The sequence below is a fragment of the Humulus lupulus genome, chromosome 2, assembly GCF_963169125.1.
Source record: "Humulus lupulus chromosome 2, drHumLupu1.1, whole genome shotgun sequence".
In the NCBI taxonomy this organism is placed as follows: Eukaryota; Viridiplantae; Streptophyta; class Magnoliopsida; order Rosales; family Cannabaceae; genus Humulus; species Humulus lupulus.
This window is the reverse complement of record NC_084794.1, coordinates 132,177,559-132,249,647: the sequence shown is the minus strand read 5'-3', so window position 1 is coordinate 132,249,647 and position 72,089 is coordinate 132,177,559. Positions and strand designations below refer to the sequence as shown.

The 72,089-nt window shown below is 39.5% G+C and overlaps 1 protein-coding gene across 1 annotated transcript; it reads right to left on the bottom strand.

The window, feature by feature from the left end:
* Positions 1-32,133: 32,133 nt before the first annotated feature.
* LOC133814734 (uncharacterized) lies at positions 32,134-40,673 on the bottom strand. Its single transcript, XM_062247659.1, has 5 exons — positions 40,506-40,673; positions 33,323-33,503; positions 32,870-32,878; positions 32,383-32,486; positions 32,134-32,148 (listed from the first exon to the last, which is right to left on the bottom strand). The coding sequence occupies exons 1-5, from the start codon at positions 40,671-40,673 to the stop codon at positions 32,134-32,136; spliced, it is 477 nt and encodes a 158-aa protein (XP_062103643.1).
* Between the last annotated feature and the right edge of the window lie 31,416 nt (positions 40,674-72,089).

Sequence of the window (72,089 nt, the reverse complement as noted above, 5' to 3'; positions counted from 1 at the left end):
CATCAAGATGACGAACTACTTTCTGAAGGCAGAATTGCACGGAGCCACCATAGACGAGGAAACTCAAGTGGGGCTTATTCTGAATAGTCTTGCTCCTAGTTTTTTTCCATTCACCACCAACTACTTACTAAACAAACTGAAGTACAGAATGACTCAACTCATGAACAAGCTTCAAATGGTTGAAGGTATCAATGGTGGACCAAGTAAGGGACATGACAAGAAGTCTGCTGCTGCTACTAAGGTTGCTCCTAGAGAAGCTAACTTAGCTTCATCCTCGAAGAGAAAAAAGAAGAATAAGAGAAATAACAAGAAGGGCAAGGCCACAACTACTGCAAAACCAGCTGGAGGTACTGCAAAACCTGCTGGGGCAAAACCCGCTGCTAAGAAAGCCAAAGGAGCATGTTTCCACTGCAAGGAAACTGGGCATTGGAAAAAGGATTGCCCAACTCTCAAGGCTAGAGGAACCCAAGTTAATTGTCAATATTTTGTCTTGGATGCATGTGTTTTGGAAGATGATAATTCTGCTTGGATTATAGATTTTGGATCCACTAACCATGTATGCACTTCTTTGCAGCTACTTAGCAATTGGGCACCAGTTAAAGGAAGGTGAGTTGAAGCTTAGAGTTTGAAATGGAGCGTTCGTGAACATTGAAGCAAGAGAAAAATCTCGTCTAAATTTTGGAAATAAATATTTAGTTTTAAGTAATGTTTATTTTATTCCAAAATTTAGTCAGAATTTAATTTCAGTTTCTTTATTACATCAACAACATTTTGCTATAACTTTCACAAGTTTTAATATATCAATTTCATTGAGTGGATGTGAATTATGTGTTGGATGTATGGAAAACGGGCTATACCTTTTACGACCTATCGAACCCTTCACTTTTAATAACGAGTTATTTAAGGTAGCTAGATCTAGGACCGTCGAACGACAAAAGATCGATAACGATAACATGACATATCTTTGGCATCTCCGACTTGGTCATATTAACTATGATAGGATCAAAATACTGAAAAAGGTTGGGCCTTTGAGGGAACTCACAATGGGTGACCTACCTGTCCGCGAATCTTGTCTTGAGGGTAAAATGATCAAGCGTACATTCTCTGCAAATGGAGAAAAGGCCATAAAACCACTAGGGCTGGTTTATTCAAATGTCTGTGGACCGCTGAATGTTCAAGCGAGGGGTGGTTATGAGTATTTTGTCACTTTCATTGATGACTACTCAAGATACTCATGTCTTTACCTAATGCATAGGAAATCTGAAACATTTGAGAAGTTTAAAGAATTCCTCGCAATGGCTCAAAACCAATTAGGTAAAATGTTAAAGATCTTACGATCTGATAGGGATGGAGAATACATGGATATGTAGTTCCAAGATCATTTAGCTAAACTTGGGATATTATATCAATGAATTGCCCCAGGTACTTCGCAACAAAATGGTGTTGCGGAGCGTCAAAATCGTACGTTAATGGAAATGGTTCGGTCCATGATTAGTTATTCAACTCTTCCGATCTCTTTTTAGGGACATGCCATACAGATTGCATGTGACATTTTAAATGTTGTGTTGTGTAAAGCTATCTCCAAAACACCTTTATAACTATGGAATGGTCTTGAACCTAGTTTGCGTCATTATAAAATCTGGGGGTGTCCCGCTCACGTCCTAAGGAAAAAAGAAGGAAAGCTAGAACTGCAAACTGAAGTTTTCTTGTTTGTTGGCTATCCTAAAGGTACTCGGGGTGGTCTGTTCTATAGTCCACAAGATAAGAAAGTGTTTGTTTATACAAACACTACTTTTATTGAAGAGGACTACATGTCTAATTTAAAACCTCATAGCAAAGTAGTCTTGGCAGAATTGCAATCTAACATAGTTGTTCCTACTATTTTGATTCCATCAACGCACGTTGATGAAAACGAAAAAATATTCCTATTGATCTTCCTCAAATGACGCAAGTGGAGATTAACGAGGAAGAACAAGAAACCACACTTCTGGTTCAAACAGTTATGATGCCTCATCGTAGTTGGAGGGTTTCTCGTACCCCAATCCATTATCGTATGGATAGTGAAACCAACATGGTCGTTGGGGACACAGGTGACAATGATATGTTGTCTTTCAAACAGACAATGGGTGGTTCTGATAAGGATCTTTGGCTTAAAGCCATGAAACAGGAAATGGAGCCCATGTAGTCTAACTCCGTCTGGGATCTTGTAGAAGCACCTAGTGACTTTAGGGCTATTGGGTGCAAGTGGATCTATAAGAAGAAGAGATGAGTTGATGGAAAGGTCGAGACTTACAAGGCTCGACTCGTGGCAAAGGGTTATACCCAGAGAGAAGGAGTTGACTATGAGGAAACTTTTTCTTTGGTTGCCATGCTAAAATCTGTTTGCATACTCTTATCCATAGCTGTAACTCTTGATTATGAGATTTGGAAAATGGATGTCAAGACAGCGTTCCTTAACGGGAACCTATACGAAACCATTTATATGGATCAACAAGAAGGGTTTAAAGTAACTAGACGAGAAAAGAAAGTTTGCAAGCTGAATAGGTCTATTTATGGACTTAAGCAAGCTTCACATTCCTAGAATCTAAGGTTTAATGAAATCATTAAAACCTATGGTTTTGAGCAGAATGTTGATGAGCCCTGCATTTACCAACTCAAGGAAAACAACATTGTGGTATTCTTGATTCTCTATGTGGATGATATCTTGCTCATTGGAAACAATGTCAAGAAATTATCAGACATAGAGAACTGGCTGGGAACTCAATTCTTGATGAAGGACTTGGGTGAAGCAAGTTATGTTCTTGGTATCCATATTTTGTGGGATAGAAAGAACAAAACATTGGCTCTATCTCAAGTAGCTTACATAGATAAGGTGCTTGAGTATTTCTCTATGAAAGAACAAAGAAAGGACGTTTACCGTCCCGACATGGAATCCATCTTTCTAAAAAGCAGTCTCTACAGACTCCTGAAGAGGAAGATGATATGAGAATGATTCCTTATGCATCTGCAGATGGAAGTCTAACGTATGCTATATTGTGCACTAGACCAGACAGCTACCATGTAGTGGGAGTTGTGAGCAAATACCAGTCAAACCCAGGAAGGGAACATTAGATAGCGGTCAAGCACATACTGAAATATCTTCGACGAACTAGGGATTATATGCTAGTCTACTTGGGCGGAGTTCTGAACCCATTAGGCTACACTGATTATGATTTTTAGACTGATGTCAATGACAGGAAGTCAAATTCTGGAATGGTGTTTACTCTTGGGGTGAAGCTGTGATATGGAGAAGTGTTAAGCAATCCGCGATCTTAGATTCTACCATGGAGGTTGAGTACATAGCTTCTTCTGAGGCAGCTACGGAAATAGTCTGGCTGAGGAAGTTCTATACAGATATTGGTGTTATTCCAGAAATGGATAAACCCCTCATTTTGTATTGTGACAACAATGGGACGATAGCCAATTCCAAAGAACCTGGAAGCCACAAAAGAGCGAAGCATATAGAGAGGAAGTACTACATCATCAGAGGATATGCGGCAAGGGGAGAAGTGAAGGTCATGAATATTGCATCTGAGGAAAATCTTTTGGATCCCTTCACAAAAATACTAGGAGAGACAACTTTTCTAAAGCATATAAAGGGAATGGGTTTGAGAGAAATGTCGCATTTTTTTTAAGTGCAAGTGGGAGTTTGTTGAGTTTTATACCCTTATAAAACTACATTTTTTTATGTAATTAATTCATTATCAATAAAGTAGTAGAAATCATTTTGTTCAATTAAATTGCGTTGTTTACATATTTTATTACATGATTAATTATTATTAATACAAACTTTTATAAAATCTCAAACATATGTATAGTTACAATTATAGTGACTCAGTCACAGTGGATTATAATTGTAATTATATGCTCAAAAGTATTTTGTCCTAAGATTAAATCAGTACACTGGATTTTTACTGATTGGGTAATCTACGATAAAATCTACTTACAAATCTAGTGTGATGTCATATCCAGGACATTGACCAAGTAGATAAGATCAGATGTATTTTGTTACATTGGACTGGACCGATATTGATTATTGACAAGATAAGTAAGTATTGTTATTATCTAATCAAATCATATCACAATGTTGACCATAGGTCAATTCAATCTTAATTCTGAGTGATTAATATTTTGCTAATTGTATTATTCAAGTCTTTTGATTTGTTCGTTACCAGCGTACCCTATGGACTAGCTCATACTTACATATTGGAGATTTGGTAGTATAATTGAGTGGGAGTATTTATCATAGATGTGAATCTATAGCTTCTGTTTAAGAAGTGAAACGATGATTTCCTTATAGCTTGGTTCAAGTGTTAAATGATAGAGTACTCATTTCTGTAATTAAATTTATGAAAATATCATTTACAAGGAACTTTGTGGGAGTTAAGGATAAAATACCAATGAGGGGTAAAATGGTAATTTTCACCTGTCTCATTAGTAGATCATCTATAGATGATTGAATGATGGTTATGGTTATAACAATGGATAACATATTTACATTTGATGTAAAGCATTCTATGAATTCATGAGTGCAATTCTAAGCCTATAGTGGAGTCACATGGAATTAATAAAGGTAGTGAGATTATTTGTTATAAAAAAACTCATGGTAACTTATTGGAGCTTGAGTTCATGGATCCATGGTTCCCATGTCATCTCTTATCAAAATGAACCTAGTAGTCTTGAATAATTAATTATAAAAATATCATATTGACTAGGTCAATGAAAATAAATAATATTAAATTATACATTGATATTTTGTGAGAAAATAAATAGAAGAAAATTTGAGGTTTTTATTGCAAAGTCTCAAACAGAGAGTATTATAGCCAATTGAGACAATTTTGTTAATAATGATAAATTTGTATTAATATTAATAAAATGAATTAAATAAAGGTAAAAATTATAATCGGTTAATTTTGACAAGTATTTAATTAATTATAATTATTAAATAATTAAAATAAAATATGAAACTAAAACCTATTTTATGTCCTAGCTAATTGCCTATATATACTATTGTTATAGAAAGCATTAGGTCAGATGAATTTGACGTGGTAAAAAATTCACTACTAATATTCTATACCTAGCGGCCCACTCTCTCTTAGTTTTCTCTATAGGAATTTTCTTCTCATGTGTTGAGACTTGCCCACACAAACATTGGGTTGTTTTGGAGAAATACTTGGAAGACAATGGTCTTGTTTCAAAGCGGTTTGGATTCCTTACAATACCTAGTATTCAACAAGGACAAAATGTTAGGGAATCCAAAAGGGTGTAGTCATTGTTCCGCTACACATCTTGTATGTACTCCAATGATTTTATTATTGAGTTTACCTATCTCTGTAATAATATTCACATGCTTGTATGATTTTATGCTTTCTACTATATATATTGTTTTGAATATATATTTATAAGGAGCATGCATATAGACTTATATAAATGAGATACTACGTGATGACCCAGTAATCAAAGACTTGGGAAGACATCCTTCTCATCAATTTTCACAAACCAAGAATTGGGTAAGTGGTGGGATTTCTTCTTTGGCCATGAATTTTTATTTGACATTGTTGATAATTGAATGTTTGGATTAGCTTTTATATACATATATATATATGGTTATTGTATTGTTTCATTTTACAACAACAATATTTTCTTAATTTATTAATGATTTACTAAAACAATTTATTAATAATTTTACAACAAAATAAATATATATATTTTTGTTAACCAGTAAATCATTAATAAATTAAGAAAATATTGTTGTTGTAAAATGAAACAATACAAAACCATTTATCTATATATATATATCAGATAAAAGCAACATGTAATGCACATTTGCTTAGTTTTAAAGTTGTTAACATTGTCTATAATTTTAATGAAAACTTTTTCACTTTTTTCTTTAAATATATATATAATAGAATGAATTATAGTTCTATAGTATATATAAATATTTATATCAATAATATCTACATATATGACATCTAAGTACAACGTTGACATAGATATATATTTACATGACATATATATAAAAAATAATAATATTTAAAAAGAAATTAATAAAAGAAATAAATTAAGAATAGAAAAAGTCATAGTGTAGACTTTAGTATATATGCATCAACTATTTTTAGTTTCTAATATATCTCGTAATGTCATTTGGTGAATTTGATGAAGAAAAAGAGCTCCAATAACTCGATAAAAAACAAACTATCACAAAAATTTATAAGATAAAAAAATAATATGTATGCCTTTATTATTTTTAAATAAATATGATTTAATTATTTAAATTACCATAAAATATCTTTAAAATATCCTATTTTAATTAATTAATTTACTTATTTATTTTTGTTTATGTTTATGTTTGTTATAGTTTTTAAATTCGGTAGTGACAACAAAAGATTATATATTATATGTTTAATATAATATTAAGTTTAAGTTTAATTAAATTTTATTTAAGTTAAAAAATGTATGGTTTTATTATTTTTAAATAATTATTATTGTAAAATATCTAAAAAAATATCATATTTTAATTTGTTTAATTAATTATTTATTTAATTAATTTTATTTAAGTTTAAGTCATGTTTACAATCTACCGTTACATATAAGAATATTCTGTTAAATATAATAATATTTCATTAAAGTTAATAAAAATAAAATAAAAAACTGTTAAAACCAAAATTTTCCATTATCTACACACTTTTTATATAGAAGAGATATATGATATATTAGCTCTCGATCGTGGTTTATTTTCTCTAATGGTTGAAACTTCATTAAAGCGTCAAAGTGAAGAAACCCATATAAAAAATAGCGAATTGATGAGAGACTAATGACTCTGCATAGCCACACCGAAATTCTGCCCCACCAACATTCTCAGCCAAGTCGACTCCTGAGAACACAGTGATGAAGAACCAAAAGGGGGCTAGCAGCAACAGAGAACACTAAGCCACATTGAAGCTCTGCTAAGAGACCATTCTCTACCAAAATCCTTAAAAATTAAAAGATTACATCAGGACCGTAAAAATAAAAAAAATTAATAAAAATCACGCCTCACCATATTATTTTTATGATTTTTTAATACAGGGGTTAGCGTAAATTTCCCTTTAAATATTATATTTTTGATATATATTATACACTTAACAAAATATGAATAAAATATTCTTTGAAGTAAGAATAGTTGTCTTCACATGTATAGATACAATGTAGCCCTCGAAAATTAAAATAAAAGTTAAAAATAACTCACTTGATGAAAGGCCTATTTTACTACTTTTCTATTCTATTTTAGATATAAAGCTATTTTAATTTAGCGCTCCCAATGAGTGATCTACTTCATCATTTAAAATATCTTATCAAAACACACATTTTTCTATTTTACTTCTAGCTTTTATATTATACCATACATCAGTTTCTTTTTTTTCTCTCTATATATATCATTTAAATATTATATTTTTAAACAATTTTTATTCATTTCAATTATTTTCTATAACTATCAATAATATCATTATATCTTTTAATATTTACAATATCTACTCATACATAATATCACATAATTAAATTTATTCAAATTTAAAAGATAAACTAAAATATCAATTAATCTAAAAAATTACAAATAAGAAATTTATATTATTTTCAAAGTATATTTTATGAGTATTCATTGGAGATATTTATATAAAATAGAATATTATTGTTGACGGTGAAATCTCGTCAACGAAATTTGATCAGAAAACTCAAAGGTAAGTATGAAGATATTTAGATCGGAACTTGGAATGAACTTATGAAAAGAAAAACACAGATCAACAATGGAGTGAGCCTTTGTATATTACTTAATAGCTTGAGTGTACAATGAATTTTCCAACCCCCTTTTTGGAGGGGTGATGATCTATTTATATTGGGGCTCTAATAACTCCTCATACATTGTGGTCCCAGGGGACAAAATTGTACATAGGTACATTGTCAAGGTAGTGGCACAGGTCGTGGTGGAGTAGAAGGTCATGGTGTCGGCCTGGTACATAGTCAGAGGCATGCATATAGTGCTTCCACTCTCTGTACAAATCCGTACCTCCACTACCTGCGTGATACAGGTGTCAGGGTCATGCTTCTGTCCTCCTCATGGTCTTACGTCCTGCACCTGTACACGTACGAGTACTTTGTACCTGATGGTTATTCTTGCATCTCCAAGGTATGTATCTGCTCAAAGCTATTCCACGTTCTACTAAGTGTAGGAAAGCTTGTGTGTTGACATGAACAATATACTCAGTCATCTATACCACTATTGGCTCGATACCTAATAGTTCTTGGGTCTCTCCTATCGCTCCTTGCACGCTCCTTCTAGAAGTCTTAGACCCCATACGGGTACACGAGGCACGAGACCATGGTGGTGCGAAGCACCTTGGGGGCCGCGAGACCATGGGGGTGCGAGGCCATGGGAGCCGCAAGACCATGGTGGTGCGAGGCACCTTGGGGGGCTGCGAGACCATGGTGGTGCGAGGCCCTAGTACATGGGTGCGTGAAGCCATGGTGGTGCGAGGCACCTTGGGGGGCCGCGGGACCATGGTGGTGCGAGGCCCTAGCACATGGGTGCACGAGGCCATGGTGGTGCGAGGCCCTAGCACATGGGTGCGCGAGGCCAGGATGGTGCGAGGCACCTTGGGGGGCCGCGGGACCGTGGTGGTGCGAGGCCCTAGCACATGGGTCCGCGAGGCCATGGTGGTGTGAGGCACCTTGGGGGCCCACGGGACCATGGTGCTGTGAGGCCCTAGCACATGGGTGCACGAGGCCATGGTGGTGCGAGGCACCTTGAGGGGCCGCGAAACCATGGTGGTGCGAGGCCCTTGCACATGGGTGCGTGAGGCCATGATGCCCAGGTGCGCAAGGCTGGTGGTGCAAGACCACGGTGGTGCGAGGCCCTAATGCATGGGCGAGGGGTGCTTGGCGCGGGGCCCATGCCACGAGGCCCTAGGTGCATGGCCGAGGGGTGCTCCATCGAGATGCTAGGTGTGAGGCTCACGGCGAGGTGCTAGGCACGAGGCACACATCCTTGCTATGCGAGGCTGTTCGAGGGATGGGGAGAAGCATTCATCCTCGCTATGCGAGGCTATTCGAGGGATGGTGCAAGGCTCCTGGGTGCTATCGGACCTCGCGAGACGCGCGTGGGCGAGATGGACTGTGCCTCGCTGTGCGAGGCTTCTTAGCGAGGCTGTCCCCCATGAGATGCGTGTGGGCAGGATGGGTTGTGCCTCACTGTGCGAGGCTCTGTCGCGAGACCGTACCTCGCGAGACACGCGCGGGGCTATGGTGCGGCATGCCTTGCCGCGCGGGATGCTAGCACGGCCGAGGCATATAACTTGGGTGCCTTCGCCATACATGGCTCGGGTGTCGTCGACATACATGGCTCGGGTGCCCTTTGCACGTAGGTAGGCACATGCCTTAGGTGCCTTTGTCAACTCTCATGTATGTGAGTACATCTTGACCTATGAGCATGTCAACCTCGTTCGGGAACTCCGTACCTCATTATGTGAGGGCCTTGTGCACCTATTCTTTTGCAACGTTTATTTTGGCCCCTTAGCTTAGCAGGGCCAAACCTCATGACTCATAACGTGTTGTTTCCCCTGAGGCAACCTCCCGTATTCAAAAGGCCTACAGGCTCAAGCCCAATAGCGGGACTAAGTGACCTTTATCCCTGTGTTCCAACCGGGGACTAGAGAGTTTTTCCTTAGTGGATTTTTGGCAGCCACACTTGCCCCCCAGTCTATAGGGAGGCCTTTAGGCATTCTTGTAGACTCTTCACTTCCTTATCATCTCTTTTAAATTTTTTTTTTTGTATTTATCACGCTTGATGTCCTTTGGAACCCACGCGGAAGGGGGTTCGATAGGTCTTTCTTCAATGTACCTTCATTGTATCTATAAGGATATGTTGACCCCTTGGGTTCTAGTTATCCTTTTATATATTTTTGCGCGTGCTTATTATTTCTTGCGAGAAGCGTCCTTCTCGTCATTAAGCATAGTACTATTTTTGCAAGCGTCTTCTTTGAGCCCCTTTTTGCAAGCGTCTACTTTGAGACCCTTTTTACAAGCGTCTACTTTGAGATCCCTTTTTTTTTTGCAAGCGTCTACTTTGAGACCCTTTTTGCATGCGTCTACTTTGAGGTGATCTCCCCTCGGGTTGGGACTTTTATGGCTAGATGGTCCTTGTTCAATTTTAAACTTGGTTAGTGACCCCTATGGCGCGACGCCCCCTTCTACATGGAATCTTCAGATGTATTGGTAGTAGGGCGACTGGAGGAAGGTTCACTTTCTTCAACATGCGAGTTCTTAAGGCCCTCTTCCACATGTATGTACTTCTGTGCTCTCTTGAAGAAGTCGTCTAGTTTCGAAACTTCTCTTTTGAGCATGTTACCCCATAACTTGCTTCCTGGACGAACCCCGACTGTAATAGCCATCTTGAGCTCCGATTTGGTTGAACTTCCCACCTTTGTTGCCTCTATACTGAACCTATGGATATAGTTCTTTAGACTTTCATTATCGCCTTGTTTTACGTTAGCAAGGCTGGTAATTGGCATGACGTAATCACAAGCTGCATGGTGTTGCTGAAGAAATTCATTAGAGAATTGCTACCATGACTTGATTCTTCCTGGCCTTAACCACTTGTACACAACTCCTTTAAGCGTAATGACAAAGCAATGGCACTTTGCCCTGTTGTTGACCCCTCTTAACCTCATCAAGTTATTGAAGTAGTCTAAGTGATACTTAGGGTCTATAGTACCCTCGTACGAAGTCATGCGAGGCTCTTTGAAGTCAGTGGGCATTTGCTCAGCCTGGATCTCCCTTGTGAAGGGCGAATCACGGTCAAATTCTTTGTCATCTTTGTGCCCCCCAAGTGCAGCGGTAATCTTGCCTCGAGGGCTTTGCGTTTTGGTGTCTAGTCCCCTCCTCTTTTTGCTTGAAGAGTTTCGCGGGTCCTCAGACTGAACCCTTGCTTTGGTTGTGTTCCTCAGGGGAACCGCGGGGGGTGTGTTTTTACTTCTGACCTCTTCCCATGGAGATTTTCTCTTAGGCTAGGGGGCGCTTCTTTTAAGGTGACTTCTGCTTCGTTCTTACGACCATCGTCTTCCCTCCGCCTTTGCTCTTGGGGGCATTTCGTCGGCCTAGGTCCCCCATGGGATTTTGTCAGGGGAGTTTTACTGGTGGAAAGTCGGGTTCTCCCATCGTCTACGGGGACAATGTTTTCCCCCTTTTCATGATCCTTCTCTTTATGCTTAGGAAGGGGTATGCTTGACTTTCCTTGTAGTAGGTCGTTTAAGACCTCCTGCATGTTCTCTATCATGGTTTCCAGCCTTCGAGTCTTTTTATGTAACTCGTGAATCTCATCCTTGTAGAAGCGAGTCCATGAGCTGGAACTTACCGAGCGTACCCTGGGACCCTTGCTTGGCCCATGCATCGAAGGACTTGGGTCTTGGTGGCCTGAGCGTGGTGCCACCAGGGGTCGGTGAAGTGGATGCACTGGCGGCTATGAATGACCTCCGTCGGGCTAGATAGCCGGGGACGGTGCTTCCTTCTCCTCCCTTGGGGGAAGAGGTTCCTCTGACCTACCTCTATGCTTAGGCGGAGGGGGGTCTTTCTTGGAAGCCCTCCGCTCTACTTCGTCCCAGCGAACCTCATCATCTTGTAGTTGCCGTAGGCATTTTGAACGCCTAAGCATCTTTCTTTGTTGGAAGTGATGAAATAATGTTGGCTTGATGCTTGTTCTTCCCACAGACGGCGCCAAACTATTGACGGTGAAATCTCGTCAACAAAATTCGATCGGAAAACTCAAAGGTAAGTATGGAGATATTTAGATCGGAACGTGGAATGAACTTATGAAAAAATAAACACAGATTAACAATGGAGTGAGCATTTGTATATTACTTAATAGCTTGAGTGTACAATGAATTTTCCAACCCCCTTTCTGGAGGGGTGATGATCTATTTATATTGGGGCTCTAATGGCTCCTCATACATTGTGGTTCCAGGGGACAAGATTGTACATAGGTACATTGTCAGGGTAGTGGCATAGGTCGTGGTGGAGCAGAAGGTCATGGTGTCGGTCTGGTTCATAGTCAGAGGCATGCATATAGTGCTTCCACTCTCTATACAAATCTGTACCCCCACCACCTGTGTGAAACAGGGTGTCAAGGTCATGCTTCTGTCTTCCTCATGGTCGTACGTCCTGCACCCGTACACATACGGGTACTTTGTACCTGATGGTTATTCTTGCATCTCCAAGGTATGTATCTGCTCAAAGTTATTCCACGTTCTACTAAGTGTAGGAAAGCTTGTGTGTTGACATGAATGATATACTCAGTCATCTATACCACTATTGGCTCGAAACCTAATAGTTCTTGGGTCTCTCCTATAGCTCCTTGCACGCTCCTTCTAGAGGTCTTAAACCCCATACGGGTATGCGAGGCACGAGACCATGGTGGTGCGAGCCACCTTGGGGGCCGTGGGACCATGGTGGTGCGAGGCCATGGGAGCCACGAGACCATGGTGGTGCGAGGCCCTAGCACATGGATGCACGAAGCCATGGTGGTGCGAGGCACCTTGGGGGCTACAGGATCATGGTGGTGCAAGGCCCTAGCACATGGGTGTGCGAGGCCATGGTGGTGCAAGGCACCTTGGGGGGTTGCGGGACCATGGTGGTGGTACGAGGCACCTTGGGGGGTGTGAGCGAGGCCATGGTGGTGCGAGGCACCTTGGGGGGCTGCGGGACCATGGTGGTGTGAGCGAGGCCATGGTGGTGCGAGGCACCTTGGGGGGCTGTGGGACCATGGTGGTGCAAGGCCCTAGCACATGGGTGCGTGAGGCCATGGTGGTGCAAGGCACCTTGGGGGGCCACAAAACCACGGTGGTGCGAGGCCCTTGTAATGGGTATGCGAGGCCATGATGCCCAGGTGCATGAGGCTAGTGGCGCGAGACCATGGTGGTGCGGGGCCCTAGCACATGGGTGCGTGAGGCCATGGTGGTGCGAGGCACCTTGGGGGGCCGCGGGACCATGGTGCTGTGAGGCCCTAGCACATGGGTGCGCGAGGCCATGGTGGTGCTAGGCACCTTGGGGGGCCGCGGGACCATGGTGGTGCGAGGCCCTTGCACATGGGTGCGCGAGGCCATGATGCCCAGGTACGCGAGACTGGTGGCGCAAGACCATGGTGGTGCGAGGCCCTAATGCATGGCCGAGGGGTGCTCCGTCGAGGTGCTAGGTGTGAGGCTCAGGGCGAGGTGCTAGGTGCGAGGCTTAGAGCAGGATACCAGGCACGAGGCACACAGCCTTGCTATACGAGGCTGTCCGAGGGATGGGGCGAAGCATTCAGCTTCGCTATGCGAGGCTGTTCGAGGGATGGTACAAGGCTCCTGGGTGCTATCGGACCTCGCGAGACGCGCGCGGGAGAGATGGGTTGTGCCTCACTATGTGAGGCTTCTTGGCGAGGCTGTCCCCCATGAGATGTGCGTGGGTGGGATGGGTTGTGCCTCGCTGTGCGAGGCTCCATTGCGAGACCGTACCTCGTGAGACGCGCGCGGGGCTATGGTGCGGCATGCCTTGCCGCGCGGGATGCTAGCACGGCCGAGGCATATGACTTGGGTGCCTTCGCCATACATGGCTCGGGTGTCCTCGACACACATGGCTTGGCTGCCCTTTGCACGTAGGTAGTCACATGCCTTAGGTGCCTTTGTCAACTCTCACGTATGTGAGTACATCTTGACCTATGAGCATGTCAACCTCGCTCAGGAACTCCAGACCTCATTATGTGAAGGCCTTGTGCACCTATTCTTTTGCAATGTTTATTTTGGCCCCTTAGCTTAGCAGGACCAAACCTCATGACTCATAACGTGTTGTTTCCCTTGAGGCAACCTCCCATATTTGAAAGGCCTACAGGCTTATGCCCGATAGCGTGACTAAGTGACCTTTATCCCTGTGTTCTAACCAGGGACTAGAAAGTTTTTCCTTAGTGGATTTTTGGCATCCACAATCATGAAGATATTCTTTGGTATATTCCATGGATATATATATATATATATTTGATAATTGTGAGAGAATATTCTTAACATATTCTTTAGTATATACTAAGAATATTCTTTTGATTTTTTCAAAACTTCAACTATAAATAATATCATTCTATTACAAAGTTTCACCAACATCTTCATTTTTATTTCTTTATGCACTTTTTATTTTTCTTCTTTCTATATAGTTTCTATGGATCTTGACTTTTAGGTATTTGACTCTTCGTCATTTGAGGAGGAGGAGGAGATAATTTATCTCTTGCTATTGAGGAAGAACGTGTTATATTATTTATAATAATACAATGTTAGATTAAATAAATGTAACAAAATGAGTTTGTCATATTATGTAACATAATTTGAGAGTTACAAATAAGTGGGACAAATGTATGTGTCCAAATTTGTAACATACTTTTGGAAGTTACACATCTTACAAAATCAGTAACCATTTGTAACCTCTAAAAGATCACCTATTAATGTGTAAAGTAAGAGTTACACATTTTCAAATTGAATTTCAAGAGCTATTATGTTGAATAATTGTTGGATATATGATTTTGACTGCCATTACGTGTATGGAAGTTACAAAATCAAAATGGAAAGAGTTTGGGGGTTACAAGCGCTCCAAGCCACGACCTAGGAGGCAGAGCCTCATGCTCGCGTCCTAGAATGGCCCAGGCCGCGACCTAGGACGCTGACAGCCAAATCTCATTTTTGCATTTTCAACAATTTAAATGTTTGGAACACTTCAAGTAACTCCCAAATCTTCCATTTAATTCCATAAAACCCAATTTAACTTTGGTAACAGTCAAGGGGTTGGTAGAATTTGAATTTGAAAGGGTGTCTCATAACTCTATAAATAGAGTCAATTTGGTCACTTGTGAATTTGATTTTTCCATCCATTTTAGCACTTGGCTGAAAAAGATTAGAATTGATAATTCCAGAGAGCTATTTCCTAAACTTTTAGAGAATAGGGGGAAATAAACTTTTGAACAAATGTTTCAAACCTTGTTCAAGTCTAGTTGTTGACGGTGAGAACTCGTCAACTAAGTTAAAATGGAAAAAATTGCAAATTAAAGATTGTCAATAAAATAGCCTTAGAAATTTAAGTAATATCTCAAGAACAATGGCAGAACAACAATGGAGAAATCAATTTTTCATTCACTCTCAAGCACTTGCTACAGTAAATTTTCCAACCCCTTCCCATGTGGGAGAGGGGTTCTTTTTATAGTAGGCTCTGATGGCCTTGGATACATGGTGGTCCAGGAGACCAAGTGGTACATAAGTACTTTGTCAGGAGAGTGGTTTCAGAGGTTGAGGTCTTGCATCCAGTACAGGGGCAGGCGTCAGGAGGATGTCTCCACTACTTGTCCGTACCCATGTCAGAGGAGTGGTGACAGACATAGTGGCGCAGGTGGTAGTGGTGTCGACTCTTACTCCTGGCCGTAGACGTACGGGCCACAACTCATATCCCAGCACTCCCACTACCCCACTAGTATGGGTGTCCGTACTCGACATACAGGGTCTTAGCGGCCGTACCCAGTACTAGATCGTACAAGTATGTTCCATTCGACTCGTACCGGAGCCTTTAAGCATTGGGGTCTCAACGTATAGGGAATGGGACACTTGGTGCATGTAATGGTCGTGGCATGAGGTGGGGCTCTTGGGTCCCTGGTACGAGATGCCTGAAGCACCCTGAGGCCACCCATGAACATAGGTGATAGGCACGTGGCCTCGCCAGATGTCTAAGTGTGCGAGGTGAGATGCCTCCCTCGCGAGCCCCTTGGTGGCTCGGCTCTCCTGACGCGAGGCCTCCCTCGCGTGGTCCCCTGATGGTGCGGCTCCCATGCCACTCACGAGCCTCCTTTGTGAGGCCTCCCTCGCGTGGCCACCTAATGACGTGGCTCCTATGCCGCTCACGAGCCTCCTTCGCGAGGCCTCCCTCGCCTCCCTCGCATGGCCGCCTGATGGTGTGGCTCCCATGTTGCTCTCGAGCCTCCTTCGCGAGGCCTCCCTTGCGTGGCCTCATTCGCGTGGCCACCTGATGGCGTGGCTCCTATGCCGCCCGCGAGCCTCCTTCGTGAGGCCTCCCTCGCATGGCCACCTGATGGTGTGGCTCCCATGCTGCTTCCGAGCCTCCTTCGCGAGGCCTCCCTCGTGTGGCCTCATTCGCGTGGCCACCTGATGGCATGGCTCCCAAGGGCACGTGCCTCACACGGCATGGAACGCTCGGGGCGCGAGGTCGAATGCACGCTCGAACGCGAGTGCACGGGCGCTGGGGCGCGAGGCCGAGGATGCTCGGGCGAGGACGCGTGCGCTAGGACGCGAGGCCACGGGCACTGGGGCGCGAGGCCGAGGATGCTTCGGGTGAGGCCGCGCGCGCTCAGACGCGAGGCCACGGGCGCTGGGTCGCAAGGTCGAGGATGCTTCGGGTAAGGCCGCACGCGTTCGGATGCGAGGCCACTGGCACTGGGGCACGAGGCTGGGCACGCGAGGCCATCTCGCAGGCCATGGTCCTAAGCATGTGAGGCCTGCCAACGAGACATGCCCTTGGGAACACGAGGCTCCCTTATGCATCACGCACCTAGGCACGGGAGGTCATCTCGCGGGGCACAGTCCTGGGCATGCGAGGTCGTTGCGAGAGGGTGGTGGCCCGAGCATCTCGTGGCTCAAGCATGCATTTAGGCCTTTAAGGGACCTTAACACACGTCTTGGTTCTTTTATGGGCGTGGGATATTGAGCGTCCACACTAGTGATCCCCACTACTCTTTACTTTGGTAGTGTGAGTGAGAATTTATTTTCTCCCTTCATCCTTATTTTTATTGGTTTATTTGTAGATTATTGTCTAAGTTGTATTCTCTCTTCTTTTACTTTATCTCCATTTATTTGTATTTTCAAGTATTGAGTTGTAACTTTATTTTATCAATCATATTGTCCAATTTTATTCTTGTCTTGAGTTGTAATTTTGGTTTCTATTATTCCATTGAATTTATAATATTCTCTAACAGAATGCTTGGGTAATGAAAGAGGATCAACATCCCATTGTAGCTCCATTCCCCATCGCACATTCATTTGAAGAAATTCACCAAAAGGTCATCAATGCCTATTTCAAGATTATTTTGTTGAGTCACCAATGTATCTATCGAATTTATTGCGCAAGAGGTTCATAATGCAACATCATCTTTTCTTGCGTATTCAAGCTAAAGTCAAAGCATATTAACCATATTTCGTTCAAAGAAGAGATGCTACTAGAAGACTGGGAAATTCCTTTCTTCAAAAAATAATTGTTGCGTTTAGAATATTAGCTTATGGAGTCTCTGGAAATTTTGTGAATGAATACTTGCAGATTGCAAAAATTACAACAACCGAGTGTTTGAAAAAATTCATTAAGATTGTCATGGGCATATTCTCCAATGAATACTTAAGATCCCCAAATGAGAACGATCTTAATAGATTGTGCACAGGATGAGATAGTCGTTGGTTTTCTGTGATGTTAGGAAGTATTAATTGCATGAATTGGAAATAGAAAAATTGTTCAAGTGCATGGAAATAAATGTACTGTGGTCATATTAATAAGCTAACTATAATTTAGAAGTATGACATGCATTTTTTGATTACCAGGTTCCCATAATGATATTAATGTCCTAGAACACTCTTTTGTTGTTAGAGAGCTTGTTGAAGGACATGCTCCAAATGATATTTATGTTCTTTGTCTTTCCTCTAATAAATTACAATATAATTGGCTGAAACTTAAGCAAAGAAAAAAGAGATATACTGGATGCTTAATGAATATAGGATGGTCTTGAGTGAGGTCAAATTCCACTTCAGGTTCCACACAACTATATTTTTGCAAAGTTTCCAACTTAATGGATCCCTGCAAGTGTACATAAATGGAGAGCATATTTAAGGTTAAAAATTTCATATGTATTTTCTTACTTAGAAATAAGGCTATTCAACAGACAACATAAAATTTTAACCCATAAAGTACAAATAAGAAAAACTAAACACTCTAAAATTGAGATAAATAATATATTAGAATGGTAACAAGTAAAAAAAAAAGAGATATTAGAAGATAACATACCAATATCACATGAGTAACACCATTTGATAAAGAACATACCCAACTACCAATAAACACTTATTATTAATCTACATGACCAAAGAATGTAATTTCGGTAAAATGTAATGAGCATGTTACCAAACCATATAATATAACTTAATGAGACAAAAGATATTCAACATAAGATTTCATGAAAAGAAAACAAATTAAAAGATGATAATAAGATGTGTATCAAATTTAACAAAATGTGGCACAAATATTGCAAACATATACTCCGGTTCCCATCACACCAATCACTTAGAAATGAAAATGATTAAATTTCTACTTCCCGTGATATTCACAATACAACAGAAAAGAAAACTACAAAGTTCATTAAAAAAAATTGGAAACAAGACATTTTACTTGGATTCCAAAAATAAATTTGTAACAAGCCATATGAAGAGAATTTGTAACAAGTGTATGCACAAGCAGTATCATTAGTCATAGTTTAAAACTCACCCTTGAACAAAAGCTTAAATGGTTCAATTACCTTCAACTGCAAATATGTGACAAATCATACAAGAAGTAGATAGTGGCAAATGAAACATACAGAGTTGATGTTTGTGCTGAGAAACCAACTAAAGAACAAAGTTAACTAAGTCTCAGACATACCAAAAGTTTAGGACAAATAGTATAATCTGACATGCATATCTTCGATTCTCAATTCATCTACAACAACTATTCTTTCTGGTCTAATTCTCTAAATTTCAGCCTCAATATCATAAATCTTATGCATACCATCAAATTTTGAGGATTTTACTTAAAGTAAATTATTTCTCAGTTGAAGATAACTACCTCCCTTCAAAGCACAAGCGAAAATAATCAAGAACCTCATATATAAGCCTAAAAAATGGACCATTGTCTATACAGATGGATCACACACACTCATTAAGGTCTAGAATCATATGGTGTGGTAAATACTTTGAATCACTGCCAATACAAAACACAAAAGAGCACCATCAACACACAATAAATTTATATTGTTCAAGCAAGAACATGGTAATACTGGGTTAAAAACATAACTTATAAAACATTATTTGAAATTATCAATAAAGATTACCAACACTAAGAGGGATCATAGTTTGATGTAGAAATTCAGTGAGGAATAATGTAAATGGAGCCATCACTTACATAACACTAAAACGACCTAGTGTTGACGTGATTTTTCGCCAATCCACGAGAAAATATTATTACTCTTTCACAATTTCTGTAGAGTTTCAGTATTACAAAAACCAGTCCCCTTTCATGTCCATTATCCCTGATATTAATAGTGGAATTCCCTGGACAGATTTGAGTAACCGTGTGTATAAATATGGTAAACATTTAATAAAGATAATTCCCATTTACATAGGGATACGATTTCCTAACAGAGTATACTCAAATTATCTCGGACAATAAATGTGAAATACATCCTGGGCTTTAATGAGCGTATAGAGTGCCTCCGAGCCTCTTGGGATCCTTCAGTGTGTGTCATGACCAGGTTTCCACGAGCTAAACAGATTCATCGAGTTAAGGATCGGAGGAAATCCGAACCTTAGTTCGGATTAAGTTCGAAGTGCCCTAAGGGGGATCTGGCCACTACATGTCTCGAACTGGATCTTCATCATATGAGGTGACCTAATAACTACCTGAATATTGTATTGCCAAGTCCCGACTCGAGGTGCTCATATCATCATTAGCTAGATGTTTTACTCGCCTGCTTTTTCCATATATTCATCTGCCATTTGTACCCCTAACTGAGTGATTAAACCCGTGCTAATTTTTAGGGTACAACATTTGCCCCCAAGCTCCTGCTCGTGCTTGATGTCATCACTTTTTGACACGCACAGTAGGAGATTTTAGGCTTCAGTCATGTAAAATCATGCTTGCCTACTACTCGAGTGTTGAACATGTGGCAGTCTGTAATTGGCGTTTGTTCGGGTTTTGAGGACTGTGACAACTATCCTGTCAACTTTTTGCCGCTGCACGGGTCATTTAATTTTGGCTTTCAGATCTTGAGCTGACCCAGTCGGATGACCCAAATTAATTCCCCAAGCTTACGTAAAAATAGGGAGATCAGACCTGAACCTTACAACCTCTACATTCAAAAACTTTCCTTTCAGAAACAAAAATCCCCTTTTTCTCTCAATTTTTTTTCCAAAAACCTTCATCGCCCTTCAGTTTCTCGGAAGCTTTCAAGCTCCTACCTGTGGAAGCATCAAAATTCTCATCGAACAAACATATAAATTGTAAGTATTTCCTCATATGGATTGAATCTTTCACTTCTTTATTTTTCAATGAGTTTTTTACTTCGAAAAACATTTTTTGTTCAATACCGTTTCATGTTTTGGCCATGCCTGAGTTTAAATAGGGTTCAATTTAGGCTAAAAGAATGATACTAGACTTGTTTAGAAATAAGGTATTCGAAAACTGGGCAAATTTTATGGGTTTTGCAAGGAAAATGTCATTGATGAATCGATTAGGATACCTGTTTGGATGTAGAAGTTGAGAGGTTTTTAGGTTTGGCTCTAGGGAGCATAAAGATCATGATTTCTTAAGGGGTTTTGCATTAATCCACTTTCAAAAGAAAAGTAGTGGGTCTAACGAATCTGACACGAGAATCCCAAAGTATCAGGGAATTTCTCGAATTTATAGTGCGTGGCCTAGGACTACATGTGGAAACACGCGATGGTGCTAGGACATATCTTAGCTCATGTAAATTTTGAATCACCAATTGTAAACTACTCAAACCCTTGGGTCACCGTACCTTTATCGCTGTAGTTATTCATTGTCTTAGGTCACCACTAATAGGTCGTTTTTTCGTCAGGCGAGCTAGATCATGGCCCCACCAAAGAAAAATGCCGCGAGCTCCTCTTCTCAGAACAAGAATAAGGACAAGTAGATCGCATCCAAATCTCCAATTCCTTACTTCGGCCCAATGGTGGAGAGGGAGATTGTTGTCGATCCTAACACCTTTTTCGAGGTTGAGCACATTGTGTCTCGAATAACGTTGCAGGGGAAAGTAAACAAAATACTACTGAACCATGGGATCGAGATGGGAATCGATGGCCTCCTCGACCGACCTCTGTTGGAAGGAGAGCGGAGCTGCACCCCTCTTCAAGCTGACTTTGGGGCTTGGAGTGTTGAACACTTGAAGGTAGGTGCTTTCCTTCCATTAGACTAGTAATTCGTGGATTTTTTGAACTATGTCGAACTAGCTCCATTCCAACTTCCCCCAAACTCGTATTGACTTTTGGCGGGGTTAAAATATTTGTTTTTGAGGCACGAGTGGGAGATCCTTACCCCATCTGATATTATATACTTCTTCTTCCTCAAGGCCAGTCCTGATCAGAAGGGGCGAGGTGATGACTTTTACTACCTCACTCGCATCCCCAACTCGGCTTCCATTATTGACCTCCCCAGCCACCCAAATGACTATAAAGACCAGTTCTTTACATCAAATGGGTTCAAGAATTGCTATCACTAATACTTCAACCACCCTCATAAGTCTCCTAACTTCCTGAAATCTGTATATGAACTCTCTTATCATTTTCATTTTTTTTTAGTTTAGTCCTTCTAACTGAGTTCGTTCTTTGTGCAACTATATTCATGAGGACATGGCGGTTTGAGACCATTGGGGGTAAATATGGGATGCTATCCCGTCTTCCTTCAAAGGAAAATGACTTCCGACAGGTAGTGATTGATGCTACCATGGTGGCCTGCAACATGATTCGCAATGACCAGACGCTGGCTATTAGGATTCGAGTTCCACCTCCCGTACTTCTCGAGCTTCCTCCTCCTCAAGAAATCCTGCTTGTCACTGAAGACATCGAGGAGGAAGAGGATGTGGCATCACCGGTGTGCAAGAGGAGAGTTCCTGAGGATGATAGGGTCGTGACCCAGAGCAAGCTGAGTCTGGGTCATCAGCCGACATTTCCGGCCAAGGTAACCCACATAGAGAACTAGATCGGGCTGTTGGTAGTTTTAGTCTAATTCATTTCAACTCCAATTCACTCGTTAGTCAACATCCTTCTAACCTGGACCTGAACACAACACTCCTCCAGTGCGTGGATCATCTGGTGATACGCTATGAACAAAGCTACCCAGATGCACCATTGTGGTTGACAACACCCTCCACTTTAGGTCCTCCATTTTTTAGGAATATGGCACAAATCGTAGGAGATGGCCTTCCTTATCTCAAGGTGTATTTTCCCTCAGCTTTAGGTAGTCTGTAGATGAATCTAGTAGTCTAGGAGTTAGAGGTTATACCTAATCTGGTTCATAACCCCAAGTTGATCGTAGTAAATTCTTGCCCTAGCTCGGAGGGTAGGGTTCTTGCTCTGTTCTTGTCTTTGTATTATTTTGATTAACTATTCCTTGTATTTGAATCTTCTTCTTGTTCATTTTCAGGTGAAGAGATGGATTTGCCAGATGCCTCGGGTTTAAGGGGTGCCTTCAAGGCTAGCGGAGCCAGAGCTGGGCCCATGGTGAAAAGGCCCAGGGTGCCAAAGAAATATGTTTCCAAGATTGGAACTTCCACCGGGTCTCCTGTCAAAGACAAAGGTGCTAGTTCTACCCGGGAGAAGCAACAACAGACTCAACCCTCAGTCCCGGTAACAACGGTCACAGTTCTTGAGGTTCCTCCTACTCTCCCTCCCTCGACATGTACCTCTTTCAGTTCCTCAAGTGATCCAAGGCAATGCTCCCTCTGCCCAAGTCCCCACTATTCAGATCCTGGTAAAGCCACTCGAGCTGGCAAGGATCCCTGAATCGTTTCGGGGGACAGTATACAAGATAGCGAGCCATATGGTGGGCCATGTATATAGAGCCAATGTCAAGGATCTGAGAGCCATGGAGGAGCGTACTCCTGAGGATGTTCTCGAGTTCGCTAAGGGAATGAACCTCACTATGAGCCCCTTTCATTCCTTTAAAATTTCTTTTTCTTTTCTTCCTTTTTTTTACTAACCTTAACTTGCCTTGTTCCTTTTGCATTCTGTCCTAGCGCAACTCCGTGGTATTGCTCCGGTCTGGGCTAGGAGTGTTGAGATCCGAACCACCCTGATTGGCACCCTAGTTTCCTCCAAAGAGAGCGAGCGAATTGCAAAGAATCAGATTGTGGAAGTGAGCCATCGACTAGACCAGCTGCAGGCCGAGAATGACAGCCTCAAAAAGAAGCTTGGTGAGGTTGAGGCGAAGACCAAGGAGGAGGCCGAGAGGGTGAGGTTGGAGATTGCAGAGTTGTCAAACTCATTGGAGGAGATGCTTTACCGGTGGTGGGCTTTCAACCAGGATAGGAATTTCACTTTCATGCCACCAGGGTTTTAGGAACCTTCTCTTGCCAAATTCAAGATTCGATTCTCACAGAAACCCTCTGAGACTATCGAGGCTTCCGATGCTGCTGAAGGGGGTGGCGAGGAAGTGACATCCTCTGAGCAAGTCGATAGAGCTCAATGATTCCTTTTCTTTATTTTGTATTTTGTAACTAAGTCCCTAAGGATTAAAACAATCGCCTTCGGGCTCAGATCGAGGGTTTTTTTTCCTTGAGATAATTATATGCTTTTGAATACATAATTAATTTATGATCTATTCGTGTTCCCCTTAGTCTATTATTTTCTCATGTTTGTGAATTCTTGTACACTTGAAATCTTAGGGGTTGTCTTTAGATCGCAATAAGTTTTTCATGGCTTTACTAATTAATTTTAGTCGATATCTTAGTTATATCCAAGATTTTGTCTGCCTAATTGCGTTATATCAATTAGGAACCAGGCCTCGGACCTGGTCGTATCCAAGAGTTTTTGTACTTGTTAAGAATCAGGCCTCAGACCTAGTTATATCCAGGGGTTTTGTTTTAGAAACTTCTCAACTTAGTTCATATTTGGAATTAAATTAAGAATCTGAGCTTTAAAAAGCCGTTGAATAATAAATTTTTCCAAACTCTAAGTTTCAAGCTTTATCCAAATATGTTGAACTCTTTTCAAGCTTTATCCAAATACGCTAAACTCTTTTAAAAGCTCTCTTCGGTTATGTGCCCCCCAAGTGACCAGAACTTATAAATGTTCTAGATTGCTTTTAAAAAATGAGCTTGCGATAATAAAACGACAAAAATTGATTACGTAATAATCCAATTGTTATTAAAATGGAATGGATTTTATAGATAAGCCTTACATGAACAATAATTCCAAAAACATTAAAAACAACAAAATTATTGATAGTACTTTTTGAGGTGCAGGGCATTCTAGGTCCGTGGAACTATTTCTCCACTTAATCGGGCTGGCTTAAAGGTCCTTTTGCGTAAGATCTCCATGATCTGGTTTGGTCCTTCCCAGTTCGAACCTAACACACCGTTCTTGGGATCTTTACTTGCCAAAAACACCCTCCAGAGAACCAAATCACCTAGTCCGAGTCTGCATCCTTTTACCTTCGGGTTGAAGTAACAAGTGATTTTCCGCTGATAATGGGCGAGATGCAATTGTGACGCTTCTCGTTTTTCCTCGATTAGATCAAGGGATACAATGAGTAGCTCATGGTTCTTATCTCAATGAAAGGTTTTATGTCTATGGGTCGTCACCAACGCTTCAATCGAGAGCTTAGCCTTGCTTCCAAAGGTCAAAGAAAAAGGGGTATGTCCAGTGGAGGTTCAATGTGAGGTTCTATAGGCCCAGAGTAATTGCGAGAGCTGCTCGGACCATAGTCCCTTGGCTTCATCTAATCGCTTCTTTAAGCATGCCTTTAGGGTCTTGTTTACAGCATCAACCTGCCCATTAGCCTGTGGGTATACAACCAACGAAAAAATATTGGTTATGTCGTATTTTTCACAAAATTTTGTCAAGAGATCACTATTGAACCGATTTTCATTATCAGACATGTTCGTTTTGGAGCCACATCGACATTTGATATTTCTTACAAAAAAATTCAGAACTCTCTTCAAGGTGATGGTTGCCAGAGGTTCGACCTCCACCCACTTCGTGAAGTAATCGATGGTGACAACAACATAACGAACACCTCCTTTTTCCGTTGGCAAAAAACTAATCAAGTCAATTCCCCATACTGCAAACGACCAAGGGGATGAGATCATGGTTAGTTCTATAGGAGCTGCTCGAGAAATTATGGCGAAGTGTTGGCATTTGTCACATTTCTACACGAACAAGATCGAGTCCTTTATCAGCGTGGGCCAAAAATAGCCTTGTATCAATACCTTCAGAGCTAGGTTTTTCCCCCCAGTATGGTCTCCGCAGAAGCCTTCGTTTATTTCTTGTAAGATAGTCTGCGCTTCCTCGGGCAGAACACATCATAGTAGAGGTAGCGAATGTCCTCGTCGATATGGAATCCCTTCAACCATAACATATAGTGGAGCTTGATATAACAGCTTTCTTACACCCTTTCGATCGTCAGATAACTTTCCGGTTGTGAGATACTCCACTATGGGGGTCATCCAGGTCGGTTTTATGTCAATAATTTCGACCTCAATCATTTCTCCTATTATGCTTAGGCTTTCCAAGAACTCCATTGGAACTACGTTCAATGTATTCACCTCTTTGGTGGTAGCAAGTCGAGCCAAAGCATCAACATTGGAATTCTGCTCGCATGGTACTTGTTCAACGGAGCTAAACTCAAATTCAGACAACTCGTCTTTAAACTTGGCTAATTAGGCTACCATTTTGATAGCACGAGTTTGATATTCTCTCAATATTTGATTGACTACGAGCTGGGAATCATTATAACATTAGATCACCTTTGCTTTTAGCTCTTTCGCCACCCTTAGTCTTGCCAATAAGGCCTCATACTCGGCTTCGTTGTTGGATGCTTCAAATTCGAACCTAAGAGTTTTATGGAATCGATGTCCTTCAGGTGAGATTAAAATTATCCTAGCCCCTAATCTGTTTTCATCAGAGGATCCATCACCAGTTCTCTAATTGCCTCGTCCGTGCACTTGGCCACAAAGTCAGCGAGGGCTTGACTCTTGATTGTTGTACGTGGCATATATAATATCTTGAACTGACTGAGTTCGATGGCCCACTTTAGTAGATGTCCTGACATTTTAGCTTTTTGCAAAACCTTCCTTAATGGTTGGTCGGTTAAGACGTGGATAGTGTGGGACTGAAAATATGGTCTGAGCTTCCTTGAAGCCAAAATAAGATAGAACACGAGCTTTTCTATTAATGGATATCAGGGCTAGGCTCTGAGAAATCTTTTACTTACACAATAAACTTATTTCTACGCTCGATTTTCCTCTCAAATTAACACAGTGCTGACCGCATTTTCCGTCACGACCAGATACAAAAACAAACATTCTCCAGATGCCAGTTTTGATAGTATGGGAGGTTCTGCCAGGTGAGCTTTCAGATGATGAAATGCCTGTTCTCATTCTTAGGCCCACTCAAACTTCTTGTTTTCTCTGAGCAAGTTGTAAAATGGGAGACACTTGTCAGTGTATTTTGAAATGAAGCGGTTTAGAGCCACCACCTTTCCAGTTAAACTTTGTACTTCCTTCCGCAACCTAGGCAAAGGCATTTCTAACAACGATATGATCTTATCTGGATTTGCCTCTATCCCCCTTGTGTTTACTATAAACCCCAAAATCTTTCTCGACGAAACTTCGAAAGTGCACTTCTAAGGATTTAACTTCATGTCGTACCTCCTTAGTACGCCAAAAAAGACTTCCAGGTCGGATACATGGTTATTGGTAGTCTTTGATTTAACGAGCATATCGTCGACATATACCTCCATGTTTTTCCCGTTCTGGTTAACGAACATTTTGTTGACTAATCGTTGGTATGTAGCATTGACATTCTTTAGCTCGAATGGCATAACTCTGTAGCAGTATACATTATGCTCAGTCATGAAGTTGGTATGCTCTTGATCTGTAGGGTTCATCGCGATCTTGTTATATCCAGAATACACATCCATGAAAGACATGAGCTCGTGACTGGCGGTGGCGTCTACCAACTGGTCAATTCTAGGTAATGGGAAACAATCCTTAGGATAGACCTTATTGAGATCGAAGAAATCAATGCAAGTTCTCCACTTCCCATTTGGCTTCGGAACCAGAATGGGGTTAGCAACCCAGATCGGGTATTTTGCCTCCTTGATAAATATGCATTTAAGTAGGCGAGCTACTTCCTCTTCTAATGCTTTCGACCGTACTCTTCCCAAAAGCCTTCTTTTTTTGGACTTTGCAGGCACATTCTTGTCCAAGTTCAAAGTATGCATTATTATACTCGGACTGATTCCCACCACATCTTCATGTGACCAAGAGAAGACATCCAGGTTCTTCCTCAAGAATTCGACCAGCTCCTTCTTCCTTTCAGCTCCAAGATTTTCCCCAACTTTTACAACTCTTGAAGGTGTTTCTGGGTCGATATTGATTTCCCCAAGCTTCTCCACAACTTTGAGCTTAGATCTATCTTCACCTATTCGCGGGTCAATGTTGTCCTGTTGGGCGACCTCATTCTCCTTCTCGAGGTTCTTCCATCCCATGGGTAACTTCCATTACCCAGGACTCCTCACCTTCTTTGGCTATGACCATTTCTTATTGCCCGAGTTGTGATTTTCCCTTCATGGATATGTGGTAGCATTCTCGAGCAACAATCTGGTCTCCTCTTACTGTGCATATCCCCAAAATTACATTATACACAGGCAGATAATCGATTACAATGAACTCATGTATTTTAGTAACAATTCGTGCATCATCCCCTAGCATAACCACTAGTCGGATTGTCTCTATGACTGTCGTCCCTTCACCTGAAAATTCATACAATGTCATTGAGGTCGCCTTTAGATCAGTTACGGATAATCTTATCTTTTCTAGGGTGGACCTGAAAAGTACATTTAACGAGCTTCCATTATCTACCAATATCTTTCGTGCCCTTCGATTAGCGAGCTGCAATGTTACCACCTGTGGGTCATTATGTGGGAATTGAACGTGGCTAGCATCCTCCTCCATGAAAATGATTGGTTGTTTTTCCAACCACTATTGTTTTGATAACCATTTCTCTGGGATAAATTCCATACCGTTATGAGTTTTCAGCTCCTGTATATACCTATTTTGGCTTCCATTGCTCATGCCCGCCAAATGAGGTCCTTCGACAATAGTAGTTATATCTCCTCCTACTATTCGGGGAGGGTCAACTCAGTTCTGATGCATTTGAATCCTAGGTTGTCCTTTCAGAGTTTCTGGAGCTGGACGAGAATTCTTCCCAGTAGATTGATTGTGTAACGCCCTGGATAGCCAAGACCGTTACACTGTGTGTTTATAAAGGTGCAAGACTTGCTAATCAAGTCATTTCATTCAAAACGTGTTACTGGAACTATAATTGAACTAGGGTTAAAAGATTTTGGTTGCAAAAGCTGCATTTCTTTTTAAGTAAACGTTTTCTTTTTACATGGGATCCCAAAAGTAATAAATTTAGGACTGTTTACAAATTTTTAGGATAAAAGTACAGTGATTAGCCATTCTAAGGCAAAACAGACAGTTAAGCATTTTTCGTCCTGTTCCACTCCTCGGCCGTGGTGACCGATCAGCTGACTATGTACATTCAGCCCCGCAGCTCTCCATCTCAAGACTGGTCCAACTAGCCTTTGCCTTTACCTACACCACGTAGCACCGTGAGCCAAGGCCCAACAAGAAAACACAATAACATAGCATAGTCATTCAACAATCAATCAGATAACTCATACCACGTAAGCATGTACTCAACAATCTAAGCATTCAAGTTAATCAAGTATTCAACATACCAAGTATATCATTTCTTATAAATAATCAAACCACATATGATAACTTGGGTTAACGCCTTTAGGCCGCACCCTCTATTTATCCCACTGACTCCGGCCCGATTAAACCGAGCTCAGTGAATATTAAGTTGTCCTCAACTACCAGTGGTCGAGCCGCGCCCTGTGCGCAAGTATTATTTACGGCACCCTTAGGTCGTTTATCACATGTCCCATGGCATAATACCATCTATGACATCATACAGATATAGGGAGCTCTTAGTCCCATCACAAACACATAACCAGGTGCATTTTTCTTACCTTTATATTTGCTAGCTTTGTTCAATTTGATCTTCAAGCACGATCCTGTCCGAGCCCTAGCATACACCTAGTCACAGCCATAGATCAGATTCATCACCAAACCTCAAGTCCAAAACCTAGCCTCGGGACCAATCCCGAGCCCTCGGGAAGCCCTAATTCCACCAAATAGGGTGGTGGAATCAAACCCCGAACCCTCGGGAAAAACCCCTTGAAAATAACCCAAAAAACCCTTTCTGGAATCAGGGTAGCGCTACAGCGCTACAAACAGAGCCTAAAACACCCCAGAGCACATGGCCTAGCGCTACAGTGCCCAATGGCTAGCGCTATAGCGCTAGTCACAGCACAGCAAATCCTGCATTTTTCCTCCGATTTTCCCCGAGCCAAACCTTACCAAAACTCTTCCAAAATTCAACCAAACATAAAAACAAGCCTATCAACATCCTCCACTCATCCCAAACATCCCAACCACACATAACTCAATCACATGCACTCCAAATCAAAAAATCCACCATAGCTGAACCTAAAGCTCAGAAACACAATAAGAACAACAGCTGAAACCACATAACTTAAGCCAGAGTTTCTTACCTTTGATGGATGAGCTTAGCCTAGGTTGTCCTCCTCACTAGCTTGGCCTTCACCTCCTCAAAGCTCAGCTTCAATTTCCCTAAAATTCCCCACCAACACTCAGCTGAAAATCCACAACAATACCAAGAACTAGAAACTAAAAAACTACCCTAAACCTGACCTCAAATGGATGGATTGCTCTTGCTAAATCCTTGCTAATTCTTCAAGCCAGACCAAGGACCCTAGCCTCAAGCTTCTACTCTGACTCTCCCTAAATTTCTGCCCCAAAAAATGGCTCTATGATCAACATTCATTCATTGCATTCGTGATTAATTCTAAATAATCAAATAAAAGTTCAATGGATTTTGAAGCTGGTACAAGAGATATTATTTGATAAAAATTGGCTTTAAGGAAAACAGAACTAATTAAGTATGACATGAAGATATAAATCATTCTAAATGTCTCATAGTTTAATCAAAGATTTCATTGGAAATTTTCTTCCATGAATTTTATATGAATGGAACCTTGTTTCTTAATTAGAATCAAGAGAAATTATTGGACACAAAAGTTTTCAATGCCAATATAGAATTAGAAGGAGCATACTTACAAACAATGTTTAAAGAAAGTGACAAGAGAACAAACAGTAGTAGAAAAATTACTCTTCGGAACAAATTAAACAAATAAACACTTGTGCACAACCATTTAGGCTATGATTTATTTATTCATAGGCTTCTGTGGCTGTTACAAATTTCAATTATATTTATATATTTATTTAGATGAAGACAACAAGCAAAACATAAATATCACACCAAGACATAATTCTTCCTCAGATATAGATTCAAATGAGCAATTTCTATTTACAACTTTGCCAAACAATTTCTTGTATCTTAAAAGAGAAGGTAAAGAGTATGATCTACATTGTTTTCTACCAAATTTTGTTAGTGCTATGATTTATTTGTGTAGAAAGAGGCTGTGACTTTTTTGGCAAGTCAAATGATATTGGTATTGAAAAATATATCTCTACATTTTGTTGACAAAAAACAGCCTGTAAATAATGAAAAAAAGCCTTCAATAAGCATAATTCTAGCAGATAATGACATGTCCTATTATGCATCAATAAGATTGGAAGAGAAGATATTGATTTTAAATGGTTATGGCTGCTCTAATTTTGATATGAAAATGTGTCCCTTCAGATATTAGACATGCCTAAGACATCTTATTACAAATTTTAAATTTTATGTTCTGAGGTTGTTTGGTGGGGTTGGGGTTGGGGGCCAAGAAAAATGAACTGATATTTTATTTCAGGGCAGCCAGATCTGAACTTTGAATTCATAATGATGATTGGTTAGACAATACCATGTGATTCCACAAGGACTATGCCTCACTTGACCCCTTCTAGCTAATTTTCTCTATAGTCTTGACCATTCATTTCAATGCAATAGATATATCTGTCCTATACATCTTATCAAAGACTATTGGTTATAAATACACATATGAATGGGGATCACTACCATCCCAAGTTCTCAAACTCAAAAGCATCAAGCTAATTTCATGACTTTTATTTGATTGGAACCTTTATTTTTTATGAATATATCATAGACTACTTGTCCCAAGTTCTTGGTCTGCATTCTGTTTTGGTATTTTCAGAAACCAAACAGAGTAAAATTCTTGACATAGATTATGATCAGCAATATACTTAGGAAAGTAAAATTAAATTGAGTGTGCCTCATCACGAAGATAGAAGATAGTTTGTTTGTACAAGATACTTCATTTGAATTAACTAGAGAACAAAATTATGTTGTACTTTTGACAATTCTTTCTCTGAATTTTTTTAAAGAAGTCGTCACATAAAAAAAGTTTATATTCTTTATCAAAGTTATATTTCAAACGAGGATAAAGCCTTTTCTCTAATCATAAACCCTTCTTGCTACTTTTCTCAACCTAATATTCTATGAAATAGTGATTAAAATTTCATCTCTATTACTGAGCAATAGCGAGGATTTTAAATGTCCTCTCTATAGTTCAGCAATAGAGACAAAGTATTAGCAAGGAAGTTTAATGACAATTTCGTTATCGCTATTCGATATAGCAAGGATTTAGAAAGCTTTAGCGACAAAAAAATTCGTCTCTAAAACCCGATTTTGTTATAGTGCCAACGCAAAATGATATTTCAATTTCTTTAAAAAGCAAAAGAACCCTAAAAAGAGAAGCAACTCAGGCAGAGCTGCTTGCAATACAACTAAAAAGGACCTCAAAAACTATACAAAAAGATTATTACACCATTTACAAGTATATGTTTTTAACAATCTAATTAATGTACCAATCATCAAACAAACCAAGCAAACACAATTCAATTATAAAATAGTTATACTAGATAAGTCTATATAAAAGCAAACACCATTTTCCCCTAGACTAGCATCTAACCATCTACCAATATCAATTCAACTAATTCAAAAACACATACATGTTTTCTTCCTTATCTCGCCACAACACACAAATTTCTCAGATCCTACTTCACTAAGACACACAAGTTCTCAACCTTCCGTTATCATCGCAGCACACAACAATGATCTCAGAACCTACTTCACTATGGATGAATATTTAAGATATTCAAACTCCTCTAACATTTGCATAAAATTAAAACAAAGGTAAAAGGCATACCTCTTGCAAAATGCAAACAAAAGTAAGAGTCTCTTGTGAGAGATTGCTTGCACACCAAGTATCTTGCATCTTCTCTTGGAGGCAGCCAACCAAAAAAGTTTTAACTATATTGCAAAGAGAATAAAAATATAGAGATAGAGACATATATAAGCAATATGACAGCACCAAACAAAAATCTCATTATTTTATGATCAAAACCCATACAATCAATATTATATATTTTCACATGAATAAAAGTCTGATAAAATCATATTATAGAATATGCATAAATCAAATCTGTAAAATCCAAATTTCATACACAAAAGCCAACAAAAGGACTAAAGAAAAGGTAATCTAAATCCATATTCTCAAATCACAAACATTAAGTATTAAGCACCATATTCTTACACTTACAACATCTCTAATTTTTCTCTTTGTATTCTCTTAATTAGAAACAATTCCAACACAAAAAATTATATAAACTTGAACTAAAGGGGAAAGGGCTTACCTTCATCAGCTGCAGCAAAATAAATTATTAAAAACAAAAGCAATAGCACAAACCAAAGAAATAATCTTTAAGCAAAACCAACAAATTAAAGCCCACTTAAAGGATCTTGACACAACCATAATGTGAAAATATAAGGTTTATTTATAAAAGTTCTAGCAACAAAAAACAAACATATTATAAAGCTGAAAATATAAATAACCAGTATGCAAGAAAACATAAAATTATGTCAAATAATAAAACATAACCAGTCATGCAATGAAAATTTGTTGCATAATGATTAAAAATAAATCAAATATCACTTTAACATACATTTTAAATCAAGTTAATGGTACTTTAGTACTTTAGAAAACACAATCAAAACTATGGTTCTTTTAACTATACTTTAGAAGAAAAACTGTTAAAACAACACTACATCTGTATGAAAAGAAGAAAGACTTAAAATTTGTATATTACCAAAACAAGCTAAACCAGCAGTAGAGGAAGCTAACCCAATAGCGGTGGGGAATTTTTTGTATGAAGCAATGTGTATATGCAATTTTCCCCAGTCCTCCTTCAAAATCTTGATACCCTTTTCCTTGTCCTCAACATCACCAGCAGAAAGGGAACCTGCCTCCAGAAAGGGAAATCTCCTACACTAATCAGCAAAAGTGCCACAAATCAGCACAAGACCAAAAGGGCAGTACATGTAATGAATGGGCTTAAAAACAAGAAAATTCAATTTTTACACAAACTTCATTGTTTAAAAGATCAAAAATTCACCTTAACCAAGTTTAAATAACAAATATGGCTGGTTCTGATCATATTCTCTTCATTTTTGGAGTAAAATGATTAAAAAATGGGGATTGAATTTAACACCCACAAAATTCAACTCCTCCATATTATATTAAACCCAGAACCATAGAGTCTACTTCAAACCCAAAACCCCAAATCTGTTTTTTTTATTTTTCCGTCAAATGCAAACCCCAAAACTGAAAAAATAAGAACCAATCCTAACCAATAAACTAAATCAATTTCATATGATACAACCAGACCTAAGCTAAAAATTGGTAGAACTTTACCCGCTGCAGAGATGAGACAGCAGCGATGATGGGCTATTCCTCAACATCACACTCTGAACCAAACCCAAGTGTATCGCCTGCTTCATGATTGGAGTGTCGAAGCTTGGAGTCTACAAAGACTGTGAAAGAGAAGGGAATAAAAGGGAGGGAAATTAAATGTCAAGAACAAATACTGCAGCAATTGGAATGCTCGTGAAAAACAATAATGGAAAATCACCTGCAGTAAAATTAGGTTAAGGGCATATAATATTATGAGCAACAAATTATCTCGTGTACCAAAAAAATCTAAACAAAAAAAAATGACAAAATCACTTTCTAAATCCAAGAAAGACTCACCTGAACTACTCCATGAAAGACATCACCCCTGAGAGCTTTATTAGTTGCAGATACGAGACAGCTGTGATACCCGGCGGTTCCTCAATGTCGCACTCTGAACCAATCCCCAAGGGTGTCGCATGCTTCATGACTAGAGTGTCAGAGCTTGGAGTCTGCCAAGACTATGATGGAGAAGGAGAAGAAAAGGAAAGGAAACAGAAGAAGGCAGAGAGACGGGAAATAAGAAGTGAAAGAGAGAGTTAACCAAGAAAACATATGATATAATATTATTAGATTGAAAAGATAGAGAATGAGAATGATTAGTAAAATAAGGGGGGGGGGGGGGGAGAGACTAAAGGCGACATTATATTAATTCACTTGGCGCCAGAATTTCGTTCCCTCCATGTTTTTTTTATTTAGCAAATCAGTAATAACACTTTTAAAAATGTGTAATATTATACTGTGATATTTAGTACAAATTCTTGTACTGTGGCGCCGCTCGGAGGAGGCGGCCACCAAGCATGCTGAAGAAATCAAAGTGGTCGAGGGAAGGCTTGTCGAGTAGCACAAGATAGTGGATACCAAGCATGATGAGGAGTTGCAAATAGCTGAGGCTAAGATCGCCAAGCTTGAGGAGGAGTTGAAGAAGAAGGAGGACTCTGTTGTCAAAATTTCTGCCTCCAAGGAGAGGTATAAGGAGGCCACACTGATAAACTACCGAGAAGCCAACAAACTTCAAGCGAAGTTGGAAATCAGCTGCAAAGAGGTTGCCGACCTCGAGGAGACTAATGTCCGCAACCTGGAGAAGTACGAGGGAGCGGTGTTCCAGTGCTTCTATATGTTCTAGAAGAACAATCCCATGGAAAACTTTACCTACTTACCAGACCCTATAAGGGAGGTTGAGCTGGCGAAGTGTGTCGCTCGCCTGGAAGAGGAGGAGAGGGCCCAGGGATCCCCTGGAATATCTTTGGCAACAGGTATCGAGGGCGTCAATGAAGATGTTGGGGCCACAGTCGACCAGCAACCACAAGAGCCTCAACAGGATCCTCCTACTGCCACATAAATTTTTACCTGTATTTATTTTAATTTGTAACTTCGGACACATGAACCTCGGTTCGTGATGTTAAGACAATTTAATTTTTTGCTGAACGAGCAACTTTTTCTTTTAATTAACAATTTCATCCGAGCAGAAACTGCTCCCAATAAAAAGGATTTTACTTTTGACATTATAATATTTTCACTTTATTATAACATCTGTTCACATGACCGAACTTAGCATGGCACTCTGTTTTGATTTAACAAAATGTAAAAAAAAAATATGAAAAATACTCTAAGTACCGTAGCATGCTTTCCCTTATTTTGCTCGTGTGTTTACATATACTTATTGATACGCTTTGCTTGCTTGATACCTTATATGCCCCCTAAGTGATTGAGGAGCTTAAGGTCCTCGGTCACTTGCCTTGACCAAGACCTGTTCGAACATTACTGCTCGGAATAAATACTTATAGGAATGATAATAAAGCAAAACAACACACGTAATGAGCAAATACTTGTAATAAATACAATAATTGGCAAGAATAACTGGCTGTGCACAATTCCTTTTAATTCTCATAATAAATGGATAATCCTGTTTGTACGAGTGATAAAAAATTTGATCTTACACTTATAAGAGATCAGTCATATGATTGACTAACCCTTGTTCATAAACTTGTAAAAAGCGAAATTAATATAAGCCAATTCTTTAAAAAGAACTGTTTATTGATAATACTTGTGCAGGTGTTCTCCATTCCAATAGTGAGGAACGAGATCTCCATTTAAGCGAGCAAGTTTATAAGTGCCTGGATTTAGGACTTCTTCGATTTGGTATGGCCCTTCCCAGTTAGGTCCAAGCACTCCAGCAGCTTGATCACAAGTGTTGAGGAAAACTCTTTTAAGTACCAAATCTGCCACATCAAACATTCTTTCACGTACTTTAAAGTTGAAATACCGAGTGACCTTTTGTTGATAAGCTGCTACTCAGAGTTGAGATTGCTCGCGCCTTTGATCGACCAAATTCAGAGATTCCATCAATAACTAACTGTTAACGTCTTGATTGTATGCTAAACTTCGGTACGATGGCAGATCTAATTCAACAGGCAATACCCATAGGCCAAGGAAAATGGAGTATGGCTTGTTGCTATTCGGTGGGATGTTCTATACGACTAAAGGACTTCAGGTAACTGTTCTAGCCATGCCCCCTTCGCTTCTTCAAGCCCTTTCTTCAGAGTATCCTTCAGTGTCTTGTTGACAACTTCAACCTGTTCGTTTGCCTATGGATGAGCTACTGAAGAAAAACTCTTGATAATCCCATGCCTTTCACAAAAATCAACGAACATATCACTATCAAACTGTGTGCCATTATCTGAAATAATCTTCCTTGGCAGCCCATAGCGACACACGATGTTCTTGACCACAAAATCGAGAACTTTCTTGGTCGTTATTGTTGCAAGTAGCTCAGCTTCGGCCCACTTCATGAAGTAGTCAACAGCAACTATAGCATACTTGACGTTGCCTTTTCCCGTCGGCAAAGACCCAATCAAGTCTATTCCCCACACTGGAAATGGCCATGGGCTTTGCATCTATTTTAGCTCATTAGGGGCTACTCGTGGTATCTTGGAAAATCTTTGGCACTTGTCGCACTTTCGAACAAAATCTGCAGAGTCTTCATTCATTGTTGGCCAGAAGTATCCTTGCCTTAAGATACTTTTTGATAAACTCTACCCCTCAGCATGATCTCCGCAAAAACCTCCGTGGACTTCTCGCATTAATTCTTTAGCCTTTTCTTTTGAAACACACCTTAGGAGTGGCATTGAGTACCCCCTTCTGTATAAAACTCCGTCAACCAGGATAAATCTAGCCGACTACCTTTGGAAGGCTCTTGCTTTGTTTCTGTCCGACGGTAATACTCCACGTTCTAAGTACTCAATGAAAGGTGCCATCCATGTGTTTGCTGCTTGGATTACCAGGGAGGTTTCTTTTGTTTGGATGCTTGATGCGGATAAACGTTCAACAAGCACTATATTTAAGGTGTCAGCATCCTTTGCACTTGCTAACTTGGCCAAAGCATCAACGTTTGAGTTATGGTCGCGAGGTACCTGCTGGAGAGTATATTTTTCAAATTATTCCAACAAATCCTTTGCTTTGTTTAAATAAGCAACCATCTTCAGACCCCTGGCTTGATATTCTCTGGTAATTTGATTAACCACTAACTGGGAGTCTATAGATTTCAAGTGACTTTATGTTCATGGCCTTGGCTAATCTTAATCCTGCTAGCAAAGCTTCGTACTCAGATTCATTATTGGACGATGTCCTTTAGGCGTGATCACAATCACACCTGCTCCAGCATTGTGCTCGATAGAAGAGCCATCTACGAACAACTTCCAGGAGGAAGTTTGGCTTTGAGGTTCAGGCTCTTCTGTCAGCTCAATGTCCTGGAGCCCCGTAAATTCTGTGACAAAATCTGCTAGAGCTTGTCCCTTCATTACTGCTCGTGGCATGTAAGAAATATTGAATTGTCCAAGTTCACCTGCCCATTTCAATAACCGACCAGCGGCTTCTGGTTTCTGCAGAACTTGTCGTAGTGGCAGGTCGGTTAGTACTGCGATGGGGTGAGCTTGGAAGTATGGCCGCAACTTTCTGGAGGCTAAGATCAAGCAATAGGCTAATATCTCAATGGGCGGATATCGCAGTTCTGCCCCTATTATCCTTTTGCTTATATAATACACAAATTTTTGCACATGTTCCTCCTCTCTTACCAAGACAGCACTAGCAGCATATTCTGTGACCACCAAATAGATGAACAAAGTTTCCTTTTCAACCAGCTTAGATAAAATCGGTGGTTGCGACATATGAGACTTTAGAGCCTGGAAAGCCTATTCGCACTCCTATGTCCATTCGAATTTCTTATTGCCCCTAAGTAGATTAAAAAATGGGATGCACTTGTCTGTAGATTTGGAAATAAATCTACTTAAGGCGTCAATCCTCCTGGTTAAGCTTTGAACATCTTTTATCTTTGTTGGCGACTTAATCTCGATCAGGGCCTTGATCTTTTCGGGATTAGCTTCAATGCCTCGTGAGTTCACTATAAATTCCAAGAATTTCTCTGAACCAACCCCGAAGGAACACTTAAGGGGATTCAACTTCATCTGATACTTGTTTAAGATGTTGAAGCACTCTTGCAGGTCCCCGATGTGTTCTTCTACTTTCTTCGACTTAACCAGGATGTCATCAACATATACTTCAATGTTTACACTGATCAGCTCTTTGAACATGTGATTGACTAATCGTTGGTAAGTCGCACCAACGTTTTTCAAACCGAAAGGCATTACTTTGTAACAGTAATGCCCGGTATCGGTCTGAAAGCTAGTGTGATCCTCATTAGGTGGGTGCATACTGATCTGATTGTACCCATAATATGCATCCATGAATGATAGAATCTCATTCCCTGAAGTGGCATCGACCAGCTGGTCGATCCTTGGGAGTGGAAAACAATCCTTTGGGCGGGCTTTATTAAGGTCTGTGAAATCCACGCATGTTCTCCACTTGTTATTTGGTTTGGTAACCAGTACGGGATTAGATACCCATGATGGATAAAACACTACCTTAAAAAATTCCACCAGTTTTTGTTTTGTTGTTGTCTCTAAGTTTTTACCGACTTTCACAACCCTGGTCAGATCTGACTCATCGAGTTGGACCTCCTCGAGATCCTCGACTGGTCCTACATCTTCCTCAAAATCCCCAAAGCGAGGATCTAAATCCCTATCCTCACTTTGGGCAACACCCTATTTGGCGACGTGCTCACCTGATTGGGCTTGTATCTCATTGGCCAATTGCAACCCTTTTTCGGCTCCTTCCCTCAGTCTACACCTTTTCGCCTTGGTAATCAAGGAATTATAGCATTCCCCTGCTTCTCGTTGGTTTCCCAATACACATCCTATCCCCGTGTCAGTTAGAAACTTCATGGCGGGGTGCCAGAACGAGGTTACGGCTCGTAGGTCCACTAGGATAGGTCTTCCAATCACAACATTATATGCAGAAGGAAAATCAACTACTATAAAAGTAGTGAGTAATGTCCTGTTCGCAGGTGCAGTTCCTGCTGTGACTTGATTTTACCATATATGTATTTTTCATTCCGTCGAAAATCTATTTTACGGTATAGATCCTTATGACCTCCCCCTCTATACCCTGCGGTAATGATTCCTCTGGCATTACGACCTTTACCACAACGATGCTGTCCATAGATCAAATTATTTCGTGGATTGGATTTCACTTGCCTGTCTACGGCTCCTTTGCGTGTGCTCAGGGTAGAAGCCTGATCGACCCTGTTGGTGTGAGCCCTTCGCCAGAAAAACCATAAATGGTTGGGTTGCATCGCTCCAAATCCTTCACAGACAACTTCATCCTTTCCAGTGAAGACTTGTACAAAATACTTACTAAGCTCCCTGTGTCCACTAACACCCGCTTAACCATCATATTGGCGATTTGGACATCCACGACCAGAGGGTCCGAATGGGGGAATCGGACGTGTTGAGCATCAAGCTCAGAGAAAGTTATCAGTTCTTCCTCTGTTTGAGCTTTCTTGGGAGTTCGCTCCTCCACATTTAGCATTTCAATGTATTGGTTGTGGTGTAAGGTTCAAGAATATCGCTCCCTTGCCTTCCCACTATCTCCTGCTAGGTGTGGTTTGCCACATATGGTTAACAACGTACCTGCCATGGGAGCTAGCTGTAAAGGGGGCAAGCGTTGGCGTACAAGTGCCTATTCATTGCCTCCTTGAGCCTCTCACTGAGAACCTCTAGTGGCTCATACGTATCTCCTCAGGTGTCCTTGTTTGATAAGGAACTCAATTTCATCTTTCAGCTGGTTGCACTCATTGGTGTCATGACCATAGTCGTTGTGAAAACGACAAAACTTGGTTGTATCTCTCTTGGAGATATCTTTCCTTATCAGAGCTAGTTGCTTGTAAGGGACATTGGTGCTGGTCGCCTGGTACACCTCCGCTCTGCTTTCGACTAGGGCCATGTAATTGGTGAATCTTAGCTCGTATCTATTACCCTTAGGGCGCTTATTCTCAAATGTCGATGGCTCGTTGTTTGCCCTGTTCCACCATTTTTCTTGTTGTTTTTGCCGTTGCCGTTGGGTTTATCTGACTGATTGGCGGCTTTGGCGGGATCTTCCTTTGGCCCCTTGTCTCCTATAGGTGACTTCCCTTCGTTAGCAATCACCTCTTCAAGCTTGATGTACTGATCTGCTCGATCCAGGAATTCTTGGGTACTCTTCACCCCATTCTTCCTTAAACTATTCCAGAGGGGTGAGTGGCGTCGCACCCCAACAGTAAGTGCCATCATTTTCCCCTCATCGCCAACCGTCTTAGCTCCAGCTGCCACTCGCATAAAATGCTGGACATATTCCTTTAAGGATTCTCCCTCCTTCTGGCGTATCTCGACCAGTTGGTTGGCTTCAGTTGGATGTACTCGACCAGTGTAGAGTTTCCTGTAGAACTCCTTTACGAACATCTCCCATGACACTATGCTAGCAAGAGGGAATTTGAAAAACCATTCCTGAGCAGTATCGGATAAGGTGGCCAGAAAGATTCTACAGCGAGCATCATCCGACACCTTCTGGATGTCCATTTGTATCTCAAATTTATTCACATGAGATACTGGGTCCCCATATCCATCGAAGTTGGGAAATACTGGCATCTTAAATTTGCTTGGGGTTTCTGCCATTGCTATTCTTTGTATGAATGGAGTGCCTCTTCTCCGATCATACTCGATGTTGGATGTTCAACTCCCCACTAGCTATTGCACGGCCTAATTCAATGCATCGATCTGGGCCTGTACTGCGTCTGGTATTGCTGGGGTGACTGGTGCTAGAGGAGCATACTCATTGTGCCTTTCTCACCTATCGTTGAGCACATCCCTCAAGTCGTCATCTCTACGCCTTTGCTCGCTAGTGCCCAATCGATCAAAGACGATAGGTTGCCCCCCAGCGTTCTGGCTCGCAGGCCTATTTTCTCTTGGTGAGGGATTTTGTTCTCTGCCCCTCTCTCCTTGTCTTCAACCATCATTTCCTCTGCCAGAATTAGCTTCATTGTAGTCGTGTCCATCTCTAAAATGTGACCGGTTATGTCGCGACCTGCTGATCACACTGTCACCTCCTCTTGTTGGCATGTCCCGAGCATCAGGGGAGGCCTGCGCTGGTCGATGGGTCCCCGGGCATTATTATGTTATGGGGGGGCCCTGACCATAAAGCCTGACTCGACTTGTCTTCTGCTAGCAGAAGACGCTGTCCCTTATTCGATGTGTTCGGATCCTCATCAGTTTGGCGTCTAGGGCTCCGAGGACGCTGTTTGGCCCTATTATGCCTTTGATGTTGGGGATTATCTCGACCAGAACGAGAAGGTGGTTTCTGCTTAGGATTTTGAAATGGAATATCCTATTGAGCCGCAAGAGGTTGTTTTAGCCTTTGAGGGCTTGCTGGCTGAGGTGGAGGACTTGGGTTTGTGCCTTGTTGTGGTGGTACATTTGGTGGCAGATCTGGTTGAGAAGTTGGTGCAGGTTGTCCCCGGGCCAACTAAATGGCTGCTTCTAGGGTGGCTGTGGCATCTCTCTGTCGGCAGTCCATGTCAGCCTGTCGTTCATTCAATTCTTGACGTTGACAGTCAATTTCTCTCTATTGCAGCACCATTGTCTCAGCCACATTCTCCTGATTAGCCCTCAGATTGGCTAACTCCTCCTGCAACACACTCAGTGTTGTCCTCAAGTTCTCTGAATCCATCTCCTCCTCTTAGAAATCCAATTTTGGTTCATCTTCAGCCACATTTGGTGGAGGAGGCTGGGTGGATGCAGCACCAGAACTTTGTCCCGTCTTTCTGGATGTTTTCGCCATTTGATTTTTCTGGAAGTCTTGAGTTGAACTCCCAACGAGAGCACCAAAATGTTGACCCTCGAATTGGTCAACGACACGGACTCAGATAAACGATATAAAGTAAGATGAAAATGAGAAGAACTCCAAACAAAAAGATAAATGCACAAACAATTTATAATGGTTTGGCCCCAATAGAATGGTAACAACCTACGCCCACTTAGTGTTTTTATTGATTTAGTATTCCAAGAACATTGATCAATGAACTAGGTTTCACGAGTTTCACTCTTCTCAGACAAATACAATTATGATGGATAACAACACTCTTTTTCTCTCTTAGAATCTCTCAGCTCAAGCGTCTCAAGCCAAATGTTGGAAAAGCCAAAAGTCCCCTCTCTTGAGCCCTTTGATTCTTATTTATAGGCAAGGAGGTTTTACATGGGCCAACGGGCCTTAATTACACTTAATACATGCGTATCTAAATAATAATGAAAATTACAATCAATACGTAATTACAAGATTGCATATTTGAAGGAAATAACTGAATATATGCAACCAGGCTGGTCGCCCATGATTATGATACTTGATAAGCCAATGATCTCCAGGTCAAGGGTCGAAGAGGATATGCTCACTTAAAACTGCCACGTGTTTCCCACGTGTAGATCAATCCTGCCACATCATTAGGTAGTCCGTTTTTGGGTAAACAAAATATGTCCTAGTTAAATTAGGGTGTTACAAATGGTTACCCTTGAGATGGAGTTTTGAAATAGACATCAGTGCTGAGACTTGAGTATCCACTAAGTTGAGCGCTAAGATTCTAGGGGATACTTAGGTAGCTCCCGAATTGGCTTCTAGGGTCAATTATAAATATTGGATATTGTTACTATTGTTATGTTTCTGCTATGGTCTGAATATTCTTCTGCAGGATTTTTATACTATGTTGTTTTTGTTTAAAGTTTGTTATTCCACCAGGACGCGTAGGCATTCTAAAAATTGTTTGGTTAGGGCCCAGATTTATCTGGCACCCTAGGTGTGGTAAGCTATGTATTGTGAGGGCAATAATTGGGTTATTGGTTCCTATTACTTGTTTCTATTTTTTGTTAAGCATACTTGCTAAGCGTTTTTGCTTACCTAGTTGCTCATGTTCTAGGTAAGAGCAAGGAAAAGATGAACCTGTGAGATGTTGGAGCCTACCTACGAAAGTGTACATGTGACCCGACCTTTGGGTGTCTACACTTTCAAAAGATAGTCTTTTGCTTATGTTTTAAACTATATTAGGTTAGCACCATACTTTTAAATCCTTTTAAAGTTTAATGTAAATATTTTTAGTGTGTGCACACATTACATTAAAAGTTTTTTATAATCCAGATTTTTTACTTTTTAAATGTTATAAATGATTTTAATTTCGCAGATTTAGTGTTTGGATATTCAGGTTGTTACAATTGGTATCAGAGCTCGAGTTGAGCCGGTTCTATAGACAAACCCACATGTACATTTCACAAGATAGTCTGACACTCACTATAAGTACTACTTTAAATTTGTTTATAATTTGGTTGTTCTTTGGTACTTTCCTAAATTTATATAAATTGTAGGTTAAGATGGCATAACAACCAGAAATTATTCACCCTAAGGTTGTAGTACCACCCATAGTTTATACCTTTAGCCAACAGATTGGTTATTATGAGAGATTCTATAAGAGGAGGCAACAAATCTATACTGGAACGGACCAAGATATGTTAGGTGTATGGGCCTGGACCAATAGTATGACTCATATCCTTAGTGTATCCCATATTCTTGCCTAGTTTTGGGTAAGGTCAGCTGGCCGATATCTTCGAGGGGACGCTTATGTGTTGTATCATCGTCGATATCCTAACCAAGATACAACCACGTGGCTACATTTTTGCACCTCTATAGAGTTTTCCTTCGGGCCAATCAATAGGAGATCTCCATGGTTTCGAGATTATCAGAGGATGCTAGTGGAGTGTCACCGCCAGCAGATCCAGGAAGCAGCAACCTAGGAGGTGCCAGTAGAGGACGCAGTTGCAGCTGCTTCCTTAGACGAAGAAGTTATCAATGAGAACCCCGAGTCGGATCCAGAAGAAGATCTAGAGGAGAGCGATGAGATTGACTTCAACATCGAGATCATAACTTAAGCGTATAAATAGATTGTGTGGCTATGTATATTATGGGATAATAACTATATGTATAACAGTTGTAGAACTTATATGTTAGAGCTAAGTTTTGTAAATCCGTTAGGATAACTAAGCTCAACTAACCAACACTTAGAGTTAATTTTGTAAATCCATAGGATAACCAAGCCTAAACTTTGAAACTCTATATAAATTTATGTTTATATATAGTAAAGTTTCCTATCTTCTTGGTGAAATGATTTTCTATGTTATGTGGATATGTTTAGTGTACTTAATTTTATATTAAGTAACTATGATGTTTTTACTGATTCCTCGTTGTTATCTCGTTAGAGGAAAGTCTACGTACGAACAACTATGGCACCCATGACAAGAGCGCAACAAAATCAACCTACCTTGGCTGAACAAATTCAAGAGTTGGAAAGAGCTCTTGGGGAGTAAAGAACTTTGCGGGAACGGGATAGAAAGTGGCAGTCTGATGTTGAGGCTCGTCAAGCTAAAATGTTCCAAACTCTGATGCAACAGTTGCCGATAGCACCAATGAATGTGCAAAATAACCTAGTTGCACCCACCATCGAGGTTTAGGAGCCTGAACTGCAGGCTGAACCCAAACCAGTCGACGTGTCGACTTTAGTACTAGAAGAAGTTCAACCTAAGCCACCGAAACCTACCTCAGAGAGATTCGAAAGAAAAAAAATCCACTAGTCTTTGAAGGGACTACAAACCCTATGGTGGCGGAGGAATGGATAAGTGTACTAGAGCGAATATTTAAGTTCATTGAAGTAACCGAATGAGAGAAGGTTGTGTGCATGGTTTATATGTCAAGGAAAAATGCTCGTATTTTTTGGGACGCTGCCAAAAAGAACCATGATGCGGAAAATATAGAATGTCAGTAGATTTTACAACTGTTAACCACCAAGTATTTCAACAGAGCAGTGGTAGATTACAAGGTTGTGAAATTTTCTAACTAGAAGCATAGAGCTATGAGCGTTCAAAAGTAAGGAGATTTGATCAGCACAAAAGCTGATAAAGTAAGGAGATTTTTTAAGGGACTGTGAGCCGATATTGTGCAGTTCATTGATATTGGGAAAACAGGCCCAGAAACTTATGAAGGAGAGGTGGAGCGAGCAATCTGCCAAGAATCATGGGTCGCACAATAGAAGAAGGAACCCTTGAAAGTTGAGGAGAAGAGACTAGTTTCAACCAGCCAAGGCTAGTTTTAGATCAACCGAAACGGACCTAGGGGAATTCAATCAGAATTTTGGGTGAGGTAATGGACAAGGAGTTCCAAGAAATAATAACAACGGAGGCAACAAAAAAAAAAAGATGAACCTTCCAATCGGGGATCAAACTTTAACAAACAACCCTGGCACGAATTTGTAAATTGGCCCATCTGCACTAAATGCAACCAACATCACACGTGCGAATGTAATACCAAAGCCTGCTTTACATGCGATGGCTATGAACATTTTCCAAATATTTCCAAGTCCAGCTCTGAAGGGTGGAAATGGTCAACATAAACAACTAGGGGCTGCACCTTGAGTTTTTACTCTCATCCAAGGTGAAAAAGGAGCAGGACCATCTAAAATGGTGGCAGATCAGATTCCTATTGCCCAAAATTTAGCGTATGCATTGATGGAAACAGGTGCATCACATTCATTCATAACTACTTCTTTGCGGAAAATATAGATAGAAGGTATGAGCCTACATTTGATATGTGTGAAGTATCCTTACCTTCGGGAGAGGATATCGTGGTGCGGTCATGGGTTAGAGTCGTACCAATTTAGGTAGAAGAACCTGAACTAACAGTTGACCTATTAGCATTGGATTTTCACAAATACGATGTCATATTCGTTATGGATTGGTTAACTAAGTATGGAGCTATTGTTAACTGCAAGGCCAAGAAGGTGGTGTTTAGCCCAGCAAGAGAGCAACCATTCGAGTTTAAAGGTACATTCTGAAAAAAGAAGTGGCCAGTGATCTCAGCACTAAAGGTGAGAAGGATGCTTGAAGATCGATGCATTGGATACCTCACAAATATCATGTACAAAGAAATGGAGACCAAGCTTCAACCAACCGACGTACCACTGGTATGAAAATTCTCAGAAGTGTTTCCTGAAGATCTTCCAAGGATACCATCAGACCGAGAAGTGGTGTTCGAAATAGAAATTATTACAGGAACTAACATTCTCAAAAGCATCGTATCGAATGGCACCAGTGGAGCTCAAGGAGTTGCAAGCACAATTACAGGAGCTGATGGACAAGAAATTAATTAGTTAAATCCATTATCCATGGGGAGCTCCAGTCCTATTTGTGAAAAAGAAGGACAGTTCCATGGGAATGTGCATAGATTACTGGGAGCTGAATAAGGTGACGATCAAGAATCGATATCCTTTACCTCGAATTCATGATTTACTCGATCAATTACAAGGCACACTGGTATTCTCAAAGATTGACCTACGATCAGGTTATCATCAGCTAAAGGTGAAAGAGTCAGACATTCCAAAGACATCATTTTGAACCTGTTACGACCATTATGAGTTCCTTGTGATGTATTTTGGACTCACTAATGCTTCTGCAACATTTATGGAGTTAGAGAATAGGGCGTTCTGTGGATACTTGGATAAGTTTGTTAGCGTATTCATAGACAACATCCTTATATATTCAAAGAATAAGAAGGCGCATGCGGCGCACTTAGAACTGGTTTTACAGCATTTACAGGAGAAAAAGTTGTATGCCAAGTTCTCGAAATGTGAATTTTAATTGGAGAAAGTAAGTTTTCTTGGAGGCACGGTGTCAGGAGCGGGAATTTCAGTAGACCTGACCAAAATTGAAGTCGTGAATCAGTGGAAACCTCCGAAAAACGCACATGAAGTCTAAAATAGCCTCTCCGATGACTACTCTTACCTAAAATCATGTGTAAATTCGAGTGGACTAATAAGTGCAAACAAAGCTTTCAAGAGCTTAAAAAGAAGTTGACAACTGCTCCAGTTTTGACTATTCCTAATGGTGCCATGGGATATGGCATTTATAGCGATGTGTCAGGGCAAGAGTTGGGGGCAATATTAATGCAGAATGGCAAGGTCATAACATATGCCTCACGACAATAAAAAAATTACAAGAAGAATAACCTAGTGCACGATCTGGAGTTAGCAGAAGTGGCATTTGCGTTGAAGATCTGCAGGCACTACTTGTACAGAATCCACTATGATATTTATACTGATCATAAGAGCGTTATATATTTCTTCACTCAAACGGAATTAAACATGAGGCAATGTCGATGGCTGGAATTGATCAATGATTATGACTGTGACATACTATACCACCAGGGAAAAGCAAACAAGGTGGTGGATGCTCTGACTCGACAACCAATGCTTAACTTGTTATCAGTACAAGAAGTACCACTGGAGATAATATCCAACATCTCTACTCTAGATTTAGAGATAGTGATTGGCCAATTAGCAACCCTCTCAGTATCCAACAATTATTGAGGCTATTCAAGGAGGAAAACTAGTTGACCCATGGTTACAGAGGCTGATTCATGAGGTGAAGAAAGATATGATGTCCAGATTCCATATCTCAGATGATGGGTTCTATGTTTTAAAGGTAGAACCTCCATTCCCGATGACGATGAGATCAAGAAGCAGATTTTCTATGAAGCTCGTAATGCCCCTTATGCTATGCATCCAGATACTACTAAAATGTATCAGGACTTAAAGAAGTACTTTTGGTAGTTGGGAATGAAGAAAGAAGTGGTGGAGTGTGTGGCTCACTACTTAACGTGCCAGCAAACAAAGTCAGAACAACAATGATCGATTGGGCTATTACAACCCTTGGAGACGTCAGAATGGAAATGGGAGATGAATACTATGGACTTTTTTATAGGTCTACTAACAACTCTTAAGGGGGAGGATACCATATGGGTTATTTTAGACAGATTGACTAAGTCCGCTCATTTCCTGCCAGTCAAGATAACATATGTTGCACATAAGTTATTAGATATTTATATAGCAGAGGTGGTAAGAATGCATGGAGTACCCATTTCTTTTGTATCCGACCAAGACAAATGATTTATTTCAGCATTCTGGGAGAGAATTCAAACCAGACTTGGTACTACACTGAAGTTTAGCAACATTTTTCATCCCCAAACTGACACCCAAAGCAAACTGTGACAGTCAGAATTCTGTGATCCACAGAGGGAAAGACCGGGTAAAGCTGTGCAATCCCACACCTCCTGGGGAAGGTCAAGTGTGATGATTCTAAGACTGTGTAGGTATGGGACTACACAATTGAAGAGGGCTTAAATGGATTGATGGGTACTACCTATATCAACAAGATGCATCTTCTTTTCGATAGCCCATCACTTGAGAACTCCAAAGTTAAGCGTGCTTGACCTGGAGTAATCTAAGGATGGGTGACCTCCTGGGAAGTTTTCCTAGGAAGTGTGCGAGTGAGGACAAAGCACGCTGGAAAGACTCGTGTTGGTTTGCAGGGCTAGTCGTCATTCCAAGAAGCAGCCATAGTGACGTGGGGCATTGCAAATGGTATCAGAGACAATCGTCCATGTTTCCAAGGACCCCCCCCCCCCCATACACATTAAAGACGGGAAAATCTCACTGCGTCGTAAGTATTTGTTTATGTGCTATTACTTGTTTTCGTTTTATTTAGCTTTTGTAGTTTGTAACTGCAGTAGTAAGATGCCTCCTATATTGAAAAAGACTAAGAAACAATTGCTTAAGGAGATCTGCGCGATTCCTAAAGTCCGGCTTGACGAGGACCCTTACGAGTGGTAGATAGCGGTCTTGAAAACGACAAAGGAGGTTTTTGATCGCATCCAAGGGTGATGAAGACGGGAAAATCTCACCTCATCGCGTCGTAAGTATTTGTTTATGTGCTATTACTTGTTTTCGTTTTATTTAACTTTTGTAGTTTGTAACTACAGTAGTAAGATGCCTCCTGTATTGAAAAAGACTAAGAAACAATTGCTTAAGGAGATCCGCGCGATTCCTAAAGTCTAGCTTGACGAGGACCCTTACGATTGGTAGATAGCGGTCTTGAAAACGACAAAGGAGGTTTGTGATCGCATCCAAGGGATGATGAAGATGGGAAAATCTCACCTCACCGCGTCGTAAGTATTTGTTTATGTGCTATTACTTGTTTTCATTTTATTTAATTTTTGTAGTTTGTAACTGCAGTAGTAAGATGCCTCCTGTATTGAAAACGACTAAGAAATAATTGCTTAAGGAGATCCGCGCGATTCCTAAAGTCCAGCTTGACGAGGACCCTTACGATTGGCAGATAGCAGTCTTGAAAATGACAAATGAGGTTTGTGATCGCATCCAAGGGATGATGAATAAAAAGGGAGCCTTACTTTGGCCCATAGAGCAATTCTGGGTGATGAGTGAAGCATTGTTGATGTACTCTGAGGCTCTTCAACAGTGGAATCGATCATGGAATGATGTTGTTCCTGAAGACCTGGAGTTTAGAACCATGGAGTTTGCGATTCGCGATTTTCTGGTAAACTACGAATTTAGTCATCTGGAGTTGGTGCTAGTAAAGACGGATGACGAGGAACTAGAGGAACGTTAAGAGATGGTACATGACGTGGAAGGAGAATTGGTTGTTGAGGAAGTATTGCGAGCTATACCACGTCTGACCGCTAGGATGGAGATTATGGCAAGCACCCCCGGCTATTTCCACATTCCTGAAAACGTCTTTGATTACAATTCAGAGGACGAGTCCACTGTTGAGGACTAGAGTTCTACTGCATAATCGTCGCATGGGGTGCTAATAAATAAGATGGAATAATAATAATTTTTAAGACCTTAAAGGATTTATGTTTTGGTTAATTAAACACTTTTTGGAATTGTTTAATTTTGGAATAATTTAAACGTTTTGAATGCTATGGATATTTTGTTGCAAACTCTAAATGATGTGGTTTGAATATATGATTTTGCAATATCTATCAAACCAATATGTAATGTTCCTTCCTTATGATTTTCCTTTGATTTCCTTAGAGCTTCATCATGTCGACCAAAGGAAGAGGAGGAAGGAAAAGAGGAAGAGGCAGAGGAAAGGGTGCCTCCACAAGGTCTGAAACTACGGCCATCACTGACGTTGAAGTACCATCTGTTCAACCTGCAGCTCCAGCAGCACCATCTGTGGACCTGACCACAGAGGTAGCAAGGTTAAGAGAACAATTAAGACTAAGAGATGAGGAATTAGCACAAGCTAGACAAGCACCGCAAACATCCCAAATACACTAAATACCTCAAGTACCAGTGGCGCAACCTCAGCCACCAGTACCACCACCTACACCACTACCAGTAACCTATGGGTTCGAACCAGTATATGAACGCTTTAGGAAACAAGCCCCACCAACTTTTGAGGGGAAAGTTGATCGACTAGTGGCAGAAGATTGGTTAAGGTTGGTTGAGGCTATTTTTGATCATATGGAGTTAGATGACCGCCAAAGGGTTTCCTACGCAGTTTATCTACTTAAAATGGATGCATGAATTTGGTGGGACGTGACTAAACAAACCCGTGATCCAAATACCATGACTTGGATGGAGTTTGTCCAGGCATTCAGTAAGAAGTATTACAGTCCAGCTGTGCTAGCAACTAAGGTTGATGAATTTATAACTCTGGTACAAGGGAATCTTTCGGTCACCGACTATGCACAGAAGTTCGATCGATTGGCCAAATTTGCCCCTGAAGTGGTGCCAACTGATGCATTGCTAGTCCAGAGGTTTGTAAGGGGACTCAAACCGATGATCGCGAGGGACGTTAGGATGACCAGTGCTGAGGTGGTCAGTTATGCAGAGGTACTAGATAGAGCTCTTGAAGCTGAATATTTGGAAGAACGGATATGGAAGGATAATGCCGCTAAAAGAGAGAACAACCGCAACAAGAGTTTCCATGAGAACAACAAGAGAAAGGCTAACGAAGAGCAAAATAGTGGGGTTGATAAAAGACCTAGACCTCTAGCCACGAATAGCAACAACCACAACCCCCAGAACCATAGCAACCGCAACAACCACTTCAATGACCGAAACCATGGGAACCAACAAGGCAACCGAGTTGAGCATCCTATCTGTCCTAAATGCTCGAAGAGACACCCAGGAGAGTGTCAGGCCAGTACCAACAAATGCTTCAAGTGCGGCCAGGCAGGACACTTGAGAAATAATTGACCACAATGGAAGGTGAGATAGAATAACAATAACAATCTGGTGCCAGCAAGAGTTTTTGCCTTAACCCAGAATGAAACGGCCAATAGCAACACTGTGGTTACAGGTCAGCTCCTTATATCTGGTACAATGTGTAGAGTCTTAATTGATTATGGAGCAACTCATTCTTATGTTTCCATGAATGTGATTGATAGACTGAATATGCCTTATAAGATGTTTGAACATACCTTTAGTACATTGTTGCCATCGGGAGATATGATGTTGTCAAATAAGTGGTTACCGTCAACACCTGTAACGGTAGAGGGCAGGGAGTGCCCAGTAGATCTCATAGAACTGAGTATACTGGATTATGATGTCATACTTGGCATGGATTGGTTATCCAAACATGGGGCTACGATAGACTGTCGAAAGAAGACCATGGAGTTCAGGCCAAAGGAAGGAGAGGTCTTTTCCTTTAAAGGCGAAGTAGCAAGCTTCCGAACACCCATAATATCTTCACTGGAAGAACGGAATATAATGCAACATGGATGTTCGGCGTTCCTTGCCAGTGAGGTGGATAATTCCAAGGAGTCAGAACTAAGGCCAAAAAATGTACATATTGTTTGTGAGTTCCCAGAGGTGTTTCCCGAGGAATTACCAGGACTACCCTCGGATAGAGAAATCGAGTTTGTAATCGAACTTGCACTTGAAATTACACCGATCTCTAAAGCACCCTATCAAATGGCGCCGGCAGAGTTAATGGAACTTAAGAACCAACTACAGGAGTTGTTGGATAAAGTGTTCATAAGACCTAGCCATTCGCCATGGGGAGCACTAGTTCTATTTTTAAAGAAGAATGATAGGAGTAAGAGAATGTGCATTGATTACCGAGAACTCAATAAGGTCACCATTAAGAATAAATATCCTTTGCCTAGGATAGACGACCTTTTTGATCAACTGCAAGGGGCTTCAGTATTCTCGAAGATTGATCTGTGATACGGGTACCATCAGTTGAAAGTGAAAGAGGGAGACATTCCGAAAACGGCCTTCAGAACTCGCTATGGGCACTATGAATTCTTAGTGATGTCTTTTGGACTCACCAATGCTCCAGCAGCCTTTATGGACATGATGAATAGGGTATTTAAGGATTTCTTGTACAAGTTTGTAGTAGTGTTCATTGATGATATCCTCATTTACTCGAAGACCAAGGAGGAGCACGAGGAGCATTTGAGATTGACTCTGAACAGATTACGGGAACATCAGTTGTATGCCAAGTTATCTAAATGCGAGTTTTGGCTGGAACAGGTAGCCTTCTTAGGGCACATAGTCTCTAAGAATGGGATTGGAGTAGACCCATCGAAGATCAAGGCCATTTGAGACTGGCCCCAGCCAAAGAATGCCTCAGAAGTTCAGAGTTTCTTAGGGTTGGTGGCTTATTATAGGAAGTTTGTCGAGGGTTTTTCGAAGATCGCCACCCCATTGACCAACTTAACCCGCAAACATCAGAAGTTTTCATGGATAGAAAAATGTGAAGAGAGTTTTTAGACCATGAAGGATAAGCTGATTTCCGCGCCTATCCTTTGTGTTCCCACTGAGGATGGGAAATTTGTGGTGTACTGTGATGCATCAAAGAATGGCTTGGGATGCATGTTGATGCAAGATGGGAAGGTGGTAGCTTATGCTTCTAGACAACTCAAGGAATATGAGCAACGGTATCCCACTCATGACCTTGAATTGGCAGCAGTAGTGTTTGCACTAAAGATATGGAGACATCACCTGTATGGAGACAAGTGTGAGATATACACCGACCACAAAAGTCTGAAATACTTTTTCACACAAAAGGAACTGAACATGAGGCAGCGAAGGTGATTGGAATTAGTAAAGGACTACGACTGCGAGATTCTATACCATCCAGGCAAGGCCAACGTGGTTGCAGATGCTTTGAGCAGGCGGGGACATGGGAGTGTCTCAGCACTACATACAATAGAGATACCTCTTCAAAAAGAGATCATAAATCCCGGCATCAAAATTGTGATGGGAAGTTTGGCGAACCTCACATTGCAATCCTCCCTATTAGAACAAATTCGAGAAGGACAAAAATTGGATGAAGCCTTAGTGAAACAAGAGGCTTTGGTACAAGAAGGTGGCAGCAGCGATTTCACAATGTCTAATGGTGGATTGTTGAGATACAAGGATAGGATTTGCGTGCCTAACAATGCTGAAATTAAGGGAAGTATTATGAAAGAAGTGCACACAACGCCTTATTCCTTGCACCCAGGGTCCACGAAAATGTACCGAGACCTTAAGGCATTATATTGGTGTCATGGAATGAAGAGGGACATTGCTGAGTTTGTTGCTAGATGTTTGACATGCTATCAAGTCAAAGCGGAACACCAGAGGCCAGCAAGGTTGCTACAACCGCTCTGCATTCCTGAATGGAAATGGGTGGATATAACAATGGATTTTGTGGTAGGGTTTCCTAGAACCACCAAGCAGCACAACTCAGTGTGGGTGATAGTAGATAAACTCACTAAGTCTGCCCATTTTCTGCCAGTTAAGACCACATACTCGGCGGATCAATATGATGACTTGTATGTTAGTGAGATAGTGAGACTTCGTGGGATGCCAAAATCGATAATTTCTTATCGTGGGTCAGTTTTCACATTGAACTTTTGGAAAGGGCTACAAAGAGATATGGGATCAAGACTAAAGTTTAGCACCGCTTTTCATCCTTAGACCGATGGCCAGTCTGAGAGGACTATACAGATTTTAGAAGACATGTTGAGGTGCTGTGCTTTGGAATTTTCAGAGTCTTGGAATCGATATCTATCCCTAATGGAGTTCTCGTACAATAACAGTTACCAATCTACCATTGGGTATCTCCTTTGCACTGGGATGAAGTTGGAGAGAAACAGATTTTAGGTCCTGAAGCAGTTAGGGAAGCCAATGAGGAGATTGAGAAGATTCGCCAAAGGATGCTTACTGCGCAGAGTAGGCAAAAGAGCTACGCTGACCTCAAGAGAAGGGTCATCAAGTTTTCAGTGGGCGAGTTTGTTTTCTTGAAAGTCTCGCCGATGAAAGGTGTGATGCGTTTTGGAAAGAAAGGGAAGTTAAGCCCTAGATATATTGGTCCATTTGAGAAATTGGACAGAGTAGGGCAAGTTGCGTACCGTTTGGCACTGCCCCCAGTATTAGCTGAAACGCATAACGTCTTTCACATCTCGATGTTTCGTAAGTATGTGTCAGACCCCTCTCATTTGTTGAGTTACGAGCTATTACAGCTGAAGCAGGACCTGAGTTATGATGAACAGCCTGCGCGCATTATTGAAAATGGAATCAAGGAATTGAGATCCAAAAGGATTCCACTAGTTAAGGTCCTGTGGAGGAATAGTACAGAACGAGAAGCAACATGAGAGTTGGAGGAAGACATGGAAGCAAGATACCCTGAACTTTTTGGTAAGAAAGAATTTCGGGACGAAATCCCTTTTAAGGAGGGTATATTGTAGTGCACCAAATTTTTTTTTTTAGTTTATTAAAATTTTTATGTTTTATTTTATTTAAGTGTTAAGTGTGGTGAATTGTTTATTTAAATGTTGTTTATTTTATTTAGTTGTTGTTTGTTTTATTTAATTGTTAGAATTGTGTGTAGAATATTTTTGTGAAATTTTTTTGTTAAATGATATATATATTTAATTTATTTTAAAAATATGATTATGTGAGATTTGGTTGAATGCACTAAGGTGCATGGTAGATGGTGTTGTACCCTAGTGATTTAGTGTGTGCTAGTGCATGGTAGCATGGTACACATGTGTAGATTTTCTACACACCTTATATTTCCTTTTATTATATTTTAATTGATTTAATTGAAAAATAAATAAATAAAAGATAGGGTAAGTGATGGTGGACGTGTAGCATGTAGTGGGAAAGGGATTGAATTTTCCATTTATTTTCTAAGGCAATAAGGTCAAAATTTGAAGAAGCTATCCATTTTTGGAAAGGATTGTGATCACCATTTTATCTCCAATCAATTGTGATAAAAGAGAATAATAAGGAATTAAAAGAAAATAAAAAGAGAAAAGGAAACTTACCATTTTATTTTGGTGAGGCTTTATTGAGAGAATTAAGATAAAGGGGGAAGGAAAGGTTGGGAAGGCCATTTTCTCTTGGCTGCCGTGATCTAGAGAGAGGATAGAGAGAGAGAGAGAGAGTGGCGTGTTAGAGAGAGAAGGAGAAGAAGAAAGAAAGGAAGAAAAAGAAGAAGAAGAAGGAGAAAGGATCAATCTTAGGGTATGGTCTTTGATTTTGTTTTATGTTTTCTTTCTTTTATTTTTTTTAGTATGTTGATTAGAGTTGTGTTTAACTTGTTGTTCTACTTCTTCTCCATCTTGATTTTCAAAAGAAAACCCCTAGGGTTTGAGCAAGGAGGTGGTCCTAGTTGGGTTCTTGATTTTTATCAAGAGAGGTATTGAATTTTCTCTCAATCTTTTGGTTTTTGGTATTTGATGAATGATGTTTTGGAGAGACTATGGCTGAAAGTTGTTTGTTTGTGATAGGATAATATGTGGTGTTGATGGAATGATTTTTCTTATATTTTGATGCATGGGAAAATAGACCTAGGCGTAGGCATGGGTTTATGGGTTGGTTTGATTTTGTTGTATGTTCATAATATGTGTAATGAGATGACTATTGAAATATGATGTTGATGATATTCTATGATTTTATGTATGTATGTTTCGGCCTATGTGGTTTGGGCATATTGGGTTGTTTTATTTTGTGTCACATTTACATGTTAGAAACATGCTAGGTTTCATGTGTTTATAGATGAGGATTTTGTGTAAATTATTGTTGGGTATCCTAGGTGTTTCGGCCTAGGGGTGATGTTCAAGCATGATTATTTTCTTATATGTTTTAGATCAATTGTGAATCTAGAAACATGATAGGGTGTATATGAGATTATGTATCAATATATTATGGTATGCATGAAAAATAATAGGAACATGTTAGGTTTAATATAAAAGCATATGTGAGGCTTTGTGTTATGATATTCATGCATGTTGTATTATTATTTTGTTGGGTTACATGCATGAACTCATTAGAAAAAGAATAAGGTTTATAAGATTGAATATGAATATGTGTTAGATATGTTCTTTGATTTATTTATATAATAAGAGCATGTTAGGATTTGTGAATTATTGTGTTAATGAAACATGAATGATCTTGTATGAATTTTATGAGGTATGAGGTAATAGATAAAATTCATGGTAATTTATGCTTGCTGATTTTGTGAATAAATGGTGAAAAGATTGATGAAATAAGGATATGTATGCATAAGAATGACTCTAATGGTAAGTGGTGTTTGTGAAAATAAAATGATATAATAATTCATAATTAAAATGATGTTTTTGCACAAATAATTACTTACAGATTTTTTGTTATATTTTTGAGAAAATATGAGTTTTAAAATAAGGATGGTGATTTTAATGATAAATTTGATTGCTGGAATTTTTGTTTAAAAATGTAAAGTGTGTTTCAATAACATGAATTTGATTGGTATTTTGAAATAAATAAATAACCTAAACAATGGTAAAATTTAAAAGTGATGTTTTTAATATAATATGAGTGGTCATTTTACAAGTTATGATTTTCTTTAATTGGATTAAGAAAAATGTTGGATTTAATTCACTTGTGATTTTTTAAATAATGACTGAAAGTTTATTTTAAAAAGTTTTAAATAGTTATTTAATTTTCACATATGAATTTGTGTTACATAAAATTATGTATTAAAAATAACTCAAATAAAATATATTTTTCCCAAACTTAATATTATTGTTTTTCTCACATCAAATTATGAAATTCTATTAACTTAAAATTGTTATTTTTCTAAGGAAACATGGTAATCATATGTATTTTCTTTTTAAAATAATTTCCAATGCATTTGCTTTCTTTGTAATTTGAAAATAATAAATGGGTCTTTTATATTTTCTAAATGGCTAAATAAAATCGTTTTTATGAAATAAAAAGAATGTATTGGGAGATTTAATCAACCTAGTAATTTTAAGAAGATAAACAATCACTACTACAAAAATGGATTTTTAGGACTCGCAGGGCGCGAGTCCTCTATTTGAGAGCCTTAAAAACTGAGGTTTTTTAGGACTCGCGTCGCGAGTCCTAAAAAATCTGGTTCAGTGCCTTTAATTAAATTTTTAGGACTCGCATTGCGAGTCCTTAAAAGTAATTTAAAAAAAAAAAATGCAGCCAACCCCGTGCCCACCCACCGTCCCTGCCGAGCCCCTCCCTGCATCGTCGACCCAGCCCAGCCCAACCCGAACCCCTCCCTGAGCCGTCGACCACCAGCCAGCCCAGCCGTCGTCCCTGCTGATCCCTCCCTGCCCGATCCCCTCCCTGCACCGTCAACCCAGACCCAGTCCAGCCCAACCCGAACCCCTCCCTACGCCGTCGACCACCAGCCAGCCCAGCCCAGCCCCTTCCTTTCCGAGCCCCTCCCTGCGCCGTCGACCACCAGCCAGCCCAGGGCAGCCGTCATCCCTGCCGAGCCCCTCCCTAGACTGTCGACCCAGACCCAGTCCAGCCCAACCCGAACCCCTCCCAGCGTCGTCGACCACTAGCCAGCCCAGCCTAGCCATCGTCCCTGTCGAGCCCCTCCTTGCACCGTCGACCCGAGCCCCCTAGCCACCCTGCCGAGCCCTCCGTGAACCGTCGACTCGAGCCCCCTAGCCACCATGTCGAGCCCCTCCCTTCTCTTCTTCTTTTTATTTTAGGTTAGATTTGAAAAAATAAACCCTAAACTCTACTTATTTCTAACTATTAATTAAGTGTGCATATGATAAAAATATTTGAATAGTCATTTATTTATCAATGAGATGTGTTGGTGCAATGGTAAATCCTTAACTTAAAGAGTAGGGGTTCGAAACTTGGCAACACCATATATATTGTTTAAAAGAATGTTTTTAGGACTCACAACGCGAGTCCTAAAAAGTACAAGATGTGTATATTATAAAAAAAACAAAACAAAATTTTAGGACACGCATGAGATTTTAGGACTCGTGTTGCGAGTCCTAAAAAGTCCAGGAGATTTTTTTAGGACTCGCATCTAGGTGAGTGTCCTAAAAGTGTGTTTTTGTAGTAGTGAATGGTAAACAACACATGCTACAAGTCTATTATTTTAAAACGATAGAAGTAGAACGCATGAAATTATCGTTTTTAACGCCACATTTATGCAACATTCCCACGTATGCATGTTACATGCAAATTCACTTTTATGTACAATATAATGTCTATTATGCAACCATGTAGTTTTTATAGAAAGATCATGCATGCAATATAAGTAGAATGAGCATTATTCTTTTTATGACCTTATGTGTAATTAAGCATATGTGTATGTTGTGTGTAACTCCTACCATGTGTGCATGACCCATGCACACATGAGTTATATGAGAGGGAAAATAGTAATTATATGAAGCTAAGAAGTGTCGTTTTGATTATGGTATAGGCTCGTTGAGAAGTTGTGGTTTTACTTAGCTTGGACCTGAGGTAAGGAAGTTAGATAGAATTTATGATTGTATATGCTATGAATGGTATGACTGTTGTGTGAATGAAAATGTTATGAATTATGAATGCCATAATGTGATGATATGTTGGGGAACAACAAGTTTGAATGGACGAAGGACTCTGAGAAAGCTTTCCAAGCTATTAACGAGCATCTTGCACAACCACCAGTCTTGTCAAAGCTGGTTGATGGCAAAACTCTTCTTATTTATCTAGCAGTAACTTAACATGTTGTTAGTGCAACACTTTTAACATAAGAATATAGAACTCAACATCCAGTGTATTACATTAGCAAGAGGCTAGTAGGAGAAAAAAAACAAGATATCCTTTAATTGAAAAACTAGCATAATGCTTACTGTTGGTAGCAAGGAAACTGATACCGTATTTCCAAGCTCATCCGATCAAAGTCCTAACCGACCAACCCCTCAGGCAAGTTCTACAAAACCAGAGGTATCAGGTCAATTGCTTAAATGGGCAATACAAAATTACCTACCAACCACAGATGGCTATAAAAGGGCAAGTCATAGCAGACTTTATTGTTGAATGCACAAGTGTAACAAATGATAACGAACAAGTAATGGCACCAAACATAAACTAGGAGACCTGGCCAACAAGGAAATTGTAATGCCCTTGATAACCAAGATGGTTACACTGTGTATTTAAAATAGTGCAAGACTTGATAGTCAAGTCATTTAAATGAAAATGTGATCCTAAAGTCATAAACAAATTAGGTTTAAAAGATTTTGGTCATAAACAGATAACTTTCATTAAAATAAATGTTTAGTACACGGGATCCCAAAAACAGGGTTTAAAGGACAAATTCACAACTTACCAAAAGTTGTATACAATCAAGGCCACTCTAATGGAAAAATATACATTTTAGGTTTCTGTCCCTGTACAATCCCTCAACCGTGGTGGCCAAGCAGCTAACAATGTACACCTTGCCCCCATGGTTGATTCATCTTTCCCTTGCCTTTACCTGCACCGCGTAGCACCCGTGAGCCGAGGCCCAGCAAGAAAACCATAACATCATAACATGATCAATATCGATAACCAAATAATTCATAAAACATTAACCAGATATTCAATAGGTCATAGCAGACACATAGTCAATGGTGATAATTAAGGAATCATCAATCTATCATTCGGGTAATTCAACAAGCCATTAACATCAGATTAATCAACAGTAAACACATTCATAATCGATAGTTTATCACAATCATCATACAATACTCAAGGTTAACACCCTTAGGCCACACCCTCTGTTTAACCCACTGTCTCCGGCTCATTTAGGTCGAGCCTAGTGCTTAACCCACTGACTCCGGCTCGCTTAGGCTGAGCTCAATGATTATTTAACTAATCTCAGCTACCAGTGGCCGAGCCGCATCCTATGCGCAAATATCAGTCCCGACACTCTTAGGCCAACACTATCATGCTCACATGGCATATTATAATCATACAAAATTTTTATTCAAATATAAGGAATCTCAGTCCCAACACAACCACGCAAAGGGTGTAATTGTCTTACCTTGAATTCCGAGCGGAGAATGCGAAATGATTTCAATCACGGTCCTTAGCCTCGAGCCTTGGCGATAACCCTAGTCACAAGGGCCATTAATATCCATCAACTTCCAATCAAAATAAAATACCTAGAAAATGGAAAGTAGCCTCCGGGACCTCCATTTCTACTAAACCGGGTAGTAGAAATTGTGTTGGGCACCTAAGTTCGAATCCCCGAGCCTTACCAATTCTAGAAATAATTCTCAGGAAAAAATTCCCAAGGGGGTCGCGACTTGTTTTAATAAGTCGTGACTTGCCCCAAGACAGAGAGCCCCCCAGGCCAGAAGGGCCACACGCACCGCGGTGCCCCTTGGCCAGGTCGCGGCACGCCCTTCAAACGTAGAGAAAACATGGGTTTTCTCCTCATTCTCACAACAAAGAACACTCAAGTTCTAGCCAGAATTTTCCCCACTTACCCCTTAAATTCAACACCAATTTCAACTACAAATTCAAACTAAAATCACACACTTAAAATATTAATCCCCTACACAATTATACCAGAAGCAATACCTCAATTCAGACACAATAATCACAGTTACAACCACTGAAATTCCTACCCAAACCCTTAGTCAAAACAACACTACCAACACTTATATTTCTATCCAAATTCAATAAGAAACTTTAAAGATGATGTTTCAGAATCTTACCTCCATCTACAACTCAATTTCCTAGCTGAATTTCCTCCAAGTCCCAGCTTTAACTCCTATCTTTTCCCAGTTGAATTTCCTCCAAGAAAACTCCAGCCTTAGCCCAATTCCTTCTGCCCTTTTCCTTAGCTTCCAAAGTGTAATAGAGAAAGAGAGAGAGAAGAATATGTGAGAGAGAAGAGGTGGGGAAGTTCTACTTTCTTCTGTTTTCTTCCTAAGTAAATCAGAGTATATCCCCTCTATGGAAAAGACCAATTTGCCCCTTCACATACTAATTATTTTAATGTTACCATTAGCATACAATAAATCATCAACCACTTTGAAACATATTCACAAGTCATGAACAAATAATCATCTTTGATCTTGTCTTAAATATACTCTTGATATATTACTATCATGCAAGTATTCCAAAGAAACAAAACCAACATACATCAATTTAAAATCTTACAACAACCTATCATGTTTTCTAAAATTTAGATTGACATAAAACATAAAAAAAACAACCATCATGTTTTGAAAATCACCCTTAGGCCGAAATCCCCATAGCCCAAAATAATCAAATCCTTTCATGTTATTTTTAAAAAAAATATTCATCATCATTTTCTTATAGATCACGATTTAAAACCCTTTCATGCTTTCACATAAAATCTTTAAGCCAAAACATACCTATCATCAAATCATAGAAAAACTTAAACAACATACCATTAACACCACATATCAATAATCAACTCAATACACATACTATGAATATACAAATAAATATTACAACCATAAGAACCAAACCAAAACAACATGAATACCCATGCCACGCCTAGGTCTATTCCCCCATGCATCATCATAAAAATAATATAACCACCAATCCATGAATCCAAGAAACATCATAACATTAGGGTTAGAGATCCATTACCTCTCTTGATTGTAAAAATCAAGAACACCCAAAGTGACCAAACTCAAACTATATCACCCCTTTGTTCAAGCCTAGGATTTTCGAAAACCAACATGAGGAGAAGGAGAGATTCAACAACAATACAACAAAACTATAGTAAAAAATACTAGAATCAATAGAAGATAATTAAACAAGCATAAACATAAAAGGTATACCCTAGAATTGGTTCTCTCTTCTCCTTCTTCTTCCTTTCTTTCTTCTTCTCCTTCTCTCTCTAGATCACGTCCCTCTCTCTCTCTCTCTTCTCTCTAGTTTTCGGCAGCCAAGAGCATAATGGCCCTCTTCTATTTTCCTTCCCTCTTTATCTTAATTCCCTCATAATACCCCAATAAAAATAATTGGTAAGTTTCCCCTTATTATTTATTCTAATTGAGCCTAAAATCAATTATAATAAAAAGGATTTAACTAATAGAGAATGTCAACAAATCCCCTTACCCAAAATGGTTTTAGTCACCCAATTTTATCATATTTGATTAAAAAAAAATGGAATAAAATCCATTCCATTTCCCACTCTATGTCGTCCACCCCTTTATTTCTTTTTCTTATTTTTGTTATTTTTTTAATTAATTCAATGAATAAATCTAATAAAAGGCAACTACAAAGTGTGTAGAAAATTCTACACATGTGCACCATGCAACCATGCACATGCACACACTCAATAACTAGGGTGCATCACTACCTACCATGCACCTTAGTGGATTCAACCAAAACTCAAATAATCACATTTTTAAATAAAATAAATAAATAACATTTAACAATTAAATTCACAAAATTCTACCAAACAATTCTAACAATTAGTTTAAACAAACAAACAATTAAATAAAATAATTCACAACACTTAACAATTAAATAAAATAAAACACAAAAATTTAATAACTAAAATTTTTTTTTGGTGCACTACAATATACCCTCCTTAAAATGAATTTTGTCCTGAAATTCTTTCTTACCAAATAAGTCAAGGTATCTTTCTTTCATGTCTTCCTCCAACTCCCATGTTGCTTCTTGTTCCATACTATTCTTCCACAGGACCTTAACTAGTGGAATCCTTTTGGATCTCAGTTCCTTGATTCCCTTTTCAATAACACGCTCTGGCTGTTCATCATAACTCAGGTCCTGCTCAGTTCTTCCACAGGACCTTAACTAGTGGAATCCTTTTGGATCTCAGTTCCTTGAAACATCATAACATTAGGGTTAGAGATCCATTACCTCTCTTGATTGTAAAAATCAAGAACACCCAAAGTGACCAAACTCAAACTATATCACCCATTTGTTCAAGCCTAGGATTTTTTAAAACCAACATGAGGAGAAGGAGAGATTCAACAACAACACAACAAACTATAGTAAAAAATACTAAAATCAATATAAGAGAATTAAACAAGCATAAACATAAAAGGCATACCCTAGAATTGGTTCTCTCTTCTCCTTCTTCTTCCTTTCTTTCTTCTTTTCCTTTCTCTCTCTAGCTCACGTCCCTCTCTCTCTCTCTCTTCTCTCTAGTTTTCGGCAACCAAGAGCATAATGGCTCTCTTCTATTTTCCTTCCCTCTTTATCTTAATTCCCTCATAATACCCTAATAAAAATAATTGGTCCTATAACGACAAAGAAGAGATACCCAAATGTATTCGTTTTTATTGTGGGAGTGAGTTCTTCTGTGATAGTAGAAAGCATGGGACTAGTCATCTGTGGAATCACTTTAGGAATGTTTGTGAGTTTAGTCCATATAGGATTGATGAGAAAAAGCAAAAGATTTTAAGTTTTGAGCCAGTGATAGGAGGGAAGGATGGGGAAACTGTTGGAAAAAACTTATACAGGATCTTTATTTATTTTCATGTATATCTAATATTAAACAAATTAATACGAGATAGCCTAAAACATGTTTCTAAAATTGAATTAAAAAAGAAACAAATAATATAATACTTACAGTATACGCAGAGGAATTAAGAGTCCTTCCTTCAGTTTCTCTAACTCTTGTATCCTTTCTGTCGCAGAGTATTATCAAGAAACTGAACCGATCTTCTATTTTCTTCACGATCTTCCAATGTATCCTTAGAACCACCTAGACTAGTGTGGGCAATTCTCAACACATGAGATAGATATAGAGAGAAGAAGAGAAAATAAAAAAGTGGCTTAGAAAAGGACTTGTGTTTAGAGAGAATATAAAATTATCAGAAAATCTGACTTGTGACTTATCTGCCGTCTCTGAAATCTTTTCTCTAAGCACTCCTTTTATAGACTCAATTAGGCCATTTAATTTAATTAAAAAATCAATAAAATAACAGCCATTTTGAAGCCCTAGGTCGAAATTATCATGGGCTATAGGCCCGTGAAATTTCCCATTGGACTTAAAATCAAGGCCTGTATTATTTTCTATTGATTTAATTAACTAAATAATTATTTAAATCTTTTATCAAATTAATTATTTATAATTTGAACCTTGATTTAAATTTATTTATTAATTTAGATACCAATTTATCTTAATTAATAAATCTGCCATAATTTCTCTTTTCTTCTCAAAATTACACAACTCTGTGAAACTATCCAAAATTGACCTGGTCAACTTTGATAATTCTAATTGATAATTAAATCAATTAATTGAGACTATCTAGATGATTTTATCCAAGGTACAATGGGGACCATGGGCCTATGAAATCAAGCTCCAATAAGTTATCATAAATCTAACAAATAAATTTACTAACTTATTAATTCCTCGTGACTCCACTATAGACTTGGAATTGCACTCTTGAATTCATAGAACGCTCTATAACAAATATAGATATGCTATTAATTATCCATTGTTACAACCATAATTGTCACTCAATCCTCTATAGACGGTCTACAATGAGAAAGGACTAACATACCGTTTTACCCCTCATTGTATTTTATCCTTAAAACACTTAGTTCTTTGTAAATGATATTTCAGTAAACTAATTTAATTACTGAAATGAGATCTCTATCATTTAACACCTTGAACCAAACTAAAAGGAAACCATCGTTTCACTTCTTCATCAGAAGCTATAGATGTTCATATCTATGATTAACACTCCCACTCAATTATACTACCAAGTTCCCAAGATGTAAGTATGGGCTAGTCCGTAGGGTAAGCTGGTAACGAACAAGTCAAAGAACTCAAATAATACAACCAGTTAGAATACTAACCACTCATAATTGAGATTGAATTGACCTATGGTCAACTATATGATATGACTAGAATAGATAATAACGGCATGTTTACTTATCTTATCAACTGTCAATATCGGTCCTGTCCGATGTAACAAATACATCCGATCTTATCTACTTTGCTAATGTTCTGGAAAGAACATAACACTGTAATGTGTAAGTAGATCATATCGTAGATTGGCAAGTCAGTGTAAATCCGGTGCACTGACTAATCTTAGGACTAACGTATTTTGAACATATAATCATATTTATATTCCACTGTGATTACGTCACTATAAATAAGATTAGCTATATGCTCGGGATTTAATAGAAGTTTATATTAAACAAATAATCATGAAAATAAAACATGTGAGCAAAGTGATTGACCAAGTCAAAAAATGATTTCTATTCTTTTATTGATAATAAAATGAGATTACAAAGAATTTGGGTTTTAATTAGGGCATAAAACCCCAACAGAAATAACTTTAGTTCTGATGGTTTATAACAAAGAGGCATGCAGGCTTGCATTATCAAAGTACATTGTGTTGGATGAGTTACCTTTTAGACATGTTGAGGGGGGAGGGTTTCTGACAATTTGTTAGAACCATAGAACCTAGGTTTGATATCCCTTCCAGGATGATTGTTGCTCGGGATGTGTTGAAATTGTATGCTGAAGAGAAAAATAAATTGAAAAATATTTTAAAGCATGAGAGGGTATCCATCACCACTGATACATGGACTTCTATTCGGGATTTGAACTATATGGTCATCACGGCGCATTGGGTTGACTCTGATTTCAACTATCAGAAAATAATCATAAATTTTTGTCAAGTGGTAGATCACAGGGGGGAGACTATTGGCAAAGAGATTGAGATTTGTTTAGATAATTGGAGAATTACAAAATTGTTTGTCGTTACGGTGGACAATGCTTCTTCAAATGATGTTGCTATTCGGTTTTTGAAGAGACGGTTTAGAGAAAAGGAAAATGGTCTCATTTTAGATGGAAGTTTTTACATATGAGATGTTGTGCTCATATTGTAAACTTGATTGTCACTGAAGGATTAAAAGAGAAGCATGATTTGATTGCTAGCATTAGACATGCTATCATATATGTTAGGTCTTCTCCCGCTAGGCTTAAAAGGTTTAAAGAAGTTGTTGTAGAAGAAAAAATTGAATGCAAAGGACTTCTCTCTTTAGATGTCCAAATGAGGTGGAACTCTACATATCTCATGCTTAATTGTGCATTAAGATTCTAAAAGGCTTTTGAAATTTTATTGTCAGATGCAAATTTTGTGAAGTATTTTGAGGAGGTTGACAAAGATGGAAAGAAAAAGGAGGGGCCGCCTACTGAAACAGATTGGGAGAATGCAATGGTATTTGTGAAGTTTTTGGAGACTTTCTACGAGATTACATTAATGTTTAGTGGATCAACCTATGTTACAATAGACAAGTACTTTATTGAAATATGTAATATGCAACACACTCTGTATAGAACGGCAGTTAAGGAGGATGACCCGTTGTTAGCGAGTATGGCACAGAGCATGAAGGTGAAATATGTCAAATATTGGGGAAAGATTGAGGAATGTAATGAGGCCCTTATAATTTCCTTGGTTCTTGACCCAAGATACAAGGTCAAATATCTCAACCATTGCTTCAAAGCTTTTTATGGTCCACTGGCATGTGATCAAATGGTTAATGAGGTAGAACAAACATTATGATCACTATTTGATTTGTATGGTGGGGGCTCTACATTACTTCAGCCATCTATAACCCAGTCTCACTATCTGCCTCAGCCTAGTGGATCTTCCTCTTCCTCACTCACTACTACTTCTAGTTTGAATAAGTATGCTTCGTTGCATGATGAGTTTGTACAACAAAGGAAAAAGGAAGATGGTGGTAAGACTAAGAATGAGGTTGATAGGTATCTAACTGAGGATGTTGAACCTATGATTGAGGGTGTCAACTTTGACATTTTGAAATGGTGGGCCGGAAATGCATCTAAGTACAAGATCTTGTCAACCATTGCTCGTGATGTGTTAGCCATACCAGTTACAATTGTTGCTTCTGAGGCTGCCTTTTCGATTGGTGGTAGAATTTTAGATCCCTTTAGGAGCTCACTAAGTCCTCAGCTGGTTGAATGTTTAATATGTCTCAAAAACTGGTGGAGCAGTTCACATCAACCAATCATTATTCGACAGTACATGGATGAAAATGAAGTTCTAGAGACATCAGAGATTCTGGAGTCTGGTAAGTTGTAAAACAAAATTTTATTTAGAATTTTATTTGTAATTATTGTTTGAAATTAAATAATATTTATGGAAATGTATAATATTGTAGAGATCACAGGTGATAGTGATACTACAACTGCTGGAGCTAGTGGTAGTGAAAATGTTTCTGCTTTGCCTTCTAGTTCTATTAATGCTCCATCTACAGCCTCATCAGCTGCACAAGGAATTGATTGAATGAAGACGGGAACCTCATCTGGACTATGGCATTGGTAATTTTGTATGGACATTTAAATTTTAATTATGGGCTTTTGAATTTATGGCTAATTATGGTTAGAACTTGGATGTTTCATATAAGTTACATATTCTATCATTTTGGCATATCGTGTTTTTTTTTTTTTTTTTAACTTAAAGCACTTTTGGGCTTGTCTTTATCATATAACCATTATTTTATGCTTAAGGATTTAAAACCCCTTTAGTCCATGATTCTACACACACCACCAAAAATTCCAAATTTTGGATTAAATGAAACATAATTGTGGTGCTACTACTTCCTTGAATTTTTTTTCCAATTTGCAATGAAAGTGGGGTATTTTTATTTATTTATTTATTTATTTATTTATTTTTAAAGTGGGTTTTAGGGGAAGAGAGAATTTGAGAAAAGATGGCATAATAATGTTATTACTACTTGTACTAAGTTTTAAAGTAAGATAATGAAATGCAATTGAATAATAATATTTCATTGCCAATTGCAAAAGTAGTTGCTCTTATTGATATTCGAATTTTGAGTAAACTTGTTGAACATCATTAAATCTAAAATATGAGTTTTTAGTATGGTTGTCTTTTGAGTAACCCGAACCCGACCCCCCTTTTGGGCGGGTTCGGTTGCACTTTTCCCACACCTGAACCCGACACTTCCCCACCCGACCCAATCTGAACCCGAAGAAATCCGAGATCAATTCGGGCTGGTTCAATATTATTTTCTTCCACCTGAAACTCGACTAACCCGAACCCGACCAACCCGAACCCGAAAAACCCGTCCGATGTGCACCCCTAATATGCACCATGCAACCATGCACATGCACATGCACACACTCAATAACTAGGGTGCATCACTACCTACCATGCACCTTAGTGCATTCAACCAAAACTCAAATAATCACATTTTTAAATAAAATAAATGAATAACATTCAACAATTAAATTCACAAAATTCTACCAAACAATTATAACAATTAATTTAAACAAACAAACAATTAAAAAAAATAATTCACAACACTTAACAATTAAATAAAATAAAACACAAAAACTTAATAACTAAAAAAAAAATTTGGTGCACTAGAACGGCGTTAAGCATGTGGAGTGCAAGGCCGAGTACGGCAAGGGGCCGGGAGCGGCGTTGAGCACATGAAGTGCAAGCCGCTAGGGTGAGACCCTTCTCGGATGCTTGAGTCATCCTCACGCTGTAGACCGCGAACCCAGGGCCTGGTAAAGCGCCTGGGACGGCATGGCTACCATGTGTTTAGTCTGTTGGCTGCTTTGTTATATGTTGATTGATAAATATGCATATGTTAATTGTTTGTGTTGAGTTTTCTTGCTGGGATTTGGCTCACGGGTGCTCTATGGTGTAGGTAAGGGCAAGGGAAAGTTCGACCAACCATGAGTATGGAGAGCATGAAGCATCGTGTAGTGGTAGTGGCCCCAATGAGCAAAAGAGAAAGGCCCAGACTCTTTCGTTCCTCCTAGCATGGATAGGAGGGCACGGGGTGCTTTCAGTGGCTGTCAGAGCGGGGGTGACAACTGGAGGAGTTTCCTAGTGTGTCCTCGGTCTAGACAACGACATCAGGGAGAGTGTAGGATTTGGGCCTGCTTTATCTGTGGGATTATCAACCATTTGAAGAAGGACTGCCCACAAGTCAGGAAAGAGGAGCCAAAGTAGAGCTTCAGTCTTGCTCCTGCCAAAGTATTCACCTTGACCCAAGCTGAGGCTGAGGCTAGCCCCTGGGTCGTGACAGGTCAAATTTCTAGTGCTGGTTCTTCTTTTACTACATTGATTGATTTGAGGGCTACTCATTCATTTGTGTCTGCTAGAGTGATAGATCAACTGTGTAGACCTAGTGACTTGTATGCTAGGGGATTTCAGACTTTGTTTGTCGACTGGGGAACTATTAGTCTCTAGGAGATGGGTTAGAGCATTGCCATTAGAGATAGATAATAGAGAGTTAGTGTTGGGAAACTTATACAAGATCTTTATTTATTTTCATGTATATCTAATATTAAACAAATTAATATGAGATAACCTAGAACATGTTTCTAAAATTGAATTCAAAGAGAAACAAATATTAGAATACTTACAGTATACGCAGCGGAATGAAAGAGTCCTTCCTTCAGTTTCTCTAACTCTTGTATCCTTTCTGTCGCGGAGTATTATAAAGAAACTGGACCGTTCTTCTAATTTCTTCACAGCCAACCAATGTATCCTTAGAATCACCTAGACTAGAGTGAGCAATTCTCAACACATGAGATAGATACAGAGAAAAGAATAATAAAGAGGCTTAGAAAAGGACTTGTGTTTAGAGAGAATCTAAAACCTATCAGAAAATCTGACTTGTGACTTGTCAAACTTATCTGTCGTCTCAGAAATTTTAACTTATGACTTCTCTCTAAGCACTCCTTTTATAGACTCAATTAGGCCAATTAATTTAATTAAAAAATCAATAAAATAATAGCCAATATGAAGCCCTAGGTTGAAATTATCATGGGCTTTAGGCTCGTGAAATTTCTCATTTGATTATAAGCCCATTGGACTTAAAATTAAGGCATGTATTATTTTCTATTGATTTAATTACTTAAATAATTATTTAAATCCTTTATAAAATTAACTATTTATAATTTGAACCTTGATTTAAAATTATTTATTAATTTAGATACCAATTTATCTTAATTAATAAATCTGTCATAATTTCTCTTTTCTTCTCAAAATTACATAACTCTATGAAACTATCCAAAATCGACCTGGTCAACTTTGATAATTCTAATTGATAATTAAATCAATTAATTGAGACTATCTAGATGATTTTATCCAAGGTACAATGGGGACCATGGGCCTATGAAATCAAGCTCCAATAAGTTATCATAAATCTAACAAATAAATTTACTAACTTATTAATTCTTCGTGACTCCACTATAGACTCGGAATTGCACTCTTGAATTCATCGAACACTCTATAACAAATATAGATACGCTATCAATTATCTATTGTTACAACCATAATTGTCACTCAATCCTCTATAGACAGTCTACAATGAGATAGGACTAAAATACTGTTTTACCCATCATTGTATTTTATCCTTAAAACACTTATTTCCTTGTAAATGATATTTCAGTAAACTAATTTAATTACTGAAATGAGATCTCTATCATTTAACACCTTGAACCAAACTAAAAGGAAACCATCGTTTCACTTCTTCATCAGAAGCTATAGATGTTCATATCTATGATTAACACTCCCACTCAATTATACTATCGAGTTCCTAAGATGTAAGTATGGGCTAGTCCGTAGGGTAAGCTGGTAACGAACAAGTCAAAGAACTCAAATAATACAATCAGTTAGAATACTAACCACTCATAATTGAGATTGAATTGACCTATGGTCAACTATATGATATGGCTAGAACAGATAATAACGGTATGTTTACTTATCTTATCAACTGTCAATATTGGTCCAGTCCGATGTAACAAATACATTTGATCTTATCTACTTTGCTAATGTTATGGAAAGAACATAACACTATAATGTGTAAGTAGATCATATCATAGATTGGCAAGTTAGTGTAAATCCTGTGCACTGACTAATCTTAGGACTAACTTATTTTGAACGTATAATCATATTTATATTCCACTGTGATTACGTCACTATACATAAGATTATCTATATGCTCGAGATTTAATAGAAGTTTACATTAAACAAATAATCATGAAAATAAAACATGTGAGCAAAGTGATTGACCAAGTCAAAAAATGATTTCTATTCTTTTATTGATAATAAAATGAGATTACAAAGAATTTGGGTTTTAATTAGGGCATAAAACCCCAACAGTTAGCTATTGATCTGATTGAGTTAGTGATGGATGACTTCGATATGATCTTAGGGATGGATTGGTTATCGAAGTACGGGGCGACGATTGACTGCAAGCGCAAGATGGTGATTTTTGAACTAGAAGGGGAGGTACCCTTTGTATTTGTGGGGACAGTTAGTGGTCCACGAGTACCTATGATTTCAGCATTGAAGGCTAGAGACCTGATGCAGGAAGGTTGCATAGGATTCCTAGCAAACATTGTGGATACATCTAGAGTTGTATTAGTTTGACCGAGTGAGACCAGATTGGTATGTGAGTTTCCAGATCTATTTCCCACAGACTTGCTAGGGTTGCCGCCACAGCGAGAGATCGAGTTTGTTATAGAGTTGGCACTAGGGGCGAAGCCAGTATCTAGGGCACCTTATAGAATGGCTCGAGCAGAGTTGAAGGA

Bases quoted from the DNA above. Each gene is read 5' to 3' on its own strand.
- LOC133814734 (XM_062247659.1), bottom strand. From the start codon at position 40,673: ATGCGAGTGGCAGCTGGAGCTAAGACGGTTGGCGATGAGGGGAAAATG. The intron at 33,504-40,505 runs GTGATTGCTAAC...TTTGCTGATTAG, and splicing joins AGTACATCAAGCTTGAAGAG to TGTAGGAGATTTCCCTTTCT.